This window comes from Mus musculus, chromosome 7 (genome assembly GCF_000001635.26).
Source record: "Mus musculus strain C57BL/6J chromosome 7, GRCm38.p6 C57BL/6J".
Lineage (NCBI taxonomy): Eukaryota > Metazoa > Chordata > Mammalia > Rodentia > Muridae > Mus > Mus musculus.
This window is the reverse complement of record NC_000073.6, coordinates 13,168,607-13,240,695: the sequence shown is the minus strand read 5'-3', so window position 1 is coordinate 13,240,695 and position 72,089 is coordinate 13,168,607. Positions and strand designations below refer to the sequence as shown.

Here is a 72,089-nt window from a genome sequence, read left to right as displayed (position 1 = left end):
ACATAAAACCAGAGACACTGAAACTTATAGAGGAGAAAATAGGGAAAAGCCTCGAAGATATGGGTACAGGGGAAAAATTCCTGAATAGAACAGCAATGGCTTGTGCTGTAAGATCGAGAATCGATAAATGGGACCTCATAAAATTACAAAGCTTCTGCAAAGCAAAAGACACCGTCAAGAAGACAAAAAGGCCACCAACAGATTGGGAAAGGATCTTTACCTATCCCAAATCAGATAGGGGACTAATATCCAATATATATAAAGAACTCAAGAAGGTGGACTCCAGAAAATCAAATAACCCTATTAAAAAATGGGGCTCAGAGCTGAACAAAGAATTCTCACCTGAGGAATACCGAATGGCTGAGAAGCACCTGAAAAAATGTTCAACATCCTTAATCATCAGGGAAATGCAAATCAAAACAACCCTGAGATTCCACCTCACACCAGTCAGAATGGCTAAGATCAAAAACTCAGGTGACAGCAGATGCTGGCGAGGATGTGGAGAAAGGGGAACACTCCTCCATTGTTGGTGGGATTGCAAGCTTGCACAACCACTCTGGAAATCAGTCTGGCGGTTCCTCAGAAAATTGGACATAGTACTACTGGAGGATCTCGCAATACCTCTCCTGGGCATATATCCAGAAGATATCCCAACCGGTAAGAAGGACACATGCTCCACTATGTTCATAGCAGCCTTATTTATAATAGCCAGAAGCTGGAAAGAACCCAGATGCCCCTCAACAGAGGAATGGATACAGAAAATGTGGTACATTTACACAATGGAATACTACTCAGCTATTTAAAAAAAATGAATTTATGAAATTCCTAGGCAAATGGATGGACCTGGAGGGCATCATCCTGAGTGAGGTAACACATTCACAAAGGAACTCACACAATATGTACTCACTGATAAGTGGATATTAGCCCAGAAACTTAGGATACCCAAGATATAAGATACAACTTGCTAAACGCATGAAATTCAAGAAGAAGGAAGACCAAAGTGTAGACACTTTACCCCTTCCTAGAAATGGGAACAAAACACCCATGGAAGGAGTTACAGAGACAAAATTTGGAGCTGTGACAAAAAGATGGACCATCTAGTGATTGCCATATGCAGGGATCAATCCCATAATCAGCTTCCAAACGCTGACACCATTGCACACACTAGCAAAATTTTGCTGAAAGGACCCAGATATAGCTCTCTCTTGTGAGACTCCGGGGTCTAGCAAATACAGAAGTGGATGATCACAGTCAGCTATTGGATGGGTCACACGGCCCCCAATGCAGGAGCTAGAGATATTACCCAAGGAGCTAAGGGGAACTGCAACCCTATAGGTGGAACAACAATATGAACTAACCAGTACCCCGGAGCTCTTGTATCTAGCTGCATATGTATCAAAAGATGGCCTAGTCGGCCATCACTGCAAAGAGAGGCCCATTGGACTTGCCAACTTTAGATGCCCCAGTACAGGGGAACGCCAGGGCCAAAAAGGGGGAGTGGGTGGGTAGGGGATTGGGGGGGGTGGATATGGGGGACCTTTGGGATAGCATTGAAAATGTAAACAAGGAAAATACCTAATTTAAAAAAATTTAAAAAAAAAAGAAACATCCACCGAACAATGTGCAAACACACAAACATGTAGCCTCCCCCAGCCTGAAGCAGGCTGGTACAGACCTTGTCCCCATTCAGGTGGGACCACCTGTGGTGCAACTTTCCGACTTGGCTGGGTTCTTTTGAACTGACAACTGCCCTGCTCTTCTGCTACCTGCCTAGAGGCTGAACCTGTCTTCCTAAGGCATTCCTGAATAAGCAACCAGTCTGGCAACCAAGTGCTGACAGAATGGCTCCAGGCACCAAGAGTGTACTGGGGGGTGGGGGTGGGGGGGGCGGGATATGGCCCTTCCCCCTTATAAGCATGGTCTCTTAGTAAACTCGCGGGACTTGAACAGAAACTTGTCTTGGTCTCCATTAATTTCTCTCACAGTCTAAGTCTCTTTCAGCCCCAGCCTGCCTCCCAGGTATACCCGGTTCATGTAGGCTGCGGGACAGCATACAACACAAACACATGCACATGCACAAACACATGAACACATCCACACCTGCACACATGTATGAGAAAACATTCACTGTCATCACCCTCGAAATAGAACAATAGAGCAATTAGAACTAGAGTCAAGGAAGGGGCTGGCGAAATTTATGAAAACCATTTCAGAGTCTTAGTTTACAGAGGATCCACAGGACCCAAATTGATAAAAGAAGTGAGCAGACCATTTCAGGCCCCAGATGAGAAAGTTGGTAGAGTGGGTGAAAGGCCCAGCAATCTGAGAGGGTAATTAAAGACACAAAGGAGAAAGTTGGCAAGGAAATTAGAACTCTGGGAACAAACAGAAACTCTGCGATGACAGAGCCACTCAATCAAGTCAGAAGCATGGCTGAAAACTGAAGCAGATGAGACCAAGTCAAGAAGGAATTTCTAGACATGGAAATGACATCAAGACCACCATACTTTGAGGTATATGTAAAGAAAGGAATGAGTGTGTCCTGGTCTGTGGGACACATCCAACCAAAGCAAGGTGAGGTAGATCAAGGTGAGAGAAAGTCTACAGGCACTGACAGGTTAACCACAGAACTAGAGCCGATGCTTCCCAAACCTACAGAAGAAATGATAGCCCAAACACACTTGAATAGACATGACCAGAGAGGAGCCACACAAAGACATATCATAGTAAAGATATATAAAAAACATGAACCCCAGAACCAGTCTTACATGTTATAACTGTAGATTTCTGACCCTCCCTCCAAGACAGCCCTGAGAGAATGATATCAGCTGGCAGATCAGCAATCTCAAAAGCCAGCAGGGCTCAAAATGAGAGATTCATAGCTGTGATAGTAACTGGCCTTTCAACCAGAGCTGCTGTGCCCAGCACAGTACTTTTCCATTTGGTGGTGATGTCAGCGCCTGTCAGGACAAGCACAGATCAACACAGTCTGCAAAACTAAGGCTCAGAGCATAGTTGTAATATTCCTGACCACACTGGAAAGACGACATGCTTTGGGAAGGATGACAGGAGAAAGGAGCTTGAAAGTCATCAATACAGTGTAAAGAATAAGCCCCTGTGATACTGTGCACTGCCCTGCCAGGAGAAACTATCTATAATTAAATGTAGACGGTAGGTGGCTGTCTTAGTCAGGGTTTCTATTCCTGGACAAAACACCATGACCAAGAAGCAGTTGGGTAGGAAAGGGTTCATTCAGCTTACACTTCCATACTGCTGTTATTCACCAAGGAAGTCAGGACTGGAACTCAAGCAGGTCAAGAAGCAGGAGCTGATGCAGAGGCCATGAAGGGATGTTTCTTGCTGGCTTGCTTTTTTATGGTACCCAAGACTACCAGCCCAGGGATGGTACCACCCACAAGGGGCCTTTTCCCCTTGATCACTAATTGAAAAAATGCCTTACAGCTGGATCTTGTGGAGACATTTCCCCACTGAGCCTCCTTTCTCTGAGATAACTTCAGCTTGTGTCAAGTTGACACAAAACTAGCCAGTACAGTGGCCAATGCAAATACTTGTGAAAATATGAGAAGACAGGGTCCTACACCAGTACATCTAGAACACATGCTAAGATAAATAATAGAAAATGGTAAAGTGTGTGGGAAGCTAAAAAGATGTAGAGAAAATAAGAATGAGGAGACATGAGACAAAGTATATGATAAGATCATGGTCTGCGAGTCTGCCCAGGTTAGAGTGTGGACTGCAGAAGCTACACAGCTTCTGGGACTGGCACTGTTTTGGGCTGCAGACATCCGGGCACCTTCCCTGCCAGAGGAAAGGTGGCCACCCAGAAGGGCTCTGACTGCAGGAGCAGTGAGGGAACCATTTTATACCCAGGGTTCCTCGGAGACTAGTCTGTGCCGGTGAGCGTGCAGACTGCAGAGGCAACACATCTTCTGGAACAGGCACTATTTCAGGCCTTCATCTTCGGCCAGGAGGCAGGTCTGAAAGCCAGATATCTTTGCACCTTCCCTGCAAGAGGAGAGCTTGCCTGTAGAGAGTACTCTGACCACTGAGACTCAGGAGAGAGCTGGACACCCAGGACAGCTGACAGAGGCTAACAGAATCACAGGACGAACAAGCTCCAGCCAGAGACAACTATAACAACTAATGCGAGAGATTACCATATGGCAAAAGGCAAATGTAAGAATCTTACCAACAGAAACCAAGACCATCATCAGAACCCAGCACTCCCACCTTAGCCAGTCCTGGATAGCCCAACACACCCGAAAAGCAAAATTTGGATTCAAAATCATATCTCATGATGCTAGTAGAGGACCTTAAGAAGGGCATTAATACTGAGGCGGCGCCATTTTCGGCTCCAGACAACCGGCCACCTTCCAGGTCAGAGCACAGCTGTCCGCCTGGCCCGAGAGGCTTCTGCCTCAGCTTCCGCAGGAGCCACCTTGGTTCCGGGATTCCGGGGAGGGCAGGCTGCACGGATGAGGGTGTGGGATACAGAGGCCAGCAGTTTCTGGGACAGCAAGAGCCACAGACCTTCTGAGGCGGCGCCATTTTTGGCTCGAGACAACCAGCCACCTTCCAGGTCAAAGCACAGGTTTCCACCCGGCCCGAGAGGCTTCTGCCTCAGCTTCCGCAGGTGCCACCTTGGTTCTGGGACTCCGTGGAAAGTAATCTACACAGGTGAGAGTGTGGACTACTGAAACAACAGCTTCTGTGACAGGCCAAAGCAACACAGCTTCTGGGAAAGATCCTGTTTTGGGCCTTCATCTTCGGCCAGGAGGAGGTCCAAACACCAGATAACTGTGCACCTTCCCTGAAAGAGGAGAGCTTGCCTGCAGAGACTGCTCTGACCACTGAAACTCAGAGGAGAGATCTAGTCTCCTAGGTCTGCTGATAGAGGGTAACAAAATCACCAGAGGAACAATCTCTAAACATAGACAACTATAACAACTAACTCCAGAGATTGCCAGATTGCGAAAGGTAAACGTAAGAATCCTACTAACAGAAGCCAGGACCACTCACCATCATCAGAACCCAGAACGCCCACTTCGCCCAATCCAGGACACCCTAACACACCTGAAAAGGTAGACCTGGATTTAAAAGCATATCTCATGATGATGGTAGAGGACATCAAGGAGGACTTTAATAACTCACTTAAAGAAATACAGGGGAACACTGCTAAAGAGTTACAAGAACTTATAGAAAAACAGGAAAACACATCCAAACAGGTGATGGAAATGAACAAAACCATACTAGACCTAAAAAGGGAAGTAGACACAATAAAGAAAACCCAAAGTGAGGCAATGCTGGAGATAGAAACCCTAGGAAAGCAATCTGGAACCATAGATACCAGCATCAGCAACAGAATACAAGAGATGGAAGAGAGAATCTCAGATGCAGAGGATTCCGTAGAGAACATCGGCACAACAATCAAAGAAAATGGAAAATGCAAAAAGATCCTAACTCAAAACATCCAGGAAATCCAGGACACAATGAGAAGACCAAACCTACGGATAATAGGAGTGGATGAGAATGAAGATTTTCAACTCAAAGGACCAGCAAACATCTTCAACAAAATTATTGAAGAAAACTTCCCAAATCTAAAGAAAGAGATGCCCATGAACATACAAGAAGCCTACAGAACTCCAAATAGACTGGACCAGAAAAGAAATTTCTCCCGACACATAATAATCAGAACAACAAATGCACTAAATAAAGATAGAATACTAAAAGCAGTAAGTGAAAAAGGTCAAGTAACATATAAAGGCAAACCTATCAGAATTACACCAGATTTTTCACCAGAGACTATGAAAGCCAGAAGAGCCTGGACAGATGTTATACAGACACTAAGAGAACACAAACTCCAGCCCAGGCTACTATACCCAGCCAAACTCTCAATTACCATAGATGGAGAAACCAAAGTATTCCACGACAAAACTAAATTCACCCATTATCTCTCCACAAATCCAGCCCTTCAAAGGATAATAACAGAAAAAAAACAATACAAGGACAGGAATCAAGCCCTAGAAAAAACAAGAAGGTAATCCCTCAACAAACCTAAAAGAAGACAGCCACAAGAACAGAATGCCAACTTTAACAACAAAAATAACAGGAAGCAACAATTACTTTTCCTTAATATCTCTTAATATCAATGGACTCAACTCCCCAATAAAAAGACATAGACTAACAGACTGGCTACACAAACAAGACCCAACATTTTGTTACTTACAGGAAACTCATCTCAGAGAAAAAGATAGACACTCCCTCAGAATGAAAGGCTGGAAAACAATTTTCCAAGCAAATGGTATGAAGAAACAAGCTGGAGTAGCCATCCTAATATCTAACAAAATTGACTTCCAACCCAAAATAATCAAAAAAGACAAGGAGGGGCACTTCATACTCATCAAAGGTAAAATCCTCCAAGAGGAACTCTCAATTCTGAATATCTATGCTCCAAATACAAGGGCAGTCACATTCATTAAAGAAACTTTGGTAAAGCTCAAAGTACACATTGCACCTCACACAATAATAGTGGGAGACTTCAACACACCACTTTCACCAATGGACAGATCATGGAAACAGAAACTAAACAGGGACACAGTGAAACTAACAGAAGTGATGAAACAAATGGACTTAACAGATATCTACATAACATTTTATCCTAAAACAAAAGGATATACCTTCTTCTCAGCACCTCATGGTACCTTCTCCAAAATTGACACATAATTGGTCACAATACAAGCCTCAACATATACAAAAATATTGAAACTGTCCCATGCATCCTATCAGATCACCATGGACTAAAGCTGATCTTCAATAACAAAATAAATAATAGAAAGCCAACATTCACGTGGAAACTGAACAACACTCTTCTCATTGATACTTTGGTCAAGGAAGGAATAAAGAAAGAAATTAGGGACTTTTTGGAGTTTAATGAAAATGAAGCCATATCATCCTGAGTGAGGTAACACAATCACAAAGGAACTCACACAATATGTACTCACGGATAAGTGGATATTAGCCCAAAAACTTAGGATACCCAAGATATAAGATACAATTTGTTAAACACATGAAACTCAAGAAGAACGAAGACCAAAGTGTGGACACTGTGCCCCTTCTCAGAATTGGGAACAAAACACCCATGGAAAGAGTTACAGAGATAAAGTTTGGAGCTGTGAAGAAAGGATGCACCATCTAAAGACTGCCATATCCAGAAATCCATCCCATAATCAGCAATCAAACGCTGACACCATTGCATACACTAGCAAGATTTTGCTGAAAGGACCCAGATATAGCTGTCTCTTGTGAGACAATGTCGGGACCTAGCAAACACATAAGTGGATGCTCATAGTCAGCTATTGGATGGATCACAGGGCCCCCAATGGAGGAGCTAGAGAAAGTACCCAAGGAGCTAAAATGATCTGCAACCCTATAGGTGGAACAACAATATGAACTAACCAGTACCCCAGAGCTCTTGACTCTAGCTGCATATGTATCAAAAGATGGCCTAGTCGGCCATCACTGCAAAGAGAGGCCCATTGGACTTGCAAACTTTATATGCCCCAGTACAGGGGAATGCCAGGGCCAAAAAAAAAAAGGGGGGAATGGGTGGGTAGGGAAGTGGGGGGGGGTATGGGGGACTTTTTGGATAGCATTGGAAAAGTAAATGAGGAAAATACCTAATAAAAAATTTAAAAAAAAAGAAAGAAAATGAAGCCACAACATACCCAAACTTATGGGACACAATGAAAGCATTTCTAAGAGGAAAACTCATAGCTCTGAGTGCCTTCAAAAAGAAACTAGAGAGAGCACACATTAGCAGCTTGACAACACACCTAAAAGCTCTAGAACAAAAGGAAGCAAATTCACCCAAGAGGAGTAGAAGGCAGGAAATAATCAAACTCAGGGGTGAAATCTACCAAGTGGAAACAAGAAGAACTATTCAAAGAATCAACCAATCAAGGGGCTGGTTCTTTGAGAAAAATCAACAAGATAGATAAACCCTTAGCCAGACTCACTTGAGGGCACAGGGAAAGCATCCTAATTAACAAAATCAGAAATGAAAAGAGAAACATAACAGATCCTGAAGAAATCCAAAACACCATCAGATCCTTCTACAAAAGGCTATACTCAACAAAACTGGAAAACCTGGATGAAATGGACAAGTTTCTAGACAGATACCAGGTACCAAAGCTAAATCAAGATCAGGTTAATGATCTAAACAGTCCTATATCCCCTAAAGAAATAGAAGCAGAGCCGGCCACCTTCCTGGTGAGAGCACGGGGGTCTGCCCGGCCTGAGAGGTTTGTGGCACAGGCACCGGCGGGAGCCTTCTTGGCTCCGGGACTCCGCGGAGGGCAGGCTGCACGGGTGACCGTGTGGAATACAGAGTGCCAGCTGTTTCTGGGACGGGCGAGAGTCGCAGAGCTTCTGGGCGGCGCCATCTTCAGCTCCAGATAGACGGCCACCTTCCGGGTGAGAGCACGGGGGTCTGCCAGGCCTGAGAGGTTTGTGGCACAGGCGCCAGCGGGAGCCTTCTTGGCTCCGGGACTCCGCGGAGGGCAGGCTGCACGGGTGACCGTGTGGAATACAGAGTGCCAGCCGTTTCTGGGACGGGCGAGAGTCGCAGAGCTTCTGGGCGGCGCCATCTTCAGCTCCAGACAGCCGGCCACCTTCCTGGTGAGAGCACGGGGGTCTGCCCGGCCTGAGAGGTTTGTGGCACAGGCGCCGGCGGGAGCCTTCTTGGCTCCGGGACCCCGCGGAGGGCAGGCTGCACGGGTGACCGTGTGGAATACAGAGTGCCAGCCGTTTCTGGGACGGGCGAGAGTCGCAGAGCTTCTGGGCGGCGCCATCTTCAGCTCCAGACAACCAGCCACTTTCCCGGCAAGAGCCACAGAGCTTCTGAGGCAGCGCCATCCTCAGCTCCAGACGGCCGGCCTCCTTCCGGACAAGAGCCACAGAGCTTCTCAGGCGGCGACATCTTCGACTCCAGACAACTGGCCACCTTCCTGGCCAAAGCAACACAGCTTCTGGGAAAGATCCTGTTTTGGGCCTTCACCTTCAGCCAGGAGGAGGTCCAAACACCAGATAACTGTACACCTTCCCTGAAAGAGGAGAGCTTGCCTACAGAGACTGCTCTGACCACTGAAACTCAGAGAAGAGAGCTTGTCTCCCACGCCTGCTGATAGAGGGTAACAAAATCAACAGAGGAACAATCTCTTAACAAAGACAACTATAACAACTAACTCCAGAGATTGCCAGATGGCGAAAGGTAAACGTAAGAATCCTACTAACAGAAGCCAGGACCACTCACCATCATCAGAACCCAGAACGCCCACTTCGCCCAATCCAGGACACCCTAACACACCTGAAAAGGTAGACCTGGATTTAAAAGCATATCTCATGATGATGGTAGAGGACATAAAGAAGGAATTCAATAACTCACTTAAAGAAATACAGGAGAACACTGCTAAAGAGTTACAAGTCCTTAAAGAAAAACAGGAAAACACTGCTAAAGAGTTACAAGTCCTTAAAGAAAAACAGGAAAACACAACCAAACAGGTAGAAGTCCTTATAGAAAAACAGGAAAACACATCCAAACAGGTGATGGAAATGAACAAAACCATACTAGACCTAAAAAGGGAAGTAGACACAATAAAGAAAACCCAAAGTGAGGCGACGCTGGAGATAGAAACCCTAGGAAAGAAATCTGGAACCATAGATGCCAGCATCAGCAACAGAATACAAGAGATGGAAGAGAGAATCTCAGGTGCAGAAGACTCCATAGAGAACATCGGCACAACAATCAAAGAAAATGGAAAATGCAAAAAGATCCTAACTCAAAACATCCAGGAAATCCAGGACACAATGAGAAGACCAAACCTACGGATAATAGGAGTGGATGAGAATGAAGATTTTCAACTCAAAGGACCAGCAAACATCTTCAACAAAATTATTGAAGAAAACTTCCCAAATCTAAAGAAAGAGATGCCCATGAACATACAAGAAGCCTACAGAACTCCAAATAGACTGGACCAGAAAAGAAATTCCTCCCGACACATAATAATCAGAACAACAAATGCACTAAATAAAGATAGAATACTAAAAGCAGTAAGGGAAAAAGGTCAAGTAACATATAAAGGCAAGCCTATCAGAATTACACCAGATTTTTCACCAGAGACTATGAAAGCCAGAAGAGCCTGGACAGATGTTATACAGACACTAAGAGAACACAAATGCCAGCCCAGGCTACTATACCCAGCCAAACTCTCAATTACCATAGATGGAGAAACCAAAGTATTCCACGACAAAACTAAATTCACCCATTATCTCTCCACGAATCCAGCCCTTCAAAGGATAATAACAGAAAAAAACCAATACAAGGACGGGAACCACGCCCTAGAAAAAACAAGAAGATAATCCCTCAACAAACCTAAAAGAAGACAGCCACAAGAACAGAATGCCAACTTTAACAACAAAAATAACAGGAAGCAACAATCACCTTTCCTTAATATCTCTTAATATCAATGGACTCAATTCCCCAATAAAAAGACATAGACTAACAGACTGGCTACACAAACAGGACCCAACATTCTGCTGCTTAAAGGAAACCCATCTCAGGGAAAAAGACAGACACTACCTCAGAGTGAAAGGCTGGAAAACAATTTTCCAAGCAAATGGTCTGAAGAAACAGGCTGGAGTAGCCATTCTAATATCGGATAAAATCGACTTCCAACCCAAAGTTATCAAAAAAGACAAGGAGGGACACTTCATACTCATCAAAGGTAAAATCCTCCAAGAGGAACTCTCAATTCTGAATATCTACGCTCCAAATGCAAGGGCAGCCACATTCATTAAAGACACTTTAGTAAAGCTCAAAGCACACATTGCACCTCACACAATAATAGTGGGAGACCTCAACACACCACTTTCATCAATGTACAGATCGTGGAAACAGAAACTAAACAGGGACACAGTGAAACTAACAGAAGTTATGAAACAAATGGACCTGACAGATATCTACAGAATATTTAATCCTAAAACAAAAGGATATACCTTCTTCTCAGCACCTCACGGGACCTTCTCCAAAATTGACCATATAATTGGTCACAAAATAGGCCTCAACAGATACAAAAATATTGAAATTGTCCCATGTATCCTATCAGACCACCATGGCCTAAGACTGATCTTCAATAACAACATTAAGAATGGAAAGCCAACATTCACATGGAAACTGAACAACACTCTTCTCAATGATACCTTGGTCAAGGAAGGAATAAAGAAAGAAATTAAAGACTTTTTAGAGTTTAATGAAAATGAAGCCACAACGTACCCAAACCTTTGGGACACAATGAAAGCATTTCTAAGAGGGAAACTCATAGCTCTGAGTACCTCCAAGAAGAAACGGGAGAGAGCACATACTAGCAGCTTGACAACACATCTAAAAGCTCTGGAAAAAAAGGAAGCAAATTAACCCAAGAGGAGTAGACGGCAGGAAATAATCAAACTCAGGGGTGAAATTAACCAAGTGGAAAGAAGAAGAACTATTCAAAGAATTAACCATACGAGGAGTTGGTTCTTTGAGAAAATCAACAAGATAGATAAGCCCTTAGCTAGACTCACTAGAGGGCAAAGGGACAAAATCCTAATCAACAAAATCAGAAATGAAAAGGGAGACATAACAACAGACCCTGAAGAAATCCAAAACACCATCAGATCCTTCTACAAAAGCTTATACTCTACAAAACTGGAAAACCTGGACGAAATGGACAAATTTCTGGACAGATACCAGGTACCAAAGTTGAATCAGGATCAAGTTGACCTTCTAAACAGTCCCATATCCCCTAAAGAAATAGAAGCAGTTATTAATAGTCTCCCAGCCAAAAAAAGCCCAGGACCAGATGGGTTTAGTGCAGAGTTCTATCAGACCTTCAAAGAAGATCTAATTCCAGTTCTGCACAAACTATTTCACAAGATAGAAGTAGAAGGTACTCTACCCAACTCATTTTATGAAGCCACTATTACTCTGATACCTAAACCACAGAAAGATCCAACAAAGATAGAGAACTTCACACCAATTTCTCTTATGAATATCGATGCAAAAATCCTTAATAAAATTCTCGCTAACCGAATCCAAGAACACATTAAAGAAATCATCCATCCTGACCAAGTAGGTTTTATTCCAGGGATGCAGGGATGGTTTAATATACGAAAATCCATCAATGTAATCCATTATATAAACAAACTCAAAGACAAAAACCACATGATCATCTCGTTAGATGCAGAAAAAGCATTTGACAAGATCCAACACCCATTCATGATAAAAGTTTTGGAAAGATCAGGAATTCAAGGCCCATACCTAAACATAATAAAAGCAATCTACAGCAAACCAGTAGCCAACATCAAAGTAAATGGAGAGAAGCTGGAAGCAATCCCACTAAAATCAGGGACTAGACAAGGTTGCCCACTTTCTCCCTACCTTTTCAACATAGTTCTTGAAGTATTAGCCAGAGCAATTGGACAACAAAAGGAGATCAAGGGGATACAAATTGGAAAAGAGGAAGTCAAAATATCACTTTTTGCAGATGATATGATAGTATATATAAGTGACCCTAAAAATTCCACCAGAGAACTCCTAAACCTGATAAATAGCTTCGGTGAAGTAGCTGGATATAAAATTAACTCAAACAAGTCAATGGCCTTTCTCTACACAAAGAATAAACAGGCTGAGAAAGAAATTAGGGAAACAACACCCTTCTCAATAGTCACAAATAATATAAAATATCTCGGCGTGACTCTAACTAAGGAAGTAAAAGATATGTATGATAAAAACTTCAAGTCTCTGAAGAAAGAAATTAAAGAAGATCTCAGAAGATGGAAAGATCTCCCATGCTCATGGATTGGCAGGATCAACATTGTAAAAATGGCTATCTTGCCAAAAGCAATCTACAGATTCAATGCAATCCCCATCAAAATTCCAACTCAATTCTTCAACGAATTAGAAGGAGCAATTTGCAAATTCATCTGGAATAACAAAAAACCTAGGATAGCAAAAACTCTTCTCAAGGATAAAAGAACCTCTGGTGGAATCACCATGCCTGACCTAAAGCTTTACTACAGGGCAATTGTGATAAAAACTGCATGGTACTGGTATAGAGACAGACAAGTAGACCAATGGAATAGAATTGAAGACCCAGAAATGAACCCACACACCTATGGTCACTTGATCTTTGACAAGGGAGCTAAAACCATCCAGTGGAAGAAAGACAGCATTTTCAACAATTGGTGCTGGCACAACTGGTTGTTATCATGTAGAAGAATGCGAATCGATCCATACTTATCTCCTTGTACTAAGGTCAAATCTAAGTGGATCAAGGAACTTCACATAAAACCAGAGACACTGAAACTTATAGAGGAGAAAGTGGGGAAAAGCCTTGAAGATATGGGTACAGGGGAAAAATTCCTGAACAGAACAGCAATGGCTTGCTCTGTAAGATCGAGAATTGACAAATGGGACCTAATGAAACTCCAAAGTTTCTGCAAGGCAAAAGACACCGTCAATAAGACAAAAAGACCACCAACAGATTGGGAAAGGATCTTTACCTATCCTAAATCAGATAGGGGACTAATATCCAACATATATAAAGAACTCAAGAAGGTGGACTTCAGAAAATCAAATAACCCCATTAAAAAATGGGGCTCAGAACTGAACAAAGAATTCTCACCTGAGGAATACCGAATGGCAGAGAAGCACCTGAAAAAATGCTCAACATCCTTAATCATCAGGGAAATGCAAATCAAAACAACCCTGAGATTCCACCTCACACCAGTCAGAATGGCTAAAATCAAAAATTCAGGTGACAGCAGATGCTGGCGTGGATGTGGAGAAAGAGGAACACTCCTCCATTGTTGGTGGGATTGCAGGCTTGTACAACCACTATGGAAATCAGTCTGGCCGTTCCTCAGAAAACTGGATATAGTACTACCGGAGGATCCAGCAATACCTCTCCTGGGCATATATCCAGAAGATGCCCCAACTGGTAAGAAGGACACATGCTCCACTATGTTCATAGCAGCCTTATTTATAATAGCCAGAAGCTGGAAGGAACCCAGATGCCCCTCAACAGAGGAATGGATACAGAAAATGTGGTACATCTACACAATGGAGTACTACTCAGCTATTAAAAAGAATGAATTTATGAAATTCCTAGCCAAATGGATGGACCTGGAGGGCATCATCCTGAGTGAGGTAACACATTCACAAAGGAACTCACACAATATGTACTCACTGATAAGTGGATATTAGCCCAAAACCTAAGATACCCAAGATATAAGATACAATTTCCTAAACACATGAAACTCAAGAAAAATGAAGACTGAAGTGTGAACACTATGCCCCTCCTTAGAAGTGGGAACAAAACACCCTTGGAAGGAGTTACAGAGACAAAGTTTGGAGCTGAGATAAAAGGATGGACCATGTACACACTAGCATATCCGGGGATCCATCCCATAATCAGCTTCCAAATGCTGACACCATTGCATACACTAGCAAGATTATGCTGAAAGGACCCTGATATAGCTGTCTCTTGTCAGAGTATGCCTGGGCCTAGCAAACATAGAAGTGGATGCTCACAGTCGGCTATTGGATGGATCACATGGCCCCCAATGAAGGAGCTAGAGAAAGTACCAAAGAAGCTAAAGGGATCTGCAACCCTATAGGTGGAACAACATTATGAACTAACCAGTACCCCGGAGCTCTTGACTCTAGCTGCATATGCATCAAAAGATGGCCTAGTCGGCCATCACTGGAAAGAGAGGCCCATTGGACACGCAAACTTTATATGCCCCAGTACAGGGGAACGCCAGGGCCATAAAAGGGGAGTGGGTGGGTAGGGGAGAGGGGGTGGGTGGCTATGGGGGACTTTTGGTATAGCATTGCAAATGTAAATGAGCGAAATACCTAATAAAAAATGGAAAAAAAAAAAAAAGAAATAGAAGCAGTCATTAATAGTCTCCCAACCAAAAAAAGCCCAGGACCAGATGGGTTTAGTTCAGAGTTCTATCAGACCTTCAAAGAAGACCAAATTCCAGTTCTTCACAAACTATTCCACAAAATAGAAATGGAAGGTACTCTACCCAACTCATTCTATGAAGCCACAATTACTCTGATACCTAAACCACAAAAAGACCCAACAAAGATAGAGAACTTCAGACCAATTTCCATTATGAATATCGATGCAAAAATCCTCAATAAAGTAATGAAAATGTAAACGAGGAAAATACCTGATAAAAAAAAATTTAAAAAGAAGGTCATTAATAACTCACTTAAAAAAATACAGAGAACACTGCAAAACAGGTAGAAGGCCTTAAGGAATTACAGGAAAACACTGCTAAACAGGTAGAAGCCCTTAAAGAGGAAACACAAAAATCCCTTAAAGAATTACAGGAAAACACAACCAAACAGGTGATGGAATTGAGCAAAACCATCCAAGATCTAAAAGAAGAAGACAAAATAAAGAAAACCCAAAGTGAGGAAACTATGATACATAAAGATAGAATATTAAAAGAAGTAAGGGAAAAAGGTCAAGTAACATAAAAAGGCAGGCCTATTAGAATTACACCAGACATTTCACCAGAGTCTATGAAAGGCAGAAGATCCTGGATAGATGTGATACAGACACTAAGAGAACACAAATGCCAGCCCAGGCTACTATACCCAGGCAAATTTTCAATTACCATAGATGGAAAAACCAAATTCCATGACAAAACCAAATTCACACAATATCTTTCCAGGAATCCAGCCCTTCAAAGGATAATCACAAGAAAGAAAGAAAGAAAGAAAGAAAGAGAGAGAGAGAGAGAGAGAGAGAGAGAGAGAGAGAGAGAGAGAGAGAGAGAAAGAAAGAAAGAAAGAAAGAAAGAAAGAAAGAAAGAAAGAAAGAAAGAAAGAAAGAAAGAAAGAAAGAAATACAAGGACAGAAACTACACCCTAGAAAAAGCAAGAAAGTAATCCTTCAACAAACCTAAAAGAAGACAGTAACGAGAACAGAATGCCAACTCTAACAACAAAAATAATAAGAAGCACCAATTACTTTTCCTTAATATCTCTTAATATCAATAGACTCAATTCCCCAATAAAAAGACATAGACTAACAGACTGGCTACACAAACAGGACCCAACATTCTGCTGCTTAAAGGAAACCCATCTCAGGGAAAAAGACAGACACTACCTCAGAGTGAAAGGCTGGAAAACAATTTTCCAAGCAAATGGTCTGAAGAAACAAGCTGGAGTAGCCATTCTAATATCGGATAAAATCGACTTCCAACCCAAAGTTATCAAAAAAGACAAGGAGGGACACTTCACACTCATCAAAGGTAAAATCCTCGAAGAGGAACTCTCAATTCTGAATATCTATGCTCCAAATGCAAGGGCAGCCACATTCATTAAAGAACTTTAGTAAAGCTCAAAGCACACATTGCAACTCAAACAATAATAGTGGGAGACTTCAAAACACCACTTTCATCAATAGACAGATCCTGGAAACAGAAACTAAACAAGGACACAGTGAAACTAACAGAAGTGATGAAACAAATGGACTTAACAGATATCTACAGAACATTTTATCCTAAAACAAAAGGATATACCTTCTTCTCAGCACCTCATGGTACCTTCTTCAAAATTGACCATATAATTGGTCACAAAAGAAGTCTCTACAGATACAAAAAATGTTGAAATTGACCCATGCATCCATCCTATCAGATCACCATGGACTAAGGCTGATCTTCAATAATAACATAAATAATACAAAAGCCAACATTCACGTGGAAACTGAACAACACCCTTCTCAATGATACCTTGGTCAAGGAAGGAATAAAGAAAGAAATTAAGGACTTTTTAGAGTTTAATGAAAATGAAGCCACAACATACCCAAACTTATGGGACACAATGAAAGCATTTCTAAGAGGAAAGCTCACAGCTCTGAGTGCCTCCAAAAAGAAACTAGAGAGAGCACACACAAGCAGTTTGACAACACACCTAAAAGCTGTAGAAACAAAAGGAAGCAAATTCACCCAAGAGGAGTATACTGCAGGAAATAATCAAACTCAGAGGTGAAAACAACCAAGTGGAAACAAGAAGAACTATTCAAAGAATCAACCAAATGAGGAGCTCGTTCTTTGAGAAAATCAACAAGATAGATAAACCCTTAGCCAGACTCACTAAAGGGCACAGGGACAGCATCCTAATTAGCAAAATCATAAATGAAAAGGGAGACATAACAACAGATCCTTAAGAAATCCAAAACACCATCAGATCCTTCTACAAAAGGCTATACTCAACAAAACTGGAGAACCTGGATGAAATGGACAAATTCCTAGACAGATACCAGGTACCAAAGTTAAATCAGGATCAGGTTAATGATCTAAACAGTCCCATATCCCCTAAAGAAATAGAAGCAGTCATTAATAGTCTCCCAACAAAAAAAAAGCCCAGGATCAGATGGGTTTAGTGCAGAGTTCTATCAGACCTTCAAAGAAGATCTAATTCCAGTTCTTCACAAACTATTCCACAAAATAGAAGCCACAATTACTCTGATACCTAAACCACATAAAGACCCAAGAAAGATAGAGAACTTCAGACCAATTTCCCTTATGAATGTCAGTACAAAAAATACTCAATAAAATTCTCACTAACCAAATTCAAGAACACATTAAAACAATCATCCATCCTGACCAAGTAGGTTTCATTCCAGGGATGCAGGGATGGTTTAATATATGGAAATCTATCAATGTAATCGACTATATAAACAAACTCAAAGACAAAAACCACATGATCATCTCGTTAGATGTGGAGAAAGCATTTGAAAAAATCCAACACCCATTCATGATAAAAGACTTGGAAAGATCAGGAATTCAAGGCCCATACCTAAACATGATAAAAGCAATCTACAGCAAACCAGTAGCCAACATCAAAGTAAATGATGAGAAGCTGGAAGCAATCCCACTAAAATCAGGGACTAGAAAAAGCTGTACACTTTCTCCCTACCTATTCAACATTGTACTTGAAGTCCTAGCCAGAGTAATTCGACAACAAAAGGAGATCAAGGGGATACAAATTGGAAAGGAAGAAGTCAAAATATCACTTTTTGCAGATGATATGATAGTATATATAAGTGACCCTAAAAATTCCACCTGAGAACTCCTAAACCTGATAAACAGGTTCAATGAAGTATGTATATAAATTTAACTCACATAAAACCAGAGACACTGAAACTTATAGAGGAGAAAGTGGGGAAAAGCCTTGAAGATATGGGCACAAGGGAAAAATTCCTGAATAGAACAGCAGTGGCTTGTGCTGTAAGATCGAAAATCAACAAATGGGACCTCATAAAATTGCAAAGCTTCTGTAAGGCAAAAGACACCGTCAAGAAGACAAAAGGCCACCAACAGATTGGGAAAGGATCTTTACCTATCCTAAATTAGATAGGGGACTAATATCCAATATATATAAAGAACTCAAGAAGGTGGACTCCAGAAATTCAAATAACCCCATTAAAAAATGGTGCTCAGAGCTAAACAAAGAATTCTCACCTGAGGAATACCGAATGGCTGAGAAGCACTTGAAAAAATGTTTAACATCCTTAATCATCAGGGAAATGCAAATTTAAACAACCCTGAGATTCCACCTCACACCAGTCAGAATGGCTAAGATCAAAAATTCAGGTGACAGCAGATGCTGGTGAGGATTTGGAGAAAGAGGAACACTCCTCCATTGTTGGTGGGATTGCAAGCTTGTACAACCACTCTGGAAATCAGTGTGGTGTTTCCTCAAAAAATTGGACATAGTACTACCGGAGGATCCCTCAATACCTCTCCTGGGCATATATCCGAAGATGTCCCAACCGGTAAGAAGGACACATGCTCCACTATGTTCATAGCAGCCTTATTTATAATAGCCAGAAGCTGGAAAGAACCCAGATGCCCCTCAACAGAGGAATGGATACAAAAAAATGTGGTACATTTTCACAATGGAGTACTACTCAGCTATTAAAAAGAATGAATTTATGAAATTCCTAGCCAAATGGATGGAGCTGGAGGGCATCATCCTGAATGAGGTGACCCAATCACAAAAGAACTCACATGATATGTACTCACTGATAAGTGGATATTAGCCCAGAAACTTAGAATACTCAAGATATAAGATACAATTTTCGAAACACATGAAGCTCGGGAAGAACGAAGACCAAGGTGTGGATACTTTGCCCCCTCTTGGAATTGGGAGCAAGGCACCCATGGAAGGAGCTACAGAGACAGAGTTTGGAGCTGAGACGAAAGGATGGACCATCTAGAGGCTGCCATACCCGGCGATTCATCCCATAATCAGCCTCCAAAAGCTGACACCATCGCATACACTAGCAAGATTTTGCTGAAAGGACCCTGATATAGCTCTCTCTTGTGAGACTATGCCGGGGTCTAGCAAACCCAGAAGTGGATGCTCACAGTCAGCTATTGGATAGATCACAGGGTCCCCCAATGGAGGAGCTGGAGGAAGTACCCAGGGAGCTGGGGGATCTGCAACCCTATAGGTGGAACAACAATATGAACCCTCTCCCCCCTCCCCCCACCCCCGAGCTCATATCTCTAGCTGCATATGTATCTGAAAATGGCCTGGTCGGCCATCAGTGAAATGAGAGGCCCATTGGTCTTGCAGACTTCATATGCCTCAAAACAGGGGAACACCAGGGCCAAGAAGTGGGAGTGGGTGTTTGGGGGAGTGGGTGTGGGAGGGTGTGGGGGACTTTTGGGATAGCATTGGGAATGTAAATGAAGTAAATACCCAATAATAAAAAATGGAAGAAATAACTAAAAGCATACTAAAATAGTAAAAATATTTTTTGGTAACTCAAAGTCAGCTATGGTACAAGGACATCCATTGGATCTCTACCATTTGTTCCACATAAGAGTCCCACCCACAAAAGTGTTTGTGGTAATTGGTAGTTAAACAGAAATTCATTTGTTCAGTATTTAAAAGGTTTTCCTTAGAGCAGAAAACACAGTAAAACGCATAACCAAACGGTATTTCAAAATTTAGATTGGAAGTATTTTAATAGCGAAATATCCAGAAATAAAATATTATTCAAATATTTAAAATATTTTTATTTTGGACAAAGTGTCATAGTTTGAGTGGGTAGTAAACATTAAAATAAACTAAAATTATGTACATTGAGTTATATTCAAGAAAAATGTTAACTACCTGAATTTTTAATAATATACAGAATATCTGATTTAAAACTAATATAATTTCAGGTATTCAAGGTCCACATTCAAATTGTTTATTCCATGAAAGTCATTAAGACACTGTTTTAACACCAAGAAAGTGTGGGTTTCAGTTCAGCCATGCAGTGAACTTTGATGACATGTCATCCTCAGTACCGAAAATGAAGAAGTGAATTGCAAAATAACTTTATTATTCTTCATGAGGAAAAAAGGACAGACAGTTGGGTAGCATGTTGTTAAAATTGCATTAATTGACTCCAATCTTGGAATTTTTTCTTTTGTATAAAAGCCATAAAGGGTGATGGAGTTGTTCAAGCAATAAATTAACACAAAGCAGCTCACCAGAGACAGGATGTTATGAGTGGCTTTGCGCTCAGGAGATGACTGGGAGGAAAGGCTTCTACTGTGGAGATGCTGGGATCTCTTGTAGTGTCTGTAGAGAAAAATCACCATGTAGAGACTGGCCCACACCATGACAGCCACATAGAAGAGATCGTGAGTGAGGAGAAGGCTAAAAAATGACCCTGAATTGTGGTTCCCAAAGTGTTTGTTTTGACAGTAACCATCTGAATATCCATTGCCAACATGGGTTTTATTGGTTTTGGCTATTACCATGTCAAGCATATACCCGTAGATGACTAGGTTAATAAGCCAGGAGCAAAGTAAGGAAGAAAAAATCCATGTAGAGAGTCTAGGCTTGAGCCAGGAGGCCCACTTAGAGTTACTGGGAGTGATGGTGATGACTTGGAACGTGCTTAGAACAGAGGTGGTGCAGATGGACAGACCCCGGCTGACTCTGAATGAAAACAAAACTGTCTTACAACCGATATCATCCAGAAAATTTGGTACTCCAAAGGATAACATGATATCTTTTATCAATGTGAATGCGATTGTCAACATATTAACTATTGTCAGGTGCATGAAAACTGAATCTACCAACTTTTTAAAATGAGGCTTGAAGAAGAAAGTGTATACATACAACATTAACAGTGATGAGTTCCCTATCACACCAAGACAAAACTGGAATATGAGAAAGATCTGGAAGAATGTGTCACTTGAAAACATGATGTTAAAGTGGGTCAGGTTTGTTAAGTCTAGAGGACCAAATAAATGGACTGTATTTTAAAACAATTTTGAAATGGTGTTTGTAGAAAAATATACTGAATGACAGCTCAGGAGCAGAGAGAAGTAATGAAATGTCCAACTCTTTTCTTTCCTTTTTTCCTCCTCCTCTTCCTCCTCCTCCTCTTCCTCCTTCTCCTCCTCTTCCCCTTCCTCGTCCTCCTTGTCTTTCTCTTCACTTCTTTTGGTTTCTCAAGTCAGGGATTCTCTGTGTTACCCTGTCTGGAACTTGCTCTGTAGACCAGGCTGGCCTTGAACTCACAGAGGTCCAATTAACTCTACCTTCCAAGTGCTGGGAACTAATGTGTGCACCATCACCTAATGAAGAAATGTACAACTCCTTTCAATCTTAGGTCCAGAGACGACACTTTATCAACTTCATTCCTGGGATTCTTGACCATCTTACAGGATAGAATTAAGTGCTAAGTGTAATAAAGGGTCAATTCCACCCAAACATCCTGAATTCTGTTATGTCAGGCAGAAGGATATGTTGACCTATGTGAAAGCCAAATTTGGATGTCATGAGGGATTTAAAAATTATTTATTCTATGTGTGTGAGTGTTTTGCCTTCATGTCTGTGTATTATATATATGCCTCTAAATCAAACCTTGGATCTCTGGAAGAACAGCTAATGGTCTTTAACTGTTGAGACATCCATCCATCCCTAATGAATTTCTATTCATCAGTCAATATTTTTTTCTTTAATCAAGTACCAATGTTTTCATATTTGCAACAGCATTTGCTTTCCATGTGGACTCTTCGCCTCTCGTTCTACTCTACATGCTGACCAGCAACATTCTGAGGCATTTCATTTCATTTTATCTATTTATTTTGCTCACAAATTAGAGCTAAGAACTCTAAGGCAGAACACAAAGGCCAAGGTGAGACTATATATCCCATCATAATGAGCACATCTTCACAAAAATGTGTTTTATGTGATATTCAGTGACTAAATCAATCAGGCTAGTTTTGATTGATAAACCTACTCTAACAAAGATTTGTATATTTTGCTATTGCAATATCTGGATTCTTTTTCCATTTGAAGGTTCTTTGAATTTGTGTTATAGAGGCAGAGTTCTCAAGGCCACTGTTACACAGAGAACAACAATGACACAAGATTCATGAACTTTGACATTGAACTTCACAACATTGTTATGCCACCCATGTTCTATGGATTTGGGTGTATGTGTGTGGGGTTGTTGTATATTAACTTTAGACTCATTCATTCACTGATCTAATTATTTTTGTTACCTGGAATATACATCTTTATTCTTTGGAGGATATCTACGGATTCTTCAACAGTCTATTTTATCCTGACAGGGTCTATTTGACCTTTCCCAATGTGCCAGTCTGAATTCTCATTACACACCATGGATGTCTGCATTGGCATGAGCCCCTAGTACAGTCAAGATATTCTAGTATGAAGGACCAACATTTGAATTACTTAAAGAATGATTTGTACAGGCACAATGCCTATCTAAGAGTAACAAAATTAATTTCAAATTTTGTATCAATCTACAAAGATTTATACCAATAAAAACTTTAAACTTGTATTAACACATATTTTTTGCACTAATGTAAGAAAATATAACATCAATTTTGCATCAAAATTTAGACATTTTTATCAATGTAAAATTATGGCTTTAAAATGTTTTCTTTAAGAGTAAATTTAGTAATCCATTCACAAAACTCATTCAAGAATACAAGGCTTAAACACAGACCTTCTAATATCTTCTATTACAAACTGTTTAAGATGATTACATAATACAAGTTAAAGGTCAGATAATAAACTCATGGTAATATAAGACTCTGATTTAGTTAAAATAAAGTGTTTCAATATTATTCAAAGAGTAAATAGCTAAGAATAATCAATATTTGACAATTCAGTTACGGTATATATGTAGATAGATGGCTTTCGAAAATGTCAGTGAGCCAAAAAATATAACAGTTACAATCATTTCTTTATTAATAGATATTTTGAATAGGAGACTGGTCTGCTCCTGACAGTATGCCCATCCTACTTCAAAGAAGATACTGAACACCATTACCTCCATATACAGTTGCTCCAATTGTGACAAGCTAGCCACTGGGCAATAATTGCCATAATTCATCTTTAGACAAAAAATACTGTCCAGGAAAGAACATACAATGTGGGAGAGTCAACAGCTTAGCTCTGCTAATACAAAGTAAAATAGTCCTTCATAATTCCTACTTAGCTTAAGGTCTGTCATATGGTTCTGGGCCAGAAGGCTAAACAAAGATGATGTAACATTATGATGAATATAGGAGACTGTCAAGGCAGTAAGTTGTTAATGTTGGAAGCTATGTCTTTGTGCTTCATACATAGTCAAGTAATATTTATTCTCTTCTCAGAGTTCTGAAGTGGTTGAAGACTAGTTATAGTCCCATAATCAAACTTAACTTGTTGAGCATTAAAGAAGATGTTCTGGATTTGAAAGTGGTTTTCAGATGGTAGTACAAGTAAAAAATCAACATAATTCAAACACAAAATTATAAAATCATTAAGTTAGGATAGATGATAGAATATTATATTTAATTTGACAGAATTGATAGACTTGATATTGAGAGTATATCATACCTTATGATTTATATAATTTTCATAGTTATGTTCAATTTATATCTGAGAAAATGAAGCCTTTAAAAGTGGCCAAGACAACCCTATAGGTGGAACAACAATATGAACTAACCAGTACCCCCGGAGCTCGTGTCTCTAGCTGCATGTGTATCAGAAGATGGCCTAGTCGGCCATCATTGGGAATAGAGGCCCCTTGGTCTTGCAAATTTTATATGCCCCAGTACAGGGGAACACCAGGGCCAAGAAGTGGGAGTGGGTGGGTAGGGGAGCAGGGCGGGGAGAGGGTATAGGGGACTCACATTTGAAATGTAAATGAAGAAAATATCTAATAAAAATTGAAAAAAATGGACAAGACATGGGAAATGTAGTTGGTTTGGCCTAATGCTGTTTATATTGTATTAATTTTGATACTCATCTCTCCTTGTCTTATAGATTTTTTAGGCTCACATTTATTTCCTTGGAATCACTCACACCTTCCTGTGTTTTACCAAGGATTGGTGGTTACCCTACTCAATATTCAACAGAAGTTTGTTTTTATTCACCCTTTCTCCTTGTCCTGTATCTACCCTTAATTTCTTCAACTTTTCATACATATTTCTCCTAGCACAGTCCTGAAAATTCCCTCTACTAGCCATGTCTTTAGTATTTGCTCCTGCAAAGAATAATAGGTCTTGAATAAAATACCAAACTATCATCTGAACAGAAATTGAACAGACTCACTCTATGACTAGCACAGGAAGATGCCATCAACGGACAATGAGATCACAAAAGATTAGCATGCACGATTTTTGTCATTCAAGAAAATGGAATTTAAATACTGGTAAACAGATTTTGTAAAAGAAAAAAATAAAAACAAAGAAAGAACTGGCTTTCCACATGAATTCATGCACAAAAGTGATGAATTCAAATAAATATTATCATATTTAATTGTATTCATGTGTGAAATCCTCAAGCACAAAGAAAACTCACAAAAATTTAAACCATAGCAAATATACAAATGTGTTCCAAAAACTGAGCAATGAGCTATCCAGTTGTACAAAAATACATGTAAGTAACGGAAAATAAGAATGATAATTTTAATTCAATCACATTCACAGTCCACAAAACACAGATGACATGTATTATTTAGGAGAGGCTATTTGAATTGAGTAAAATTTGAGAAAATTTGGAAATGTTCTTTTTTTTCTGTGAATGAAACTATCTGCATGTTGACATGTTGAAGGAAAAAGGAAAAAGATCTACATTCTAGCTAAGTGCTAAAAGACTCAGTGCTTTAGGCCACTGCAAACACATCAAGTACAATTAAGAGGAAGAAAAGGTCCCTTTTGTGTTTGATGATCAGCATACAGCTGGAGTGTCCCAGTGTATATCAGAAAAATGAGTCTGCAACATTGCATACACTGTGTGTATGAGATTCAACTCTCAGGAAGATGTAGAAAGATTCAAAATTTTTAAAAAAAATGGGAGAAGAATTTTAACTTAACTAACAGGAAATTTTTACCTCAAATGGGTTATATTTCACAAAAGAAATGTTACAGAAACACATTTCCTGCATGTTAACAACCATTTTTCTGTAGCACTATAAAACTAAATTTGAGGATAGAAATACATGTAATCTATATATAGTCAAACTTAGAATATTATAGGAGGTATAACAGTCACAACCAATATGAAGGGATTTTTTGGGACAGGATTTTATTATTTATGTAGCTTTGGCTGTCCTAAAACTCACTATATAAACCAGACTGGCCTTGAACTCACAAACATACGCCCACCTCTGCCTCCCTGGTGTTGCAAGTGAAGGTATATGCTGAACTGCCCAACTTGACAGAAGATCTTAACAAAGTCATCTAGCATTTCACCAAGCCAACAGATAAAAAAGAAAATGGGGTATAAAAAAATTGAGCTAGAAATAGACCCAGTGTAATAAAACCATACACAGTCACAGTAAAGCAGCAATCATTTGCCATCAGGCACATATACATTAAATAATAAATGTAGCCATGTAACCAACATTAAAGAAAGAATCACCAATGGTTTAGTTTGCTTTTAGATAAAATTCTATGACCATAATATTGTGCTATAAAGAAGCATCACAGGGCCGGAAAGAGAACTCTGAGAATAAAGTGATTGTCGTGCCAACCTTGGAAAGTGAGTTCAGATATCAAGCCCCAACATAAAGGGTGGGTGTGATGGGCTGGGCAGGGTGGTGACAGTTGGAGCCCTGACGCCCACTGACCAGCTAGGCTAGTCAACTGATGTACTCCAGGTTGAGTGAGACATCCTGTCACAAACAAGTAGGAGGAGACAGAGGAAGACACATGATGCCAATGTCTATCCTTACACATGCATGAACAAGTGAGCACACACATGCCTCACACAAAAGAAAGTGAAAACCTGCCTGATTCCCAGTAAGTTAAAAAAAATTAATGCAAAGTTTGGCAATCATACAATGAAAAAAAATGCATTATTAATACAAACTGCAGTGTGTCTCCTATAAAAATGAGCGTGTAAAATAGATAAGAAATTGAGAAGACAACCAGACATTTAAGAGGAAATTTAAAATGAAATCTTAGATAAAGGAGTTAAAGAAATAAAAGGAAAACAATAGCAAGCAACAGACATATGCAGTAGAAACAAATCCACTATCCTGCAGAAAACAGTAGTGCACTGTAGTTCAGAAGGAAAAACAGCACCAGAATTCAATGTTGTATAGAGCAGCTGAGAAACTCCAAATGCCTGTTAAAAGATTACATTATGACAACTTAAGCCAATATGGGACTTTAAGAGAAATGTTCAAAATTCTATAAGAAAAAAAAAAAAAACCTTGGAAAGATTTTAGAACTGTAAAAATTCAGATGGGCATTGTTCTCATGAGATTGAATCACTGACTGGATCAGATGCAAAAGCATTAACAAAGGAACAAATGGGGGCTTGAGATGGCTCAGGAGTTAAGAGCACTGGCCAGTCTTCCAGAGAGCCTGAGTACAATTCCCATCACCATAGGGAGGCTCTTACCTGTCCGTAAAACCAATTCCAAAGGATCTGACACCTTTTCCTGGCTTCCTGGAGTCCTGAACTGATGTGCTTCACAGATATACATGCAGGAAAACCAACATATATGTGTGTACATATATATATATATAGCATGAATAAAAATTTAAAAAATAAAATACATTTATGAAGATCAAGAGAAGTATTGTACAGAAAAATAAGAAAGGGGTATCCTAGCTTGACAGAAAAATAGAAGAAAAACATACCTGAAAACAAAACAAAACAAAACCCCCAAAGTGTAAGGTACTGTAAGGTATTGTAAATAGAATGGTAGACTAAGGGAGAAGAGAGAAACAGTGGGAAGGTTGCCATACCTCCTCTTGCTCTGAGTGTGGAGTGCTTCAAACCCTCGTTCAGCGCAGTGTGGATCCACAGACATGAAGCATCACAGGGACAAAGTGTCTTGGAAAGGCTGCCTCACAGGAGACAGGACTAAATAAGGGATGGGATAGGAGGACTCTCCCTACCATGGTGTCAATGACCTTGTTTATTGGGCATCATTTTAATGCACTCCAAGGAAAACATTACTCTCCCAGATACAGTGTGATTCTCATGGCAATTGATTAAGCCAAGTAAATAAGAGCTCAGTCTCTGACTGGGATGTGCTTTTTCCTAAGTTGAACTACATCAGAAAGGAAACTTTACAATTTAGAAAATCATTAAAAGTTTTCAAGTAGATGTGGAAATTATCACAGCCATTATCATCTGAAATGAAATGTAGAAATTTCTACATTTCCCTGTTGATTTCTGCAATGATCCACTGTTCATTCAAAATTGTATTGTCAAGTCTTCAAATCTTTGTCCAATTTCTCTTTCTACTTATGTCTACTTTTATGGTAGTTATCTGTTAAGGTATAAGTAATTAAATTGGTTCTTTTGTCTTTCTTTATATTATTAGTAGTAGGATTACTAGTATTAGTACTATTGTGTGTGTGTTTTCTTAAATATTGCCAGCATGTTATCTGTGCACCACATGCATGCAGTCCTCATGGAGTTCAGAAGAGGGTACTGGCTTCCCTGGAACTGGTTACAGATGGTTGTGGGCCACTATATAGGTTCTGGGAATTAATCAAAGAAGGGTCCTCTGGAAGAATAGCCAGCATTGTTAACCATTGGTCCATGTCTTCAGCCCTTTAATCTCTAATTTTATTAATTTGGATCTTCTCTTTACAACTTTTCAATTCTTTGGGTAAATGTTTGTCCATCTTAGCTGGGCATTAAATATGCCTTTAACTCAGGAGGCAGAGGCAGGTGGATTTCTGAATTTGAGACTAGCCTGGTCTCCTGAGCTTGTTCTAGGAGAGCAAGGGCCAGCCAGAGAAACCCTATTTTGAAACAACAACAAAAACAAAAAATACAAACAAACAAATTAAAAACCAAAACAAACTTGTCAATCTTGTTGATCATTCTCAATGAATCAACTCTTCATTTCATCGATTGTTTGTATTCTTGCTGTTGTTTCTAGTTCATCATGTCAGCCCCGAGTTTGGTTATTTCTTGCAGTATACTCTTTCTGAGTGTTATTTTCTTCGTTTTGTTCTAGGACTTTGAGGAGTGTTGCTAAGTTACTTGTATGATATCGCTCCAGGATTTTTATGTAGGCACTTAGTTCTATAATTTTACTTCTTAGATCTGCCTCCATTTAATCCCATAAGTTTGAGTATGCTGAGTATTCATTTTTATTTTATTCTAAAACATTTATTTATTTATTCATTTACTCTATTCTGAAACATTTTAAATGTCTTGATTCCTGTATTAACTCAGCTTTCATCTAGTCATTCAGTTTCCATCATCACCATTATCATAATCGCTGTTGTGGTCATCATCATCATTTTGAGACAAGTTTCTTTATATCACTCTGGCTGTCCTGAAACTCACTCCATAGACCAGGCTGGTCTTGAACTCACAGAGATCATCCTGCTTCTGCCTTCCATGTTCTGGAATTTAAGGTGTGCACCACCACGTACTTTCTGTTGTTTATTGATGTTCAAACAATATTGTAGTTAGGATACAGGGTATTATTTTAATTTTATATTTGTTGTTGAGACTTGCTTTGTGTCCAGTCAATTTGTGTATGCAGTCATTTTTGGAGAATGTTCCATGAGCTGCTGATAAGAAATTGTATTCTTTTGTGTTTGGGTAAAATGTTCTGTAGGTTTCTGCTAGGTTCGTTTGACTTATGATATTATCTAATTTGTCTGGGTGACCTGTATATTGGTGAGAATGGAGTATTGAAGGCATCCACTGTCACTGTGTGACTGTCAATATGTGATTTAAGCTGTAGCAGTTTATTTTTTTCTTTTATGACCTTGGGTGCTTTTTATGTTTGATTCATTAATGATTTGAATTGCCCTTTTGGTGGACTTTTCCTTTGATGAGAAAGTAGTGTCCTTCCCTATTTCTTCTGATTTGTTTTGGTTTGAAGTCTATTTTGTCAGATATTAAAAGTCTACCCCTGCTTGCTTTTAGGGTTCATTTGATTGGGATATCCTTTTCCATCTTTTCACCCTGAGATGATGTCTATCCTTGATGGTGAGGTTCATGTTTTGAAAGTAGCTGTAGGAGGAATTCTGTTTCCTAATCTAGTTTGTTAATCTGAGTCTTTTTTTATTGGGGAATTGATTGTTAATATTGACAGTTATCAGTGAACAGTGTTTATTGATTTCAGTTTTTTGATGTCATGGTGTGCTCCTCTCCTTTGATGTGGTGAACTGGTATGGTGTATGCCCCACTTTGATGTCCTGAACTAAGATTATTTATCTCTTGTGTCTTCTTGGTTGTGACTAAACTCTTCCGGTTAAAGCTTGCTTTGTAGGTAGAAGTTATTTAAATTTGTTTTTATTTCGAATTGTTTTTCTTTTTTGTCTATTGTAACTGACAGTTTTCCAGGGTAAAATAATCTAAGTCAACATGTATGGTTTCTTACAGTTTGTAGAACATCCATTTAAGCGCTTCTGGTTTTTAGAGTGTCCATTGAGAAGTCAGTTGTTATTCTAATTGGTTGTATTCATATGTTACTCGGTCTTTCCGCTCACAACTTTTAAGTTGTTTTTGTTGTTGTTGTTGTTTTGTTGTTGGGTTTGGTGTTTTGTTTTGTTTTGTTTTGTTTTGTTTTGTTTTGTTTTGTTTTGTTTTGTTGGTTGGTTTTTTGCACACTTAGTGTTTTGAGTATGTCCTGTGGGGAATTTCTTTTCTGGTCCTGTATATTTGGAGTTTTATGCTTCTTGTATCTTGATAGGAATTTCCTTCTTTAGGAAAATTTTCTTTTATGGTTTTGTTAAAAATATTTTCTGTGATGTTGAGTTGGGTTTCTTCTCCTTCCCTATCCCTATCATTCAGAAACTTGGTCATTTTCATAGTGTCCTGGATTTCCTGAATATTTTATGCCTGGATGTTTTCCATTAACTAATTTATTTAATTTTACACCCTCCTGGCCTCTCCTCACACATTCCTTTCCCCCCACCCACTCCCTTTCTCTATGAGTGTGGTGGTTCCGCTGCATATCTCCCCATCCTGGCACATCAAGACTAGGCAGGGCTAATGCCTTTATTTTTAAAAGACTTAACATTTTCTTGACTGAGCTATCCATGTCTTCTGTCTTCAACTCTTGAGAGTCTCTCTTCTCTGCCTTGTACTCTGTTAGTGAGGTTAACCTTTGAGATTTTTGTTTGAAATCCTAAATTTTTCATTTATACTTTTATTTCTGTTTGGCTTTTCTTTAGTGATTCTATTTCTAACTTTACAACTTTAATTGCTTTCATTATTTTACTCAACAATTCCTTTGTGTTTTCACAGACTTCATTAAGGGATTTATTCATATCCTCTTCAAATTCCTTGAACATATTCACAATAGCTATTCTGATGTCCATGTCTACTGCTTCCACTATATTACAAATCTCAGAGCGTGCTATAATAGGGTTACTGGGTTATGGTGCAAACACATTGTTTTGCTTCTTCATGTTTGTATTTTTGAGCATGATGTTATGATGTTTGAGGTCTTTCTTGATGTTAATATCTGGTCTTGTCTTTGTTGGGTGGGTGTTCTTTGATTTCTGTTGCCCTCTCTGGACCCTAGGCAGCTGTAAAGGCTGTTGAGTCCTTGCTATAGAATGCTTCTGTAGGTCAGTGGGTGGCAGAAAGGAAAGGAGTGTGGGGAGCCGCCCTCACATTCGCCGTTACAAGATGGCGCTGACATCCTGTGTTCTAAATGGTAAACAAATAATCTGCGCATGTGCCAAGGGTAGTTCTTCACTCCATGTGCTCTGCCTTCCCGGTGACGACAACTTGGCCAATGGGCTGCAGCCAATCAGGGAGCGACACATCCTAGGCGGAGGATAATTCTCCTTAAAAGGGACGGGGTTTTGCCATTTTCTCTCTTGCTCCTGAAGATGTAAGCAATAAAGCTTTTGCCGCAGAAGATTCCGGTTTGTTGCATCTTTCCTGGCCGGTCGAGTGCGGGTAATAAAGGAGATGGGTTAGGAGGAAATGCTAAGAAAGGCTATGGGAAAGAGGTCGGGGGTATCAAGTCTGCACCAAGAAGTGGACTACTCAGGGAGTGGATGTGTAGTGGGAACAGGGGATCCTGCAAGCAGTCTGCTACAGGATTGGTAATAAGTCAGGAGAGAGTGTAATGGAGAATGGAGAGAATAGTGAGAATCTTCTTCCTGAATCCCAGCCCAGTGTGGTCTTAGACTTTTCTGAAAATGTTTCTGCAGATCGGTGGCTAAAAGAAAGAAATGAAGATGGCAAGAAGGCATGGCTGAGAAGCTTAACAGGAAAGAGCTGAGGTGGGACTGCTGGGTATTTTACTTTTAGGTTATTACAATTAGGAGTTTTCTCCTGGCTTGTTTCTGAGCATGCTCATTATTACTACATATAAATGTTACTAACTTTTGTTTCTTGATATTATACCATACTACCTTAATTAAAGTTATAAAAAATAAAAATGTTTCTAGTTACACCATTAAGGCATTTTAATTATAAATTCATGACATCTGTAAACAGGGCTAATTTTCTTTCTATTTATATCTTTTATTTTTTCCTCATTTCTTATTACTTTGTCTAAGAATTCAAGCACTGCATCTAGTAAGAGCTAAATGGACACCTTTGACTCATGTCTGATATTTTTATTACTTTGTTTTATTTCTATTTTTATTTATAAATCATTCCATTCATATACATCACAAATGATATCCCATTTCCCAGTTACCCGTCCACAAATCCCCATCCAACATCTGCCATCTCCTCCCCCCACCCCTCTGCTTCTATGAGGGTGCTCCCCCAGACACCCATCCTCTCCAACCCCACCACTCCAGCTCCCCTTATGCTAGGGCATCAAACCTCCACAAGACCAAGGGTCTCCCCTCCCATTGCTGTCAGGCAAGGCCATCTTCTGCTACATACGTATCTGGAGCCTCACTGTACACTTCTTGGTTGGTGATCTAGTTTCTGGGAACACTGGGTGGTCTGCCCAACTGATGTAGTTCTTCCTGTGGGGTTGCAATCCCCCTCCACTCCTACAGTCCTTCCACCAACTCCCCACTGGGGTCCCTGAGCTCAGTCTGATGGTTGGCTACAAGTATCCACATCTGCATTGGTGAGTGGCTGGCTGGACCTCCCAAGGAACAGCCATGCCAGATTTCTGTCAGCAAGCACCTCTTGGCAAAAGCAACAGTGTAAGGTTTGGTGTCTGCAGCCAGGATGGATATCCAGGTGGGACAGTCCTCAGATGGCCCATACTTCAGTCTCTGCTCCATTTTTTGTCCCTGTTCTTCCTTTGGACAGGAACATTTCTGAGTTAAAAACTTTGAAATGGTTAGATGGCCCCATATCACCAGAGTGGGCCATGCCTATCTACTGGAGGTGGTCTCTATAGGTTCTATCTGCCCCTTCTCTGTGCATTTTGACAAAAGTCATCCCCTTTGGGTCCTGGGAGCCTCTTGTTTCCCTGGTGTCTGGGATCCTACAGTGCCTATCTCCAGTTTCTCATTCCCCCCACACCCCCGTTACATACTTTTATTCAATTTTCTGACCCTTAGTACCTCTCTCATATCCCCTCCAGTACCTGATACTGCCTACTTATTTCCTCCCCCTCTTCCCTCCCTCCCAGGTTACCCCCCTCTCCACCTCTCACGATCATCGTGTGGTCCCCCCCCCCTCCAATGCAGGGCAGAGGCATCCACACCCTGTTTTTTCTTCCTACTAAGCTCCAAATGATCTGTGGGTTGTATCACAGGCATTGTTAGGTTTTGGACTAATATCCACTTATCAGTGAGTACAAACCACTTTTCTTTTGACTTAGTTGCCTCACTCAGGATGATATTTAGTAGTTCCATCCATTTGCCTGCAAATTTCATGAAATCATTGTTTTTAATTGTTGAGTAGTACTCCATTGTGTAAGTGTACCACATTTTTCTGTATCCATTCCTCTGTTGAGGGACATCTGGGTTCTTTCCAGCATCTGGCTATTATAAAGAAGGCTGCTATGAACATAGTGGAGCATGTGTCCTTATTATCAGTTGGAACATCTTCTGGGTTTACACCCAGGAGCAGTATTGCTGGATTTACTGATAGTACTATGTTCAGTTTTCTGAGGAACTGCCAGACTGATTTCCAGAGTAGTTGTACCAGCTTTTAGTCCCAACAGCAATGGAAGAGTGTTCCTCTTTCTCCACATCCTCTCCAACATCTGCTATCACCTTCATTTTTTATCTTAGCCATTCTGATTGGTGTGAGGTGGAATGACAGGCTCATTTTGATTTGCATTTCCCTAATGACTAAGGATGTTGAACATTTCTTTAAATGCTTATCAGCCATTTGAAATTCCTCAGTTGAGAAATCTGTTTAGCTCTGTACTCCAGTTTTTAATAGGATTATTTGGTTCTCTGGAGTCTAACGTCTTCAGTTCTTTCTATAGTTTTGATATTCGACCTCTTTGGATGCAGGGTTGGTAAAGGTCTTTTCCCAATCTGTGGGTTGCCATTTTGTCCTATTGACAGCGTTCTTTGACTTACAAAAGCTTTCCAATTTTATGAGGTCCCCTTTGTTGATTTTTTATCTTAAAGCATAAGCCATCAGTGTTCTGATCAGGAAATTTTTCTCTGTGCCCAAGTATTCGAGGCTCTTTCCCACTTTCTCTTCTATTAGTGTCAGTGTATCTGGTTTTATGTGGAGGTCCTAGATCCACTTGGACTTCAGCTTTATACAAGATGATGAGAATGAGTCATTTTGCATTCTTCTACATGCAGACTGCCTGTTGAATCAGCACGATTTGTTGAAAATGCTGCCTTTTTTCCACTGGGTGGTTTTAGCTGCTTTGTCAAAGATCAAGTGAGCATAGGTGTATGTGTTAATTTCTTGGTGTTCAATTTTATTCCATTGATCTACCTGCCTGTCTCTGTATCAATACCATATAGTCTTTATCACTACTGTTCTATAGTACAGCTTCAGGTCAAGGATGATTTCCCAAGAAGTTCTTTTATGGTTGAGAATAGTTTTCACTATCCTGGGTTTTTTGTTATTCCAAATAAATTTGAGAATTGTTCTTTCTAACTCTATGAAATTGAAATTTTGATGGAATTAAATTGAATCTGTAGACTGCTTTCGGCAAGATGGCCATTTTTACTATATTAATCCTGCCAATCCATGATCATGGGAGATCTTTCCATCTTCTGACGTCTTCTTCGATTTCTTTCATCAGATATTTGAAGTTCTTGTCATACAAACCTTTCATTTGATTGGTTAGAGGCACACCGAGGTATTTTATAATATTTGTGACTATTGTGAAGGGTATTCTTTACCGGATTTCTTTCTCAGCCCATTTATCCTTTGAGTAAAGAAGGCTACTTATTTGTTTGTGTTAATTTTATATCCAGCTACTTTGCTGCAGTTGTTTATCAGGTTTAGGAGTTCTCTGCTGGAATTTTTGAGATCATTTATGTATACTATCATATCATGTGCAAATAGTGATATCTTGACGTCCTCCCTCCCAATTTGCATCCTTTTGATCTCTTTTTCTTGTCTAATTGCTCTGGCTAGAACTTCAAGCACTATATTGAATAGGTAGGGCAAGACGAGGCAGCCTTTTCTAGTCCCTGATTTCAATGGGATTGCTTTGAGTTTCTTTGCATTTAATTTAATATTGGCTATTGATTTGCTGTATATTGCTTTTATTATATTTAGGTATGAACCTTGAATTCCTGATATCTCTAATACTTTTAACATGAATTGGTATTGTATTTTATCAAATGCTTTCTCAGTAGCTAATGAGAGGATCATTTGGGGTTTTTTTCTTTGTGTTTGTTTATACAGTGGATTACATTGATGGATGTCCATATATTGAACCATCCCTGCATTCCTGGAATGAAGCCTACTTGATCGTGGTGAATGATCGTTTGATGTTTCCTTGGATTCAGTTTGTGAGAATTGTGAGTATTTTTGCATTGATATTCATAAGGAAAATTGGTCTGAAGTTCTCTTTCTTTGCTGGGTCTTGTTGTGGTTTAGGTATCAGAGTAACTGTTGCTTCATAGAAAGAATTGGGTAGTGTTTCCTCTGTTTCTATTTCATAGAATAGTTTGAGAAGTATTGGTATTATGTCTTCTTTGAAAAGCTAATAGAATTTGGCACTAAAACCCTGGCCATGGGCGCTTTTTTTTTTAGGAGACGTCTAATGACTGCTTCTATTTCATTGGGGGTTATGAGAAAGTTTAGATGGTTTATCTGAAACCAATGTAACTTTAGTGCCTTGAATCTGTCTAGAAAATCATCCTTTTCATCTAGTTTTTCCAGTTTTGCTGATTATTGACTTTTGTAGTAGTATCTGATTATTTTTTTTAATTTCCTCGGTTACTGTTGTTATGACTCCCTTTTCATTCCTGATTTTGTTAATTTGAATACTGTCTCTGTCCTTTCTCATTATTTAACTAATAGTTTATCTATCTTGTTGATTTTCTCAAAGAAAAAGTTCCTAGTTTTGTTTATTCTTTGTATGGTTCTCTTTGTTTCTGCTTGGTTGATCTCAGCCCTGAGTTTGATTATTTCCTGCTGTCTATTCCTATTAGGTGTATTTGCCCCTGTATGTTCTATAGCTTTCAGATGTAGCTGCTAGTGTATGCTTTCTCCAGTTTTGTTTTGTTTTGTTTTGTTTTGTTTTGTTTTGTTTTGTGTTGTTTTGTTTTAATGGAGGATCTCGGTCCTTTGAGTTTTCCTCTTGGCACTGCATTCATTGTGTCCCATAAAATTGGATATGTTGTGGATATGTTTTCATTAATTCTAAAAAGTCTTTAATTTCTTTCTTTATTTCTTTTGTGACCAAGTTATCACTGAGTAGAGTGTTGTTCAGCTTCCATGTGTATATGAGCTTTCTGTTATTTTTGTTGTTATTGAAGACCAGCCTTAGTCTGTGGTACAAAAAGAAAAAAGAAATCACCAATAAGGGATCAAATGATAATGATAACTGAACAAACCTCTGGGTGCCCAGAACAACAAACACAAGGGATATCCAGATGGCAAAAGGCAAGCACAAGACCATAAACAACAGAAACCAAAATAGGTGGGCATCATCAGAAACCAGTTCTCCCACCACAGTGAGCCCTGAATACACCAACACACCTGAAAATCAGGAATCTGTCCTAAAATCCTATTTCATGAAGATAGTAGAGTTCTTAAAGGAGGAAATCAATAACTCATTGAAAGAAATACAGGAAAACACAGGTAACAGGTGAAGGAATTGAATAAAGTGATCCAAGATCTAAAAGAGGAAGTAGAAACAATAAAGAAAAAACAAATGGAGGCTAACCTAGAAATGGAAGGAAAGAGGTCAGGAATTACAGATGTAAGTATCACCAATAGAATAGAGAAGATAGAAGAGAGAATCTCAAGTATAAATGATACCATAAAAGAGATTGACAAAACTGTCAAAGAAAATTTAAAACACATGCTCCACTATGTTCATAGCAGCCTTATTTATAATAGCCAGAATCTGGAAAGACCCCAGATGCCCCTCAACAGAGGAATGGATACAAAGAAATTGGTACATTTACACAATGGAGTACTACTCAGCTATTAAAAAGAATGAATTTATGAAATTCCTAGGCAAATGGTTGGACCTAGAGGGCATTATCCTGAGTGAGATAACCCAATCACAAAAGAACTCAAATGATATGTACTCACTGATAAGTGGATATTAGCCCAGAAACTTAGAATACCCAAGATATAAGTTACAATTTGCAAAACATATGAAACTGAAGAAGAACAAAGACCAAAGTGTGGACACTTTGCCCCTTCTTAGAATTGGAAACAAAACACCCATGGAAGGAGTTACAGAGACAAAGTTTGGAGCTGAGTCAAAATTATGGACCATCTAGAGACTGCCATATCCAGGGATCCATCCCATAATCAGCCTCCAAACGCTGACACCATTGCATACACTAGCAAGATTTTGCTGAAAGGACCCTGATATAGCTCTCTCTTGTGAGACTATGCCGGGGCCTAGCAAACACAGAAGTGGATGCTCACAGTCAGCTATTGGATGGATCACAGGGCCCCCCAATGGAGTAGCTAGAGAAAGAACCCAAGGAGCTAAAGGGCTCTGCAGCCCTATAGGTGGAACAACATTATGAACTAACCAGTACCCCGGAGCTCTTGACTCTAGCTGCATATGTATCAAAAGATGGCCTACTTGGCCATCACTGGAAAGAGAGGCCCATTGGACATGCAAACTTTATATGCCCCAGTACAGGGGAACGCCAGGGCCAAAAAGTGGGAGTGGGTGGATAGGGAAGTGAGGGGGAGGGTATGGGGGACTTTTGGGATAGCATTGGAAATGTCAATGAGGAAAATACCTAATAAAAAATAAAAATAGAAGCCGGGCGTGGTGGCGCACGCCTTTAATCCCAGCACTCGGGAGGCAGAGGCAGGTGGATTTCTTAGTTTGAGGCCAGCCTGGTCTACAGAATGAGTTCCAGGACAGCCAAGGCTATACAGAGAAACCCTGTCTCGAAAAACAACAACAACAAAAATACATACATACATACATACATACATACATACATACATACATACATACATAAAACAAACCCTGCCTAGCAAAACCTATTGTCAACAACAGAAGAATCTCTCAGGGAATCACCATCCCTGACATTGAGCTATATTACAGAGCAATAGTGATAAAAAAAAAATGTATGGTATTGATACAGAGCCAGGCAGGAAGATCAGTGGACATACAGAATACAGATTTGAACATACAGAAATGAACTCACACATCTATGGTTCCTTGGTCCAGTTACCTGGAAAGAAAAGTAGTAGAAAAAGAAATCTGAAGGAAAACAGTGCAAGTCTAAGGCAGGATAGACTGGGGAAGAGGATCAGCATGAAACTCATCATACCTTCCTCTGCCTCTGAGCGCTGAGCACTGGGAGCCCTTCAGGGCAGTGTGAATCCCACAGGTAGGATGTGTCTTGGAAAGGCTGCCTAGCAGGTGGCATGGCTAAATCAAGGACAGGATGACAGGACTCTTCCTCCCAGTGGACATGGACCAGCTTGGCACCCAAGGCATCAATGAGCTTGTTACTGCGCATTACTTAGATATGCTCAAGGGAAAACATTGCTCACCCAGATAACTTTAGCATTCTAAGAGTGCAAAATCTATTTCTGAATATGTGCATTTCCCCAAGATGATCTATATCAGAAAGTAAACTTGAGGAGTGAAGAAGTCATTAAAAGTTTTAAGACAGTGGTGGGAATTATCACAGCTATTAACACAAGAGCTGAACTCAAAGCAGGGCCTCAAAGAACACTCAAGCTGGTCCTCTGGAGACAACTGTGCTTGGTGTTCTTACAGTGTGTTTTAAAGGTCCATGTAGAATACAGCAGCACACTTGGAGTTTTATTTTGTCCATATAGCACATAGATTAGTCATGGTTGTATTACATCTTTGTCTACCAATAGAGTTTGACTCCAAGATTGCTCTGTTTTGCGAAACACACTAGTCAATTGGCTTCCAAATATTAATGATTATAGCCATAGACACATCTTAGTTTAGCCCAGGTCAGAGAAACTTGTTATCAAAGGTCGATGTTTAATACACAAAGAGATTCACAAGTGTTCAAAGTGCTTAGAATAACTGTCCATTAATTCTGGATACCTAAACATGACATATATTATATCTTCTTCAAGACCCATGGCCATGACAACCATGATCACCCCACAGTGGTGATCAACTACTCAATACCTGAATACAAAAAAGAAGACAGCAAAAAAGGAGGGGTTGTAGTGGGTCCTTTTATTACTTGTACTTGGGAGGCAAAGCCTGGGGCAAGGGCAGAGGCAGAGACCAAGAGTTCGCAGCCAGCCTGCTCTACATAGCAAGTCGAAGGCCAGCCAATGCAGCAGTAAGACTCTACTTCAGAATTTAAAAAAAGGAAAGGAAATAGGGATCACTGAGGATGAGAAGGGAATTAAAGAAGGCAGTAGGAAGTATACAAACACAATGATGATATACATGAAGGGAAGACAGAAAAATTACAAAACTACAGCGGGGCAGAGGTGGCTCACACCTTTAATCACCTCACTCCGAAGGCAGAGACACGTAGATCTTTGAAGCCAGCATGGCCAACAGAGTCAGATCCGGGAAAACCAGGGCTACACAGAGAAACCTTGTCTTGAACAGACAATACAACCCCCAAATGATAAAACTTACATGCTTCATGTACATCACTAAGCTTTTTTTTTTTTAAGACAGTTTCTCTATGGAGTTCTGTCTGTCTTTAAGGTTACTCTGTAGACCAAGATGGACTCCAACTCACAGAGATCTTCCTGCCTCTCTGCCTCTGTTTCTAAAGTGCTGGAATTAAAGTTGTGTACCATCACACTTGCCTAATCATCAAATTATTAATTTAATATTTCTCAAAATATATTTTGAACAAAGCAAAGGCCTTTATTACAGACACATTCTCAAACAATGTCAGAAAAGGTCCACCCAGGCAGATGTGGTGGAGACCACTCTGTTCCCATATCCATTTTCCCTTGATTAAGCACCAAGGCCAGCTTTGCTTACCTCACAAAGGTGCCTTAGCCAAGTAACCACACAACATCAAGGACACTCTGTTGCTTTTATGGCAAGGACGGTTTTGACTCTCAGCAGGATCCCAACCTCCATCCCTATTTATACAAATCTCTGCTGAGCTTCAGGGACCACAGAAATGCTTTTTGAGTGAGGGAGAGGCTGTAGGACACTGGGGACGTAGGTGAGGATGTTTTGACCTGGAGCATCACAGCTCCATACAGTCGTCCATTCCCTTGATTGTGGTTCTGGGTTTTTTTGCTTCCTTCTCTTTGGATGTCCAGGCACTGCTGCACTTCAAGGGCATGGGATCTGATGTGCTTTTCTCAGAGGTCATACATCTGGTATCATTTTATAAAACAAATGTTTCAGATTACATTTAAGATATCAAATTAGAGGTTCAAATAGAGAGGGGAAATGCCGATTTAGTTTAGCAGAGATTCTGTGAAGTGTGTGGTGGAGAACTAATGCCCATTGGGTCATATAGGTTTTTAGCTTAGTGTACAGAGAGCATCGGGGATAGTAACTGGCCAAGGTGTGAATGAACTATGATGAGTATACTGATGGTACTTACTTATTGAACATGATTCCTAGTTATATAAACTATGTTTAAAAAAAAATAAACAACCAAGGGGGACAGAGAGATAGCTCAGTGATTAAGAGAACTGACCACTCTTCTAGACGACCTGAGTTCAATTCCCAGTGCCCACATGGCAGCTCCCAGCTGCCTGTAATTCCAATTCCAAGGAATCTGACACTCTCACACAGACATATTTGTAGGCAAACCATCAATGCATATAGAATAAAGATAAGACAAAACAAAGCAAAGGAAAAAAAACCCTCCAGAACAAAATAAAAACTGAATGTTTGTTGTTCTCTTAGAGGGAAGTTGTTAACAGTTGTCTAAGTTTAGAGTATCAGATGTGAATTTCCTCTATTGAGCAGAACTTAAGTCCAGTTGGACAGTGGTTGGTTACCTTTAAAGTAGACATATCACTGTTGCACCCTTGAATATTTAATTTTTGTCACTTGTGTAGGAATTTCCTTTTTATTTCCATTTAAACTCCCTCTCCTTCCTTGTGTTCCAGTCTGTGAATGGCTAATGCTTGAATTTCAGGGTATGTTTCTAGTGGAAGAAGGGTAGAGGAAACCTCATGACATACAAAAACATAACCTGAATCTCTTCATGGCTGAGGATTCTGTCCTTTTTCATGGGGTGCTTCATGTTTTATATGCCTTGATGCTCCTCACTTGCTGTTTGCAGAGGAGACAAGTGCAGCATACAGCACTACAGAGGAAGGCGCCTGGAGATGGCAGAAGCTCATTCAAGCAATGCTCTTTCAATTTCCAGGAGTCTCCAGGATGCAAGCCACTCCTGAGGACATGGTTCTGTGGCTGCTTCTGTGGCAGACAAGGTATGAAGAAAGCCAACTCTGCCCTTGGCTGTCAGGAAAGCACTGTGCTCTAAAGGCAAAGGGCATGTGGTCCGGGAGCAAACTAGGCTCCTTCATAGTGCCACAGTGAGTAGTGGCACCATTTGAGGATAACTATGGGAGGCATGCATGGCTTGGTTCCACAGAGACAGATCGGGGCCTAGACTGATTCTAGGGTAAACAGGAAGAGTATACATCTTAACAATGATTGCTGATTTGGCATCAAAAATGTGGTACTGTCAAGGCCACAATGGCTGAAAGTGACACCAACATGCTGCAGCCAGAGAAGTGAGTGCCAACATATGTGTGAAAAGAGGATGATCTATGAGTGCCTTAGCCAAGAGCTCAGACCTTCACAAGAAGTTCACTGTGTCTGGAAAGCCTCTCTTGGGACAGTGTTCCAAAGGAGGCTGCAAGGCACTTATCCAGCATGTTTCTTTGTCCACCTCTTTGCTAGTCTTTCTCTCTGTCACCCTTCTTAGTATGGACCATTTCTGGGTTATCACTGTTGTGGTTTACAGAGCAGAGAGCAGATGGACAAGAGACCTAGGGAGAAAAAGGGCCAGTCAGCTGAGGCGTGAGATAGTGAGTTCTTTGTGGGCCCAGTGAATCTCCTGAAGTACAATTTCTGCTTCCCTCACTACTCCAATTTAATGATTCTGTTCAAATCATGATAATATTTGATTTTAAAAGAAGAACAGAAGGCACATTACAGTGTTTTCTTAGCAAACTGTTCTAAGATACATCCTTCCTCTATGTGGTTCTGACCTTTACTTCTTTCCTTTGAAACCCTTTGTGGTCTTAGTACTCAAACTCTTCCAAAGCCCCAGTCTGTGCACACACCATTAGTGTCCCAGGAGACTTTGTTTACTGGCAAGAAAACAGGAATTCAGAATGCTTAAGTTAGAGACTAAACCAGGACTACGTGGCAAATACATGCCCCACACCCCCTGCTTCTGTGCTCTCCTTTGTTGGAGACAATGTCAAAGGACTTGGACAAAGGACGTGATATATAAGTGCTTGCTGAGCAACACATGAAACATTGAAAACTGTATTTGTGCTTTTCCTTAAATCCACCCTGATTCAAAACAAACTGGCTTCAGTGAGTCCAATGTCCTGACTACCGTTTCCTACAGGTAAAGCTACCCATGGGAAGGGCAGGTTCCATTAACAAAGGCACTCAAGTCTCCTGATGTTCGGAGGCCTGACACTCCAGGGCGGTGGACATCCCTCCACAGCACTCAGGGTTGCCTGATCTTCCTCAAGTGCCCGTGCTGCTATTCCCCTTTCCTCTGTCTTTCTGACTCCCTGCCTAAGATGCCACATGTCCTGGAGGCTGGCAGACTCTGATGACTGCCATTGCCTTGTCTAGGCAGTGGGAAAGATATGGCTGTCTACCTAAAATATAACCCAGAAAAGAGCCAGTTTGGCAGAATATTGACCTGTTTCCTAGATGTGTCACCCTGAGAGAGTACACTGTGACCCATACACAACAGTGGTTCTTTCCTTCTGGATTTTCCATATCCTCCCCGGTGGGCCTTTTCTAGCATTCCAAAGCATATCCTGCTGTTGTCCCAATGCTCAACATCTTATGCTCCACTTCCCTGGGAGTGGGAGGCTTGTTGTCCCACCCACCCTTACCCATACTCAATCTTAGTTCCAGAGTACCTATAGTCATATAGCATGTTTACATTGGATTTTTTGAGGCAGAGGTCTCTCCTAGGCTTCCCTCCTCAGTCTCCTGAGTGCTGTGATTATAGGTGTGTGCCACCTTGGCCAACTGAACTGAATTCTTAGTCTCATCCACTGATATGCTCATTATTCCTTGTTTAGGAAAAGGAAAGTTTCTTTACAGACTCTGGAGATCAGGCCGTGTATCTGACCTTTCAGAGATGACTCACAGTCTGTGCTGGTCCCCTTAGGATGGATAAATGAGGGATGATAAAAGCTTAATATTTGCCTTCTATATTTTAGGAGAAAATGCAAGTAAAGTCGGTAGTGCCTTCTGTAGCCGTTTGACAGTTTGGAGCTTCACAGAGCAACTGACTACAGAGGATTACTAGGGCATAGGTTCTATGCTTTACCATGTCTTCTCCTTACAGTGTGGAGAAGGAGGGAGTCACAGGACTGGGCAGGGCTACATGGCCTTGGGAAGCTGTCTGTTCTTCCTGAGCTTCCGTGTCCACTAGTCACCAAGGAGGTATGTGAGACAAGCATGCTCAGTGTCTCTATGCTTGGGCACAGTCAATGCTGGGGACCACTGTGACCTCAGGATTCCAGGCAAATGCTGCCATTGCTGTTTGTATTAGGGAGGTAAATTTTGGTAGTGAAAGCAACCTTGGGGGCTTGAAAGGATAATCTGTGGAGAAGTGGATGGAAAGTGGAGGAAAAAGAGCACCTCCCTGGTAAGGACTGTCATTATTCTTCACCCACAGGTCCTGTGGAACACTGAACAGAAAGATCCCTCTGCGAGTCAGCCAGTGCCTTCTGGATCTGCTTCAAGGTCATGTGCCTGCAACTTGGGCCTGTCTGACCCCTCGGGTTTGCCTCTTGGGTATATTTTTTTACTCTGGCTAGTGTTGTGGCCTGTAGGCATTACAGCTGGGTAGAACTTTGATTGCTTTTCTCTCTTGGCAGTTTGCATAGAGCCTTCTGATACTATGAAAACAGTCCTCTAGGAAGAGGCTTCCAGGCCAGTCCCAGCCCAGGTCCTCTGTCTAACTTGCATTGTGCCTTCAACAATAGGGTCTTACTTTCAAGTTTTGATAAGCAACAAAGGACAACAACAGCCTTTATTGTTTGGGAAGTTTTTTGCCTGCCTCCTGGCCAACAATTGGAAGGGAGGTTTTCCATGCCTAGAGCTAGGGTCTTTGTTGAATAGTCTATTGTTCCCAGGGGAAGAATATAATCCTCATTTTTTTTCAAACATCCTGAGCATTACTTATTTATCTGTCTTCCTCCACTTACATTATCCTCCTTCTCCTCTAAGTTAAAGTCCCCCAGTACTCCCTCCATTTTCATCCTCAGTAGCTGTGTCCCACCATTTCTCCCTCATGAGCTTCCTCTCCTTCCGTCAGGACTATGACAACATTCTATTCTTCTGGACTTTTCACTTTCTTCAGGTTAGGAGGTCACATCTGAAGATCTGAGCAAAGATCCACAAATAAGAGAGAGCACACAGCATTTGTGTTTCTGGGTCTAGATTAACTCACTCAATATAATATTTTCCAGTTCTACCCACTTACCACCCCCATTGTCAATTTTTTTACATCAACTGATGAAAATACTATTATGTATGTGCCACATTTTCAGTATCCACTCATCAGTTAAAGTACATATAGGTTGCTTCCATTTTCTATCTGTTTTGGATACAGCAATGACAAACATGGCTGAGTATCTCTGGAGTAAGCTATTGAGTCCTCTGGGTATATGCCAGAGAGTGGTTAGGTAGGTTCTGTGGTAGATTTAACTTTAGATCTTTGTTCTATTTTGTTTTATAGTTAATTTATCTCTTTACTTTACATCCAGTCCACTTTCCCCTCCTAGTCTTACCCCCACCATACACATCTTCTTTCTCTTCTGAAAAGGGGAGGTCTCCCAGGAATATCTGCTGACCAGATAAATCAAGTTGCAGCAAGACTAGGAACATCTTCTCTTACCGAGGCTAAATAAGGCAGCCCAGTTATGGGAAATGGTTATAAGGGCATGCAAAAAGAGTCAGAGACAGGCCATGCTTCTACTGTTAGGAGTCCTACATGAAGACCAAGCTGCACATCTGTTACATATGTGCAGTCAGTCCCGTGCATATACCCTGGTTGGTGGTTCAGTCTCTGGAAGGTTCTATTAGTTAATTCAGTAGGTTTTCTTGTGGTGTTCTTCACCCCTCTGGCTCCTACAATCCTTCCTCTGTCTCTTGCTCAGGATTCCCCAACCACCTCCTAATGTTTGGCTGTAGGTCTCTGCATCTGTTCCCGACAGTTGTTAGGTAAGGCTTCTATGATGATGGTTATGCTCAGCTCCTATCTTCTAGATTCTAGAATACCAGTAACAGTGTCAGGGTTGGGCTCCCTCTCTTGGCATGGGTCTCAAGCTGGACCAGTCATTGGTGGGCCATGCCCTTATTTTCTGCTCCATCTTTACTCCTGCATATCTTGTAAGCAGGATAAATTGTAAGTCAAATGTTTTGTGGCTGGGTTGATATCCCAATCCCTCCACTGGAAGTCTGGCCAGGTTACATGACATGGCCAGTACAGGCACTATATCCCCCATTGCTAGAACTCTTAGCTAGGGTCACCTGGGAGTTTCCATTGCCCTAGTTTTCTAGCTCATCACAGAGAAAGTCCTCAACTCCAGTTGATTTTCCCAGTACTCTCTCTCTCCTCCTCCTCTCTTGCCTGATCCCTTTTGTTCCCATCACCAACTCCAATCCCTGTCCCTTTCCCCATCCATTTTTATGTCTATTTTATTTCCCTTTCCTGGAAAAATCCATACATTCTCATCCCTGTTACTTGCTACTTAGCATCTTTGAGTCTGTGGATTGTAACATGGTTATCCTTTCTTTATGGCTAATATCTACTTACAAGTAAGAAAGTGCATAGCATGTTTGTTTTTCAAGGACTGGATTACCTCACTCAGAATGATCTTTTTTAGTTCCATTCATTTGATTGTGAATTTAATGGTGTCATTGGTTTTAAACAGCTGAAAGAAATTTTATTGGCATTTCTCTGACCACAAAGGATGGTGAACAACTCTCTGGAAAGAAAGAAAGAAAGAAAGAAAGAAAGAAAGAAAGAAAGAAAGAAAGGAAGGAAGGATGATTTGTCTGCATGTACACTTGAATGCCAGAAGAAGGTGATAGATCTCTATGTAGATGGTCATAAGTCACCGAGTGGTTTCTGGGATTTAAACTCATGACCTCTAGAAGAGCAGCCAGTACAATTAACCACTGATCCATCTCACCAGCACAGGGATGACAAACATTTTAAACATATTTCTTTGTCATTATTGTAGCCTCCCTCTGCCCTGAAGCAGGCTGATCCAGACTTTGACCTTGCTGCCACTGAGAAGGAAATTACCTAAGGTCCTTCCTACCTAGATGGCTCTTTTGTTCTGCCACCTGCCACTGCTCTCTCCAAGACACTGATACCCGCTGAGAAGCTCCTGAGATATTCCAGAGGAACGTCCTATCCTGCACGTCACCTATAGGCTGGCTCCAGACACCAAGAATGGACTGGCGGGGGATGGGCCTTCCCCTTTTATAAGTAGACTCTCTTAGTAAACTGGAGGGCCTTGAACAGAATCATGTCTTGATCTCCATTAATCTCTTGCCTTCTAAGCCGCTTTCAGCCCCAGCCTGCCTCCCTGGTGTACCCGGTTCAAGTAGGCTGCAGGCCAGCATACAACAATTATGATCTTATCTTTTGAGACCTCCCTTTTCAGAGCCACACTTCATTTTTTAATACTATTGCTATTTTTCTACAAACTATATAGTTCGTAACTGTATTGTAAATACTTATGTTTAAATCTACAGTAACACCCTCAGGGCTAATCAAAGAAGATTGTTTTGCAGCAGAGGAAGGCTACTGGAAAGATCCACAACTTGACAAAATGCAGAGAGAAATTGACCTTGGGGTGTCCATTATCGATTGATAAATCTACAACACAATCCTTACCCCTAAGTCTCAGAAACCACTATGGAAGAGGGATGTGAAAGATTGTAGAACAGGAGTTACAGAGACAAAATTTGGAGCTGTGACGAAAGGATGGACCATCTAGTGATTGCCATATGCAGGGATCCATCCCATAATCAGCTTCCAAACGCTGACACCATTGCATACACTAGCAAGATTTTGCTGAAAGGACCCAGTTATAGCTCTCTCTTGTGAGACTATGCCGGAGCCTAGCAAACACAGAAATGGATGATCACAGTCAGCTATTGGATGAGTCACACGGCCCCTAATGGAGGAGCTAGAGAAATTACCCAAGGAACTAAAGGGAACTGCAACCCTATAGGTGGAACAACATTATGAACTAACCAGTACCCGGGAGCTCTTGTCTCTAGCTGCATATGTATCAAAATATGGCCTAGTCGGCCATCACTGGAAAGAGAGGCCCATTGGACTTGCAAACTTTATATGCCCCAGTACAGGTGTAGTGGCTATTCCTGGTTGTCAACTTGACAATATTTGGAATGAACTACAATCCGGAATTGGAAGGCTCACCAGTGACCCTTATCTGGAGGCTTGGAGATCCTTATCTGGATCTTGGTTTGAAGATCTTGAGCCGTAGTGGCTATGGATTCCAGAAGATTGAATCTCCGAGTTAAGGAACACACCTTTAATCTGGGCTATGCCTTTCATCTGGGATTAAAGGTGTGGTGGAACACACCTTTAATCTGGGCTACACCTTCTGCTGGAGACAATATAAGGACATTGGAAGAAGGGAGTCTAGCTCGAGCTCTTGCTCCTTCGCCTGCTTGCTGCGTGAGACTGAGTAACTGCTAGATCCTTGGACTTCCATTCACAGCTGCGACTGAACAATTGTTGGGAATTGGGCTGCCGACTGTAAGTCATCAATAAATTCCTTTACTATTTAGAGACTATTCATAAGTTCTGTGACTCTAGAGAACCCTGACTAATACAGAAGTTGGTACCAGGAGTGGTTCTAGAGTAACAGAAGTACAAGGATGAATCTTTTAAAATACTGGAATTGGCTTGTTGATCCACCAGCACTTTCAAATATTGAAACCTCTCCAGATTCTCTCCCTCCTGGGAGCTCAGAGAATTTTGAAGACCCATGGTTGAAACTATATTCCGAACTTAAAGAAGCTAATGCCCTTGATTTTCTTAATGAATTAGGTGATTCAGTGCACAAAGCTTTCTACAAGATGGGGAAAAAATCGAAAAATGATTTTACTGGCTGGCTGCTCTTAGTATCTGTGGAAAAAATGATGAATGAAAGGAAGGAGTTGTGTGATAAAATCGAAAGGCTCCAGACACAAGTAAACGATCTAAAAGTTGCTAAGTGTGTCCTTGAGGAGAATCTTCTCTCTTGTAGCAATAGAGCTCAAGTTGCAGAAAATCAAACAGAAACTCTCATTGTAAGGTTGGCTGAACTACAGAGAAAATTCAAGTCTCAGCCTCAGAGTGTGTCGACAGTTAAAGTAAGGGCTCTAATTGGCAAAGAATGGGATCCTACAACATGGGACGGGGATGTGTGGGAAGACCATGTTGAAGCTGAGAATTTTGAATCCTCAGATTCTCAAGGGTTTGCCCCACCTGAGGAAGTAGTACCCTCAGCCCCACCTCTTGAAATAATGCCTTCCCCACATGAGGAAATTAATTTTGCAGAGTCTGCTCACGGCCCACCAATAGTTTCTTCTAGACCTGTAACCAGACTCAAAGCAAAACAGGCTCCTAGAGGGGAGGTAGAAAGTATAGTCCATGAGGAAATTCGCTACACTACTAAGGAGCTTAATGAGTTTGCTAATTCATTCAAGCAGAAACCTGGTGAATATGTGTGGGAATGGATTTTAAGGGTGTGGGATAAGGGTGGAAGGAACATAAAACTAGAGCAGGCTGAGTTTATTGACATGGGTCCTCTGAGTAGAGATTCTAGGTTTAATACGGAAGCTCGCATAGTTAAAAAAGGTGTCAAAAGTTTGTTTGAATGGTTGGCTGAGGTGTTTATCAAAAGATGGCCTACTGGAAATGACTTGGAGATGCCTGATATTCCGTGGCTTAGTGTTGATGAAGGGATTTTAAGACTTAGGGAAATTGCAATGCTAGAGTGGATATATTGTGTAAAGCATAATTGTCCACAATGGGAAGGTCCAGAAGATATGCCTTTCACCAGCTCTATAAGACGCAAATTGGTGAGAGGGGCACCAGCACATTTGAAGGGTTTTGTTCTTTCCCTTTTCCTTGTGCCAGATCTTAGCATTGGAGATGCTTCTGCTCAATTAGATGAATTAAATTCACTGGGTTTAGTTGGATCCCGAGGTAACAAGGGCCAGGTGGCAGCATTGAATCGCCGGAGACAAGGTGATCCTAGTTATTATAATGGACAGCGTAGACAAAAGAATGTTTATAATAACATACCCAGTAATAGTCAGCACAGGAGAGGTGAAATTTATAATGGCATGACTCGCTTGGACCTTTGGTACTGGCTAATCAATCATGGTGTTTCCAGGAATGAAATACATAGGAAGCCTACTGCATATTTGTTTGATCTGTATAAGCAGAAAAATTCTCAAACAAATGAAAGAAAGGCTACATTAGATCGTGGTAAACAGCAATCTCGGCCAGTGAATCAATTTCCAGACTTGAGCCAGTTTGCAGATCCGGAACCCCTTGAATGAAGGGGTGGCCAGGTTCCTCTGAGGAAGGATCTTGATAAGACACTCAAAGGTTTTGCTGTTACCCTTTCTCCAGTTCTTCCCCAGAGGGACCTACGGCCTTTTACAAGGGTAACTGTACACTGGGGAAAAGGAAATAATCAGACTTTTCGGGGTCTGCTGGATACTGGTTCTGAGTTGACACTGATCCCAGGGGATCCCAAGAAACATTGTGGCCCTCCAGTTAAAGTAGGGGCTTATGGAGGGCAGGTGATTAATGGAGTTTTGACTGATGTCCGACTCACAGTAGGTCCAATAGGTCCCCGGACACATCCTGTGGTGATTTCCCCAGTTCCAGAATGTATAATTGGGATAGATATACTCAGAAATTGGCAGAATTCTCATATTGGTTCCCTGAACTGTAGAGTGAGGGCTATTATGGTTGGAAAGGCCAAATGGAAGCCTTTAGAGTTGCCTCTGCCAAAGAAAATAGTGAATCAAAAACAGTATCGTATTCCTGGAGGAATTGCAGAAATTACTGCCACTATCAAGGACTTGAAAGATGCAGGGGTGGTGGTTCCCACCACATCTCCGTTTAACTCTCCTATCTGGCCAGTGCAGAAAACAGATGGATCATGGAGAATGACAGTTGATTATCGAAAACTAAATCAGGTGGTAACTCCAATTGCAGCTGCTGTACCAGATGTAGTTTCGTTACTTGAGCAAATTAACACATCTCCTGGCACCTGGTATGCGGCTATTGATCTGGCAAATGCCTTCTTCTCAGTACCTGTCCATAAGGACCACCAGAAGCAATTTGCTTTCAGTCGGCAAGGCCAACAGTATACCTTCACAGTTTTGCCTCAAGGATATATTAACTCTCCTGCCCTGTGTCATAATTTAGTTAGAAGGGATCTTGATCGTTTGGATCTTCCACAAAATATCACATTGGTGCACTATATTGATGACATTATGCTGATTGGACCAAGTGAGCAGGAAGTAGCAACCACTTTGGACTCATTGGTAACACATATGCGTATCAGAGGATGGGAAATAAATCCAACCAAAATTCAAGGACCATCTACCTCAGTGAAATTCTTAGGAGTCCAGTGGTGTGGGGCATGCAGAGATATTCCTTCTAAGGTGAAAGATAAGTTATTGCACCTGGCCCCTCCTACAACCAAGAAAGAAGCACAACGTTTAGTGGGCCTATTTGGATTCTGGAGACAACACATCCCTCACTTGGGTGTGTTACTTAGGCCTATTTACCAAGTGACTCGGAAAGCTGCTAGCTTTGTGTGGGGCCTGGAACAGGAGAAGGCCCTTCAACAGGTCCAGGCTGCTGTGCAGGCTGCTCTACCACTTGGACCATATGACCCAGCAGACCCGATGGTACTTGAGGTGTCTGTGGCTGATAGAGATGCTGTTTGGAGCCTCTGGCAGGCCCCTGTAGGTGAATCACAGAAAAGACCTTTGGGATTTTGGAGCAAAGCTCTACCATCATCTGCAGACAACTATTCTCCCTTTGAAAAGCAGCTCTTGGCCTGCTATTGGGCCTTAGTGGAAACTGAACGTTTGACAATAGGACACCAAGTTACTATGCGACCTGAACTACCCATCATGAGCTGGGTACTATCAGACCCTGCAAGTCATAAAGTGGGACGCGCACAGCAGCAGTCTATTATCAAATGGAAGTGGTATATACGTGATCGGGCCAGAGCAGGTCCTGAAGGCACAAGCAAGTTACATGAAGAAGTTGCTCAAATGCCTATGGTTTCTACTCCTGTTACAATGCCATCTGCTGCCAAACATGTGCCTATAGCCTCATGGGGTGTTCCCTATGATCGACTGACCGAAGAGGAGAAGACTAGAGCCTGGTTTACTGATGGCTCTGCACGTTATGCAGGCACCACCCAGAAGTGGACAGCTGCAGCATTACAACCCCTTTCTGGGACAACCCTGAAAGACACAGGTGAAGGGAAATCTTCACAGTGGGCAGAACTTCGGGCAGTACACATGGTATTACAGTTTGTTTGCAAGAAGAAATGGCCAGATGTACGATTATTCACTGACTCATGGGCTGTAGCCAATGGATTGGCTGGATGGTCAGGGACTTGGAAAGATCACAATTGGAAAATTGGTGAGAAAGACATCTGGGGAAGAAGTATGTGGATAGATCTCTCCAAATGGGCAAAGGATGTGAAGATATTTGTGTCCCATGTAAATGCTCACCAAAAGGTGACTTCAGCCGAGGAGGAATTCAATAATCAAGTGGATAAGATGACCCGTTCTGTGGACAATCAGCCTCTCTCCCCAGCCATCCCTGTCATTGCTCAATGGGCACATGAACAAAGTGGTCATGGTGGTCGAGATGGAGGTTATGCTTGGGCTCAGCAACACGGGCTTCCACTCACCAAGGCTGACCTGGCTACAGCTGCTGCTGATTGCCAGATCTGCCAACAGCAGAAACCAACACTGAGCCCCAGATATGGCACCATTCCTCGAGGTGACCAACCAGCAACCTGGTGGCAGGTTGACTACATTGGACCACTTCCTTCGTGGAAAGGACAGCGTTTTGTTCTTACTGGAGTAGATACTTATTCTGGTTATGGATTTGCCTTTCCTGCACGTAATGCCTCTGCTAAAACCACCATTCACGGACTGACAGAATGCCTTATCTATCGTCATGGTATTCCACACAGTATTGCTTCTGACCAAGGAACTCACTTCACAGCCAGAGAAGTACGACAGTGGGCCCACGATCGTGGAATTCACTGGTCTTACCACATTCCCCATCATCCTGAAGCAGCTGGTCTGATAGAAAGATGGAATGGCCTTTTGAAGACGCAGTTACAGCGCCAATTAGGTGGTAACAGCTTGGAAGGCTGGGGTAGAGTTCTTCAGAAGGCAGTATATGCTTTGAATCAGCGCTCGATATATGGTACAGTTTCACCCATAGCCAGGATTCATGGGTCCAGGAATCAAGGGGTGGAAAAGGGAATAGTTCCACTTACTATCACTCCTTGTGACCCTCTAGGAAAATTTTTGCTTCCTGTCCCCATAACTCTAGGTTCTGCTGGCCTAGAAGTTTTGGCTCCAGAGAGGGGAATGCTCCTACCAGGAGCTACAACAAACATTCCATTGAACTGGAAGCTCAGACTTCCCCCTGGTCATTTTGGGCTTCTAATGCCCTTAAACCAACAGGCTAAAAAAGGAATAACAGTGTTAGGAGGGGTGATAGATCCAGATTACCATGGGGAAATTGGATTACCTCTTCACAATGGTGGTAAGCAAGATTATGTCTGGAGTGTAGGAGATCCCTTAGGGCGTCTCTTAGTACTACCATGTCCTGTGATTAAAGTCAATGGGAAACTACAACAGCCTAATCCAAATAGGATGACAAAGGACACAGACCCATCAGGAATGAAGGTATGGGTCAATCCTCCAGGAAAAGAGCCAAGACCTGCTGAGGTGCTGGCTGAAGGTGAAGGAAATACAGAATGGGTAGTAGAGGAAGGTAGTTATAAATACCAATTAAGGCCAAGTAACCAGTTGCAGAAACGAGGATTATAAAGTAATATGAATGCCCATTGTAAATTTACTAATGCGTTTGCGATTGTACGAGGGATAGTTATATCATGTTAGGCGTATTTACAACCTTGTTATTGTTTCATGTGAACATGAGATATTATTTGTGTCAAGTTGACAAGGGGTGGATTGTAGTGGCTATTCCTGGTTGTCAACTTGACAATATTTGGAATGAACTACAATCCGGAATTGGAAGGCTCACCAGTGACCCTTATCTGGAGGCTTGGAGATCCTTATCTGGATCTTGGTTTGAAGATCTTGAGCCGTAGTGGCTATGGATTCCAGAAGATTGAATCTCCGAGTTAAGGAACACACCTTTAATCTGGGCTATGCCTTTCATCTGGGATTAAAGGTGTGGTGGAACACACCTTTAATCTGGGCTACACCTTCTGCTGGAGACAATATAAGGACATTGGAAGAAGGGAGTCTAGCTCGAGCTCTTGCTCCTTCGCCTGCTTGCTGCGTGAGACTGAGTAACTGCTAGATCCTTGGACTTCCATTCACAGCTGCGACTGAACAATTGTTGGGAATTGGGCTGCCGACTGTAAGTCATCAATAAATTCCTTTACTATTTAGAGACTATTCATAAGTTCTGTGACTCTAGAGAACCCTGACTAATACAACAGGGGAACGCCAGGGCCAAAAAGGGGGAGTGGGTGGGTAGGGGATTGGGGGGGGGGTGGGTATGGGGGACCTTTGGGATAGCATTGAAAATGTAAATGAGGAAAATACCTAATTAAAAAAAAAAGAATTCAGAAGGGAAAAAAAAAAAGAAAGATTGTAAGAGCCAGAAGATGAGAAGAGTTATTGCAATGTGTGACAGGGAAGCTGCATCAATGAAATCTCAACAATATGACTGTCCAAATGAAACCTGCATAATGCCAACACCAGTTGAAATGCCAACACAGTAGGGGCAGTTTGGCAAGACCTCACCCCCAGATTGCTGCTGAGAGAAGAGGAATCAGGATAAGGCTCCTGATACTTCATCCAGTCTTAAGTAATCAGCCTTAGAAACATATACAAACAAACAACACTAACTGGACTCAGTAGTTTATATATAAATGCAGTGTGTAATATGTATGTGTAATTTTATGTATATATTAGTGATAATTATAAAAGAAGGGGTCAAAATTTTGAGAAATAGTAAGTGGGATGGGAGAATGTGAGGACCTGAGGGGGAGATGGGAATGCTATAAATGTATTACTAGGATTTTCATGGCAGACACTCTACCCCAATTCAAGTTTGAATACCTAAAGTTGTGTTTACTTGCCAGTGGTTGCAGATGACCTGACCCCAGACACAGAAGGCTAGAACAGGTGAAAGGCACTGCAGTCAAGAACAGATTGTTGAAAATATTTTATTTGGATTCATTACAAAAGTATGGGCAAACAGACCCAGAAAGACAAATGCATATTCCTTTTCATCTTTCATTCCTAGCTACAAATTCTCAGCTCAAATAGAGACCATCACAGAAAGCCACAACTGATCACAGTGTAGAAATTAAAAGATTGTGGAGAGCCATGCTCCAATATCTACAACTACATCACAGCTCCTGCATCAGTGGTTTAGAGGACATTGCAGAAGAGGGGGTAAAAGACTATAAGAACCAAAATACCAGTAATTCTGCTGTGAAAAGACTAATGTAGAAATGGCTATATAATTAAGATGGACACAATGGTAATATCAATGTACACAGTGACATGGGGTGTGGGGACTCTCATGGGGTATTGCTCCTAGACAAAAAATATTTACAGGCAACTAAGGACTCCTTGAAGAAGAATAATTAGCATTTTCCAGGGAAAATGCCCAATGCAGAGTGGTCATTATACATGCAAACAACAGACACAGATTCAGCAGATTGTATTTCTATACATTGGTGCATATACAAATATACAGACACACTTATGTGTGTAAGTAACAATCATAATGAGAGAAAAAGTTGCTATCAACCTGTGAGAGTATATCCGAGATGTGAGAGGGAAGGGTTTGAGGGAAGGTTAATGGGAGGGTATAGAGGAAGGAAAAGGAGGGGGGAATATGATGTAACTCTATTGGTGGCACTTGCTTTTATCCCAGCATGTGGAAGGAAGAGGCAGATAGATCTCTGTGAGTTCAAGGCTCATCTGGTCTACAAAGTGAGTTTCAGGACACCCAGGGTCACACAGAGAAACCTTATCTTAAAAAACCCAAACCAGGCAGAGTGTGAAGGGTGAACGATCAAACTGCAGAAGTGACACAGCTTCTGGGACAGGCAGAAGCAACACAACTTCTGGGACAGACCCTGTTTCCAGCTCCAGACATCCAGGTACCTTCCCCGCCAGAAAAAAAGGTGCCCGCCTGGTAGGGCTCTGACTGCCAGAGCAGGTGAGGGAGCAATCTTGAGTACCAGGTCCCTCAGAGACCAGTCTGCACAGGTGAGAGTGCAGACTGTAGAAGCGACACAGCTTCTGGGACAGGCAGAAGCAACACAGCTTCTGGGACAGACCCCGTTTCGGGCTCCAGACATCTGGGCACCTTCCCCTCCAGAGAAGAGTTGTCCACCCAGGAGGGCTCTGACCGCCAAAGCAGGTGAGAGAGTCATCTTGTGTCCCTCATTCCTAAGAGACCAGTCTGTGCAGGTGAGCATGCAGACTGCAGAAGCAACACCTCTTCTGGGAAAGGCCCTCTTTCGGACCTTCATCTTCAGCCAGGAGGCAGATCTGAATGCCAGACCTCTGTGCACCTTACCTGCAAGAGGAGAGCTTGCCTGCAGAGAGTAATCTGACCACTGAAACTCAGGAGAGAGCTGGACTCCAAGGACTGCTGACAGAAGCTAACAGAATCACAGGAGGAACACACTCCAACTATAACAACTAACTCCAGAGATTACCAGATGTTGAAAGGCAAATGTAAGAATCTTACTAACAGAAACCAAGACCACTCACCATCATCAGAACCCAGCACTCCCACCTCAGCCAGTCCTGGATACCCAAACACACCCGAAAAGCAAGACTCAGATTTAAAATCATATCTCATGATGCTGGTAGAGGATATCAAGAAGGGCATTAATAAATCACTTAAAGAAATAAAGGAGCCGGGGTAGGGGATTGGGGGGGGTGGGTATGGGGGACTTTTGGGATAGCATTGGAAATGTAAACAAGGAAAACACCTAATTAAAAAAAAGAAAAAAGAAATAAAGGTATCTGAAAATGTATTTTTATAATCTTGGATTTGTAGGAAGAGATAAGGAAAAATGGAAAAAAAAAAAAAAGAAATAAAGGACAACACTGCTAAAGAGGTAGAAGCCCTTAAAGAATTACAGGAAAACACTGCTAAGCAGGTAGAAGTCCTTAAACACAAAAATTCCTTAAAGAATTACAAGAAAACACAACCAAACAGGTAATGGAGTTGAACAAAACCATCCAAGATCTAAAAATGAAAGTAGAAACAATAAAGAAAAGCCAAAAGGAGACAACTCTGGAGCTAGAAATCCTAGGAAGGAAATCAGGAACTATAGATGCAAACATCAGCAACAGAAAACTAGAGATGGAAGAGAGAATCTCAGGTGCAGAAGATTTCATAGAGAAGATGGGCACAAAAATCAATGAAAAGCAGCTTTCTCACTGGAAAATCTCTCTTGGATATAGACATGACTCCAACCTGGTGCCTTAAATCTTCCCTGCACGCTATTTGAGGATACCTCAATCTGCCTTTTCTGTGTGATTTTGATTTTTTCATAGTTTAATTCAGATATGTGATGATTGTGAAATACATGTGTGTATATGTGTGTGTGTGTGTGTGTGTGAGTGTGTGTGTGTGTGTGTGTGTGTGTGTGTGTGTGTGTGTGTGTGTGTACATATATTCTTTGAGAATGGATTTTCAACGTAAAGAGCCAGCAAATATCTTCAACAAAATTATAGAAGAAAACTTCCCATACCTAAAGAAAGAGATGCCCATGAACATACAAGAAGCCTACAGAACTCCAAATAGACTAGACCAGAAAAGAAATTCCTCCTGACACATAATAATCAGAACAACAAATGCACTAAATAAAGACAGAATATTAAAAGCAATAAGGGAAAAAGGTCAAGTAACATATAAAGGCAGGCCTATTAGAATTACTCCAGATTTCTCACCAGAGACTATGAAAGCCAGAAGATCCTGGACAGATGTTATACAGACACAAAGAGAACACAAGTACAGGCCAAGGCTACTATACCCAGCAAAACTCTCAATTACCATAGATGGAGAAACCAACATATTCCATGAGAAAACCAAATTCACACAATATCTTTCCATGAATCCAGCCCTTCAAAGGATAATAAAGGGAAAACACCAACACAAGGACAGAAACTACACCCTAGAAAAATCAAGAAAGTAATCCTTCAACAAACCTAAAAGGAGACAGCCGCAAGAACAGAATCCCAACTTAAACAACAAAAATAACAGGAAGCAACAATTACTTTTCCTTAATTTCTCTTAACATCAATGGATTCAATTCCCCAATAAAAAGACAAATACACTGGCTACACAAACAGGGCCCAACATTTTTGCTGTTTACAGGAAACCCACCTCAGGGAAAAAGACAGACACAACCTGAGAGTGAAAGGCTGGAAAACAATTTTCCAAGCAAATGGTCTGAAGAAACAAGCTGGAGTAGCCATTCTAATATCTAATAAAATTGACTTCCAACCCAAAGTTATCAAAAAAGACTAGGAGGGGCACTTCAATCTCATTAAAGGCAAAATCTACCAAGATGAACTCTCAATTCTGAATATCTATGCTGCAAATGCAATGGCAGCCACATTCATTAAAGAAACTTTAGTAAAGCTCAAAGCACTCATTGCACCTCAAACAATAATAGTGGGAGACTTCAACACTCCACTCTCACCAATGGACAAATCCTGGAAAAAAAAAAAAAACTAAACGGAGACACATGGACACTAACAGAAGTTATGAAACAAATGGATTTAATACCCAGAAGATGTTGCAACTGGTCATAAGAACACATGCTCCACTATGTTCATAGCAGCCTTCTTTATAATAGCCAGAAGCTGGAAAGAACCCAAATATCCCTCAACAGAAGAATGGATACAGAAAATGTGATACATTTATACATTTGTACTACTCAGCAATTAAAAACAATGAATTTATGAAATGCTTGGGCCAATGAATGTATCTGGAGGATATCATCCTTAATGAGGTAACCCAATCACAAAAGAAGTCATTATATATGCACTCACTGATAAGTGGATATTAGCCCAGAAACATAGAACACCCAAGATACAATTTGCAAAACACAAGACAATGAAGAAGAGGGAAGACCAATGGGAGGATACTTTATTCCTCCTTAGAATAGGGAACAAAATACCCATGAAAAGAGTTACAGAGACAAAGTTTGGAGCTAAGACGAAAGGATGGACCATCCAGAGACTATCCCACCCAGGGATCCATCCCATAATCAGCCACCAAACCCAGACACTATTGCATATGCCAGCAAGATTTTGCTGAAGGGAACCTAATATAGCTGTCTCAAATGAGACTGTACCAGTGCCTGGCAAATAACAGAAGTGGATGCTCACAGTCATCTATGAGATGGAACACAGGGCCCCCAATGGAGAAGCTAGAGAAAGTACCCGAGGAGCTAAAGGGGTCTGCAATCCTATAGGTGGAACAACATTATGAACTAACCAGTACCCCCCGGAGCTAGTGTCTCTGGCTGCATATGTATCAGAAGATGGCCTAGTCAGCCATCATTGAGAAGAGAGGCCCCTTGGTATTGCAAACTTTATATGCCCCAGTACAGGGTAACACCAGAGCCAAGAAGTGGGAGAGGGTGGGTAGGGAGCAGGGCAGGGGGAGGGTATAGAGAACTTTCAGGATTGCATTTGAAATGTAAATAAAGAAAATGTCTAATTTTTTTAAAAAGTATATCACAAAAAAAAAAAAAAAAAAACAAACCAAACCAAAACAGCTGTATTGGCGATGATCTATGCATGTAGCCTCTGACATTACCAGATCAATTGCACAGCAAATTCTCTGACCTCTGACTCTTAAAATGTTCCTCTTCCCTTTCCTAGAGCTTTAGGTACAGGATTTGTTTTGTTGGTACATCTGTTGGGATTGGGATTCACTATTCTGCATTTTCATTGGTCATGGTTTTTTTGTAATGGTTTCCATCTACTGCAAAAAGAAGTATTCTTTATGCAGTTGGACCCTTAAGGAGGCCTCAATCCTACACAAAGAACTACAGGTAACTAAGGAATGTTGAGAGTAGGAGAAATGGTCTTCCCTATGGAAAAGGATACCAATTGTTTCCATTACAACTGGCTATTCAATATCAAATGGCCAGCCGTGAATACACACATACATACATACATACATACATACATACATACATACATACATACATTCATACATACATTCATACATACATACTAGTCACATCATAGAGAAGATAGCATTTATAAATTTAGGAATACCTGCCCCGCTACTCATATATAACAACAATTAATGAAAAGAGGAGCCATGAATTTGAAAGGGAGCAAGAAGAAGCATATACAGCTGGGCCTGGAGGGAGGAAAATAAGGGGGAACCAATCTAATTATGTCATAATTTCAAATATGGAAGAAATAACAAAACACTTACTAAAATATTAAAAATAATTATTGGTGACTCAAAGTTAGCTATGGTACAAGGACATCCATTGGATAACTGCCAGTTGTTCCACATAAGAGTCCCACCCACAGCAGTATTTGTGGTAGTTGGTAGTTAACAAAAGGAAATTAATTTATTCAATGTTTAAAAGGTGTTTCTTAGAACAGAAAACACTATAAAATGCATAACCCAAGCTCCAAATGGTATTTCAAAATTTTGATTAGACTTATTTTAATACAGAAGTATCAAGAAAGAAAATATTATTTTGTCCAAAAATATTTTGGACAAAATGTCATAGTTTGGGTAATAAATATTAAAATTATTAAAATTATGGTCATGAACTTGTATTCAGGAAAAACATTACTTATCTGAATTTTTTTTCTCTTCTCAGCCATTCATTTTCAAGCCCCAACATGGGAAGTGGTAGGGGAATATCTGTAGGAATACAATTTATTGTCTGCTCCTCCACTCAGAAGTAGCCCTGTGTCTGTCCAGTCCACACTTAGAACTTTGTCTTCATGAGCAGCTAGATCATAGAGAGGAGCCTTACAGCTTCTTGCATCCCATAGCTTCACAATGTTATCTAAAGAGCCCGAGATCAGCTGTTGTTCATGGGTAGGAAACCATTTCACTGATGTCACCCAGCCTGTGTGTGAGGTGAGAGACAGCGACACCAAAAAACCATCTTTAGTTCGGGGATCCCACAGTCTAATATGCCTGTCTGTGCTTCCAGATGTCAAACGTTTACAAAGGGGAGAATAGGAAATACAATTAAACACTTTATTTCCTGTCAGAGTTGACTTAAGACCGCCAGACTCAACATCCCACACTCTAATTGTGTGATCCCAAGATGCACTACAGATTTCTTCAGCATCTGACCAAAGGACTGAGGAAATTGCTTCTGTGTGGCAAGAGAGGGTCACCAAGGGTGTTCTTGTTAGTCCCAATTGTTCTGGTTTTTGCTTTTTTCTTGGACGATTTGTGGCTTCTTCCATTTCATCTTCTTCATCTGTAGGGACTGTAGACCAGATCTTTAGCATCTTATCCCAGGAGGCACTGCAAAACTTAGCTCCCGAGCTATCGACTGCGATGGCGCCCACACTCCCAGCATGCCCTTGGCAGCAGTGCAGAGCTTTCACTTTGTTCTTCTCTACATTCCACTCCCATAAGAGAACAGTCTGGTCCATCGAGGCCGTCAGTAGTAAGCAGAACAAACTGTCTTTTTTCACCCAAGCCACATCTTTCACAACATCTGTATGTCCCACAATTGTCATTACTGACTTTCCTTCCAAGGACCAGATTTGAGAAGTCTTATCATACGAACCAGACAGGATCCATTCTTCTGCCCCTTTAATTGAGCTGATCCAGTCATCATGGAACATGCACTGCTTTGGCTGGGGTGCGGTGTACTTTTCCACATATTCTAGTTCCACAACCTCTTCCGATGAAATGTTCTCCAGTTCCGTGTGTTTGACCAAGGGCACTCGAAGAAACTGGCTCTTGATAAGGAAATCAAACTCGACATGTTTGTGGAGTTCATTTTTGGTCTCCAGCAACTTATTGATAATGTTACTAAGGTCGGCAACTTCAGCAGCGGCAGGGATTGAGAAAGGGACATCATCCACTGCGTATTTCTTGTTCTCGCTGTAGAAACGTGCCTGGAGTTGTGCCATGGCTGAATATACATACACACGAGGCTTCTCCACGAAAATGTGTGCATTGATAATCAAGTAGCTCTAAGGTAGGTTGCGCCGCAATTTTTAATAGTGTACAAAATGTCTAAATTATAACTACTGTAAAAAAATAACTAATGTAATTTCAGGTATTCAAGCTCCACATTCAAATACTTTATTCCAGGAAAATCATTAAGACACAGTTTTAACACCAAGAAAGTGTGGGTTTCAGTTCAGCCAGGGAGTGAACTTTGAAAACAGGTCATTCTCAGAACAGAAAATGAAGAGGTGAATTGCAAAATAACCTTATTATTCTTCATGAGTAGAAAAGGGCAGATGGTTGGGTAGCTTGTTATTAAAATCGTATTAATTGCCTCCAATCTTGGATTTCTTTCTTTTGTATTAAAACCATAAAAGGTGATGAAGTTGTTCAACCAATAAGTTAACACAAAGCAGCTCACCAGAAACAGGATGCTGTGAGTGGCTTTGCGCTCAGGAGATGACTGGGAGGAAAGGTTTGGGCTGTGGAGATGCTGGGCTAACTTGCGGTGTCTGTATAGGAAAATAACCATGTAGAGGCTGGCCCACATCATGACAGACATATAGAAGAAATCATGAATGATGAGAAAGCTGAAAAGCCATTCTGAATTTTGTTTCCCAAATTTCTTTCTTTGACAGTAACCATGTGAAAATCCACGGCCAACGAGAGTCATATTGGTTTTGGCTACTACCAAGTCAATCATAAACCCGTAGATAAGTAGATTAATAATCCAGGAGCAAAGTAAGGAAGAAAAAATCCATGTAGAGAGTCTTGGCTTAAGCCAGGAGACAAACGTAGGATTATTGGGAGTGATGGTGATGACTTGGGATGTGCTTAGAACAGAGGTGGTGCAGATGGACAGACCCCGACTGACTCTGAGTGAAAAGAAAACTGCCTTACAACCAACATCGTCCAGAAAATTGGGTACTCTAAAGGAAAACATGATATCTTTTAACAATGTGAACATGATTGTTGACATATTAACTATTGTCAGGTGCATAAAAACTGAATCTATCAACTTCTTTAAATGAGGCTTGAAGAAGAAAGTGTATACATACAACATTAACAATGATGAGTTCCCTATGACACCAAGACAAAACTGGAATATGAGAAAGATCTGGAAGATGGTGTCACTTGGAGGCATTATGTTAAAGTGGGTCAGGTTGGTTAGGTCTAGAGTACTAAATGAATGGACTGAATTTTAAAACAATTTTTAAAATGATGTTTGCAAGAAAATATACTGATTGACATCTCAGGAGCAGAGAGAAGTGATGATGTGTCCAACTCTTTCCTTTTCTTTCCTTTCCTCCTCTTTCTTCTGTTCCTCTTCCTCCTTATCCTCCTCCTCTTTCTCTTTGCTTCTTCTTTTGGTTTTTCAAGTCAGAGATACTCTATATAAACATGTCTGGAACTTGCACTGTAGACCAGGCTGGCCTTGAACTCTCAGAGATCCACCTACCTCTACCTCCCAAGTGCTGGGATCAAAGGTATGCACCACCACCTACTGGAGAAATGTACAACTCCTTTCAATGTTAGGTACAGAGATGACACTTTAGCAACTTACTCCTGGGCTTCTTGACCATCTTAGAGGATAGAATGAAGTGTTGAGAATAATAAAGGATCGAATCCACCCAAACTCCCTGAAGCAGAAAGGATATGTTGACCTATGTGAAAGCCAAATTTGCATGTTATGGGAATTTAAAAGTTATTTATTCTATGTGTATGAGTATTTGGCCTGCAATGTCTGTGTATTATATACATGCCTTGGAATTAGACCCTGGATCTCTGGAAGAGCAGCTAATGGTCTTTAACTATTGAAACATCCATCGAGACCCAATGAATTTCTATTCATCAGTCAATATTTTTTCTTTAACCTAAGTATCAGTGTTTTTATGCTTATGACAACATTTCCTTCTATCACATATGTATTAATGTTGAAAGAACCCACTCAGCTCCCGATTCGGCATGCACCCAAGAATCACGAATAAAACACAACACCTTGATGTAACTACACGAGGTATTTTAATGGCGGAGCTCCAGGTCGAAACGTATCTCACACAGAAGATAGTGGATTCGACCACGAGGCTTGGAAGCTAGGAGTTTTTATAGAAAAGGAGTGGGGCTGGGGGAGGAATTGGCGCGGTTTCACATGATTGGTCCATTTAAACATCAGCAGTCTGTAACATTTAACTTAGGTCAGAGGGGTGGGAGATAGGGAGGCGATGGGCCTGCCCGGGCATGTCCTGGTCTGTTCTGCTATGTTCTCAGCCCCAGGTTTCAAAGCTCACAAACAACTCTTTGAGCTATTTGACATACATTACATGAATCACAGGTCTCAAGTTTTATTTCCTTTCATTCCCCTCTTCTTCTGTTTAGATTAATTCTAATCATAGAATTTTAGAGATTGGTGTCCCCTAACTCTTCATCTACCTGAACTATAGGTTGATATTGCCTTTGAAGAACCATGAGTTTTACTGTATCAATTCTACTCTGGATGAAAGCCATTCCTCTATTTATTATACAAGGGCCGAAAACTAAAGCTAAGCATATCATAAGGATTGGTCCGGCTACAGTGGAAATCAAAGAAGTTATCCAAGATGGTCGTGATTCAAACCACGACTCAAACCACTCCCGTTGAGCATCCCGTTCCCGTTTTCTTCGCTCTAATATTTCTCTCAGTTTCTGCATAGAGTCTCTAACTATTCCTGTATGATCTGCATAGAAGCAGCACTCTTCTTTAAGGGCAGCACACAGTCCTCCTTCCTTTAGGAACAACAAATCAAGACCTCTCCTGTTCTGCAAAACTACCTCAGACAGGGAGGTCAAAGATTTTTCTAAAGCGTCAATGGACTTCTCTATTGCCGCTAGGTCTTCATTGACAGCATCCCTCAAAGACTGAATTCCCTGTCTTCCTTCTATCAAAGCTGACACTCCCATCCCCACTCCTACTGCCATACCTATTCCCATGAATGCAGCCAGGGTTAAAGTAATTGGTTCTCTTTTTGACCGCCAGCCAGCATAGCTTTCTTCTAAACTGGATGCAGGGTGATAATATACGCGGGGTAACAGCTGGATCATGACACAAAAATCATGAGATGAATTAAAAACCTTAGTTGATACACAGGGAGTAAGTCCTGTATTGTAAGCCCACCATCCAACCGGGGAAGGTACAAGATAGTAATTAGCTTCCGTTCTGGACACGGACTGAATTTGTCCGCATAGGTGTTTGTGAGTGGAAGGTGGGGTGCCTATACAGAGACCTGGATTCCTCGAGGATACTTCAGTCAGGGTCAGTTTTTGTCCTGTTCCCCAAGAGCAGGAAGTATGGCTGCTGGTTCTGTTGAAATCTCCATTGAAGGCAATTCCTTCATAATAAGGTGGACCCGAGGACAGGCATAGCCAGCAGTCCTCAGTAGCGCTTGGATCAGTTCTATTAAGGGCATAAAAGGCTCCTCTCACTAGGTTAAACATCCTCTGTCTTGTTGAAAGAATCGTGGGGGTAATAGTTAGAGGTACCTGAGAAGTGGGAGGTTGGGTGATAGCGGCCATATTAAGGGGGTCCGCAATCACTGGAGTAGGCTGAGTAATAGTATGGGTGAGGGGTGTGGACTTGGTTGGGGGGCCTAAAGGATTGTAGGGGCTCTCTATTTTTAATCTGATAGTGAACGATAATCCCTCATCATATCTTTCCTTGTAAATTCTAAGACCCCAGGTGTACCCTTTTGTCCATCCCAGAGCTCTTTTCCCTGGTTCAGTGAAGGTGACACGGAGCAGATGGCACCAGTCAGTACACTCGTCTAGGTCAAATCCTCCAGGTACATAAGACGCTAGGGAATAGTTGGCTGTTACTCTAATATAGTCCCAGCTCGAGGAGGGCTTCCAGCGGGCTGTACCTGAAGTCTCGCAACCCCAGCTCTTGCAAAAGAAGTCAGCCTTACCTCCACATGTTGGATTGAGGGACTGACTTCGGTGGGGCCCGGGGCAGACATAGAAGGGATGGGTTCGAAGCATACTTCTATCCCTTTGGTTAGAGCAACCACCCCATGGGTCTCTCAAATGTTTTTCTACGTACGGAGGGGGTGTTAAAGGTGCCCTCTGGATGTCAGAGTACCCCTCCAAGTCCCATCCAGGAGGGGCTTCTATAGCCAACTTACAGATGTCAGGGAAAAGATCAGGCCACCAAGTCCACAGTGGGTGTACCTCGGCGATTGTCCATACTGCCCTACCCCCCTCATTGAGTACCTCCCACGTTTGTTGAACAGGACTGTGGGGGTTGAAGTCCTTTGGGATCGCTCCTACGAAGCAGGCACAACTTAAAAGGGTTAGTAGTCTTCTCCAAAGTCCACTCATCATGGCTGACTCCAGGGGGGTGCTCTCTTGACGTGGGATGCGTGGACCCAAGTGGGGATTCCTTCCACTTTGACCGTGGTGGGCGTTGTCAGTAGCACCAAGTAGGGTCCCTTCCACCTCGGTTCTAGGTTTCCCGCTCGGTGTCTCCTCACCAGGACTGCGTCTCCTACTTCAAACTGGTGCGGCACCTGTGTGTCACCAGCAACATAGGTTTCTTTTAGCTGTTCCCAGACCTCTTTTCTTACTATTTCGAGAGCTTTTAATTGAGCCAAAAGACTAGAAAAAGGAGAGAAAGACACATCGGGGCGATTCTTATCCCCTACGGTCATAAAAATGGGTGGGGGCACCCCATACATTAATTCAAATGGAGTTAGGCCAAGGGGTCCAGGTGTATTCCGAACCCTGAACAAGGCATAAGGGAGAACGGCTGTCCAATCGCTTCCACCAGATTCTAAGGCTATTTTAGTCAGAGTCTCCTTTAGCGTTCTGTTCATCCTTTATACCTGTCCTGAACTCTGGAGTCTGTATGCACAATGTAATTTCCAATTTGTGCCCAGTTGTCTGGCCAATCCCTGACTTACCTGGGAGACGAAGGCAGGTCCGTTGTCTGACCCCATTACCTTAGGTATCCCAAAGCAGGGAAGGATTTCTTCAAGTATCTTCTTGACCACTACATTAGCCGTTTCTTTCTTGGTGGGGAACGCTTCGACCCATCCCAAAAAGGTGTCTATAAAAACTAGGAGATATTTATTTCCATACCTAGCCGGTTTCACCTCAGGGAAGTCAGTTTCCCAGTAGGCTCCAGGTTTGTCTCCTCGCAGTCGTTTTCCTTCCTGGAGCCTGCTAGACCCAGCGTTGGTAAGTGCACAAGCACGGCAGTTTTTTACTATCTCTTCCACAATTCTTTTTAATCCAGTAATGTAATAGGGGGACTTACTAACCAATTTTAGTATTTTTTTAGTTCCTAAATGAGTCAGATGGTGTATGTTAGCTAAGTAATCTCGCCCCTCTTCTTCTGTGAGGGTTCTTTTATTTATTTCCTCAGCAGCGGGCTGTTGGGTTCTCACCACCAGAGTCATTGGCCCTTGGGCTGCTTTTTTAGCTTCTTGGTCTGCCATTTGGTTTCCCTTTTCAGCGGGCCCCGTTCCCCTCTGGTGTCCTGGGCAATGGATAATTGCCACCCTACAGGGCAGATGAACAGCTTCTAATAAGCTGAGAATTTCTTCTTTATTTTTGATATCTTTGCTGGCAGACGTCAGCAGTCCACAGTGTCGGTATATTGCTCCGTGAACATGAGCCGTGGCAAAAGCGTACCGGCTGTCGATATAGACATTAAGAGCCCTTCCTTCTGCCAGCCTTAAGGCTTGAATTAGTGCGATTAGTTCCGCTTTTTGAGCTGATGTACCCTCCAGCAGGCTGCTGGCCCATATGACAGACTTCCCATCCACTACTGCTGCCCCAGCCCTCCGCTTACCTTCTACCACAAAGCTGCTTCCGTCCGTGAACCAAGTCATCGCCCCTGGCCAAGGTTGGTCTGTGAGGTCTGGCCGGATTCCAGTCTCTTCTGCCAGTATTTCTTCACACTTATGTGCAGGGGCCTCGTCAGCCTCAGGTAGTAAGGAGGCGGGGTTGAGAATGGCTAGGGGTGCAAAACTTACTCTCTCTGTCAGCAATAGGCTCTGGTAGTGCGTCATTTGGGTGTTGGTCATCCAGCGGTCCAGTGGTTGCCTGACGATGCTCTCAAGAGAGTGTGGGGCCACTATGGTAACATTCTGGCCCATAGTCAGTTTGTCAGCATCTCTTACTAGCACGGCCGTGGCTGCTATCACTCGCAGGCAGGAGGGGCATCCACTGGCCACAGGGTCCAGTTTCTTTGATAAGTAGGCTACCGGGCGCTTCCATGGTCCCAAAACCTGGGTAAGGACTCCCCTTGCCACTCCATTTCTTTCATCAATGTATAGGGTGAAAGGTTTGTTTAAATCTGGCAGGGTCAATGCCAGAGCCTGCAGCAGTGTCTTTTTGAGAGTTTCAAAGGCTAGCTGATGTTCTCTGGTCCAGGTGAATTCCTCTTTCTCTTTGGTTAGTGGATACAAGGGAGCTGCCAGTGTGGCAAATCTGGGATTCCAGAGTCTGCAAAACCCGGCTGTCCCCAGGAACTCTCTTACCTGGCGAGCAGTGGTTGGGGCCGGGATCTTCATAACAGCTTGTTTTCTGGCTTCTGTGAGCCACCGTTGTCCATCTCTCAGGACATATCCTAGGTAGGTCACTTCTATCTGGCATAACTGAGCCTTTTTAGCAGAGGTCCGATACCCCAGCTTACCTAACTCGCCCAGGAGGTTTTGGGTCCCAATTTTACAGTCCTCGCGTGTTTCTGCAGCTAGGAGCAGGTCATCTACATATTGCAGAAGAGTCACCTGTGGGTTATTGGCTCAGAAAAGAGCAAGATCTCGGTGTAGGGCTTCATCGAACAAAGTGGGCGAGTTCTTGAATCCCTGAGGCAGCCTCGTCCATGTGAGCTGTCCGGCTTGTCCACTCTCGGAGTCTCGACATACTAAAGCGAACAAGGGCTGGCTGTTGGGGTGTAACCTCAAACAGAAAAAAGCGTCTTTGAGATCCAGGACTGTGTACCATGTCTGACCAGGTGGCAAGGTGCTGAGAAGGTTATAAGGATTTGGCACCGTGGGGTGTATGTCCTGAACTCTCTTGTTGACTTCTCTCAGGTCCTGGACTGGATGGTAGTCACTGGTCCCTGGTATTTTTTACTGGAAGTAGAGGAGTGTTCCAAGGGGATTTGCATGGGACCAAAATCCCTTGTTAGAGCAGTTTGTTGATTTGGGGGTGTATACCTTCTTGAGCTTCTCTGCTCATGGGATATTGTCAGACCCCTATAGGGGTGGCCCCGGACTTAAGTTCAATCACCACGGGGGGAACCAGTTTTGCCATCCCCACTCCTCCCGTCTCTGCCCATGCCTGGGGGTATGGATTCAACCAGTCCTGTAATCCCTCAGGGGGCTTTACTTTATTTTGGTAAAGTCGATATTCCTCCCCTAGTTGTAAAGACAGCTCTAGAGTCTGGGGCGCTTTTATTCCCCAGAAAACCTCTGGTCGATGAGAGGTGAAAGTTATTTGTGCTTTTAACTTGGTTAGTAAGTCTCTCCCCAATAAAGACATAGGACACTCTGGAATGACTAGAAACGAATGAGTTACTCGATTTCGCCCTATGTCTACTACTCGGAATGTGGTCCATGGATACGATTTTTGTCCCATGGCCCCCATCACCAAGGTTTTTTCATTTTTCTTCACTTTTCCTAGAGGTGTTTTGAGTACTGAAAATTCGGCTCCCGTGTCGACTAGAAAGTCCACGGGGGTCCCCTCCACTTCTAAGGTTACCCTAGGCTTGGGGAGGGGGACCAAGCCCCGTTCCCCCTAGTCTTCATCTTCTCCAAGAGAAAGCACCTTTACCTCTTGTTTTTTTTTTTTTTTCTGGACAGTCGCTCTTCCAGTGGCCCATTTCCTTGCAATACGCACATTGGTTCCTCTCCAGGTGCTGCCCGCCTTCTCTGGGTCTCCTTGGTCCCTGCTGTCTTTTGTCTCCCAGGTTCCCTGACTGTCTACCTCTTCTTCTGTTATCTCTTTCTCCTACTGCGGCCAGGATCCTAGTCAAAACCTTTTCTTGCCTCCTGTCTCTCCTATCCTCATCCTCTCTTTTCTCTCTTTTCTCTCTCTCTAACTTTTCATCTTCTGTTTCTCTCCTATAATACACTTTCTCTGCCTCTCTAACTACATCCCTTATGGTGTAATCCTGCAAGCCCTCAATTCGCTGTAACTTCTTCCTAATGTCAGGAGCTGACTGGCCAATGAAGGCCATAATTACTGAGGCCCTTTGACCCTCAGACGTGGGGTCGAATGGGGTATATCTCCTATAAGTCTCCATGAGCCTTTCGAGGAAGACTGAGGGGGGCTCAGTCGCTCCCTGCATAACCTCTCTTACCTTGGCCAGATTCGTGGGCTACCGGGCAGCACCTCTGAGACCCACCACTAGGACCCAGTGATAATTGGACAGTCGTTCCCTACCTGGTGCCGTATTATAATCCCATTGGGGCCGGGTTAGCGGGAATCCTTCATCTATCTCAGCTGGAGTTGGGACAGGGCGCCCAGCCTCGTCTCGGACGTTTTTCCGAGCCTTGAGGAGAATCCTCTCTCTCTCCTCGGTTGTGAATAGAGTCTGCAGAAGCTGCTGGCAGTCATCCCAGGTCGGCTGGTGTGAATACATTAATGATTCAATCAACCCAGTGAGTCCTGCAGGGTTTTCTGAAAAAGGGGGATGATTAGCTTTCCAGTTATAGAGGTCAGAAGAGGAAAAAGGCCAATACTGTAGGGGCTGTAGACTATTCGGATCGGCAGGGGGAGCCCCAATAGCCCTGAGGGGGAGCGCCACGGTTGAATCTGCAGGCCCCTCAGGGGTGACTCCTCATCGGCTCCTTGTTCCTGTGGAGGGACCCCCTCCTCCAGCTGGGGCCTGAGGCAGGGGTCCCAAGGGAGCTGAAGGTTGGGGCTGGGGAGCATACGGTGGGGGTTGAGGGGTGTCGGGCCACTCAGGGGGTTCTTCAATCTCTGGATAGATCTTGGGGGTTTCGTCACTGGTGTGCTGCAATCATCATCTCCCCCGAGTGGTGGTTTCGGTTTCTCTTTCTCACCATTTTCTCAGATGGCTAGAATCTTGGTGCCAGGGCAGAGAGGCAGGAGGAATGGGCGAACCCACGGGGGTAGTGTGCCAAGTCCTCCCATACCGTGATGTACGGTTGTTGGTCTGGATGCGACCCTAGCCCTTCCTGAAAAACAATGGCCTTCACAGCCCTTATGGTGGGTAAGTAAAAAGTTACTTCTGATGGCCAACCTACTCCAAAAACAGGCCATTCTGAGGAACAGAGAGTCATCCATGGCTTTTTCTTCACTATTACTGACAAATTTCCTCCTCTAGCCCTAACGTCCATCCAATGGTCCTTAGACAAAGATAAAGGAGTAGACACGGTCTGTCCCATAGTGAAGAATAAGAATAAACACAACACAATGACAGAGATGGAAAACACTAAGACATCCAAACACACTCGTCTGCGTCTGGACTTATACAACCAGCCAAACGCTACCTCTGACAGAGTGGGATTCCACGTCCACTCCTCTGGCAGGAAGAGCACTCACTCTTCTTCACTCTGCCAGGCAACAGCCAGGTCCTCCTGACTGTTCCATACCCCGGGCACTCCAGGGTCTCCCTCGGAATGTCTTCCAAGGGTGCAGCCTGTGGGGAAATAGACCGTCGTCTTCCCACAGCCACTAGGGTCCTTACGGTCCATAGTGGCAGCTGCCAGAATACAGAATACCAGAACTGGTAACACGGGTGGTGCTCAAACCCACAATCTCAGAACTGAAAAACTAAGACACAAATTCAGCAGTGCCACACTTAGACACTTAGACAACAGACAACATAACAAGACTCACACAAACAAACGCACCTCCAAGGGGCCCTTCGGGGTTCCTGGGTGTCATACAGATCTCAGTGGGACCTCCAAATGAAAGAACCTAGTGGGGAAACCCCCACTCAGCTCCCGATTCGGCATGCACCCAAGAATCACGAATAGAACACAACACCTTGATGTAACTACACGAGGTATTTTAATGGCAGAGCTCCAGGTCGAAACGTATCTCACACAGAAGATAGTGGATTCGACCACGAGGCTTGGAAGCTAGGAGTTTTTATAGAAAAGGAGTGGGGCTGGGGGAGGAATTGGCGTGGTTTCACATGATTGGTCCATTTAAACATCAGCAGTCTGTAACATTTAACTTAGGTCAGAGGAGTGGGAGACAGGGAGGTGATGGGCCTGCCCGGGCATGTCCTGGTCTGTTCTGCT

The 72,089-nt window shown here is 41.9% G+C and overlaps 2 protein-coding genes, 2 long non-coding RNA genes and 1 pseudogene across 4 annotated transcripts; 1 reads left to right on the top strand and 4 right to left on the bottom strand.

Moving 5' to 3' along the window:
• Window positions 1-20,406: 20,406 nt before the first annotated feature.
• Window positions 20,407-21,357, bottom strand: Vmn1r89 (vomeronasal 1 receptor 89). The gene has a single exon (NM_134226.1). The coding sequence runs from the start codon at window positions 21,355-21,357 to the stop codon at window positions 20,407-20,409; it is 951 nt and encodes a 316-aa protein (NP_598987.1).
• Window positions 21,358-35,457: 14,100 nt separating this feature from the next.
• On the top strand, window positions 35,458-48,579 carry Gm38947. Its single transcript, XR_003946606.1, has 5 exons — window positions 35,458-35,490; window positions 41,479-41,542; window positions 43,663-43,760; window positions 43,996-44,114; window positions 46,259-48,579. It is a non-coding gene; the product is annotated as a predicted gene, 38947 (long non-coding RNA).
• On the bottom strand, window positions 60,496-61,879 carry Gm4879 (predicted pseudogene 4879; annotated as a pseudogene).
• Window positions 62,027-62,977, bottom strand: Vmn1r88 (vomeronasal 1 receptor, 88). Its single transcript, NM_001167537.1, has one exon. It carries the CDS (start codon window positions 62,975-62,977, stop codon window positions 62,027-62,029), a length of 951 nt encoding a protein of 316 aa, NP_001161009.1.
• A 4,657-nt stretch (window positions 62,978-67,634) lies between these two features.
• Gm38946 lies at window positions 67,635-68,563 on the bottom strand. Its single transcript, XR_881825.3, has 3 exons — window positions 68,504-68,563; window positions 68,349-68,422; window positions 67,635-67,790 (listed from the first exon to the last, which is right to left on the bottom strand). It is a non-coding gene; the product is annotated as a predicted gene, 38946 (long non-coding RNA).
• Between the last annotated feature and the right edge of the window lie 3,526 nt (window positions 68,564-72,089).

What these genes read in the sequence shown, in the direction of transcription:
- Vmn1r88 (NM_001167537.1), bottom strand. Translation starts at nt 62,977, where the DNA reads ATGCCTCCAAGTGACACCATCTTCCAGATCTTTCTCATATTCCAGTTT.
- Vmn1r89 (NM_134226.1), bottom strand. Translation starts at nt 21,357, where the DNA reads ATGTTTTCAAGTGACACATTCTTCCAGATCTTTCTCATATTCCAGTTT.